This window comes from Schistocerca piceifrons, chromosome 11 (genome assembly GCF_021461385.2).
Source record: "Schistocerca piceifrons isolate TAMUIC-IGC-003096 chromosome 11, iqSchPice1.1, whole genome shotgun sequence".
Taxonomy (NCBI): domain Eukaryota; kingdom Metazoa; phylum Arthropoda; class Insecta; order Orthoptera; family Acrididae; genus Schistocerca; species Schistocerca piceifrons.
The window spans coordinates 18067228-18139316 of NC_060148.1; the positions used below are offsets into that span (position 1 = coordinate 18067228).

Consider the following 72089-nt stretch of genomic DNA (forward strand, 5'->3'; position numbering starts at 1 on the left):
TGCTCTCTGGCTTTCGTCACCACACTATTAACGTTTTTCACTGTGCAATCACTGTTTCATTATGCCAAAACGAAAGTCTAATTTTAACAGCAGTATAAAAACCAAGTTTCCTTTTATCAGTGGTAGTGGAGAAACTGTAGAATGTACGTTGTGCAGATCAAAATTTGCTATTGGTCATGGTGGAAGGTCTGACATTGCGAATCACATTAAGACTAAGAAACATCGCATGGGTGATCAAACGAAAAGAGCAAATAAATGCGTGAGTGACTGCTATGTAAACTTAAAATCAGTAACAGAAATGGATAGGCAGTTGGCAGCACAAGACGCTACGTTTGCATACCGCAGTCCAATGCGTAACCATAGCTTCAAGTCAATGGACTGTACTACAGCAGTTGTTAAAAAAATTTTCAATCCTAAATTCACATGTGGACACACAAAATGTAATGCAATAATTTCAAATGTTTTTGCACCATATGCAGCTCAGCAGGTTTTAAATGAACTGAAAAGTGCTCGATTCATTTCTGTAATGATTGATACATCGAATCATCTGGGTTTGAAGTTGGTTCCTCTCCTTATAAGGTATTTTCACCCTGAAAGTGGCATCACGGTGAAAGTGCTCGAATTGGTTAATTTAGCTGGGTAAACTTCAGATTTACTTCAGAATTATGTGCTGGAGGTTTAAAAGAAATATGATCTTGAGGGAAATGTGATTGCAGTTTCTGCAGACATCACTAACACCAATTTTGGTGGTGAGCAGAGGAAAGCAAAAAACAATTTGTTCTATAAACTGCAACAGAACACAGTGAATAATATAGTAGCTGTTGGCTGTCCAGCACATGTGGTGCACAATTCCTTACCAATTGGCTCAGATTGCCTACCCATCGACTGTCAATTAATTCTAAACAAAATCTACCAGCATTTCCACATATATACAGTAAGGGTTGAATCTCTGAAGTAATTCTGTAAGTTTACTGAAACTGAATACAAAACTGTACTTGGGCACAGCAAGACAATTTGGCTATCTCTGCTACCAGCATTGGAATGAATTGTAGAGATGTTTCCTGCTTTGAAATCATATTCCATTTCCCTTGAAAAGTGTCCTGTTATCCTTAAATAATTTGTTGATAACCTTGTGTCTATTGATCTTCTACATTTTCTTGTTAGCCAACTAAAACCAATCTCCACAACAATTAAATGTATTGAGAAACAAGAAATCACAATAGTGGAAGTTTATCAAGAAATAAACACATTATTGGGCAAATTACAATGTAGAAAATCTGAAAGATTTCTCACGTCCTTTGTACATGAGACTGTAAGAAAGCTGGAAGAAGAGGGTGAAATTACTGCAGAATAATTTCATATTTGTGCTGACATCTTCTATGACTCTTGCAAAAAAATGGTTCAAATGGCTCTGAGCACTATGGGACTAAACATCTGTGGTCATCAGTCCCCTAGAACTTAGTGCTACTTAAACCTAACTAACCTAAGGACATCACACACATCCATGCCCGAGGCAGGACTCAAACCTGCGACCAGAGCGGTCACGCGGTTCCAGACTGAAGCGCCTAGACCGCACGGCCACACCGGCTGGCTATGACTCTTGCACTGAGTATATTAAAGAATGATGTTTACCTTTTCTCATACCTTTTAAAGCATTTGACTGGGTTAATAATGAAAAGGAACAGCTACAATGTAAGGATATTCAGGACTGTTGTGTTTTTGTTAAAAGTATTGTACCAAATTTTCTTGTTGATAAAGACGAACTGTTTGATGAATTTTCATGTGTACAGAACTTCATAAAAAGTGAAGAAGTAGACAAAGAAAGTGTTAGTGCAACGTGGTGTAAAATATTTGCTTAGTTCAAAAGTACAATCATTAACATGAAAACATGATTCATTTGGTGGAGTTTTGTCTGGCAATTCCTGGGTCAAATGCTGCCGTGGAACGCGTGTTTTCGTTAGTGAACTCTTTGTGGTCAGATGAAAAAAAAAAAAAACAGAATGAAAGTTGAAACAGTGAGGGCCTTGGTCCTTGTCAAAACACACTTTAATGGTGTATCGTGTACTGACTTGTATGAGACAATTTCAACGAAATTGCACTTCTTGATAAAGTACATAAAAGTGAGAAGCACGGTGATAGTGTGGCAGAATAATTGTAAAAAGTGATTTGGGGTCATCTGAGTGCACGTTGTAAAGGTAAACTTGTATGTGTATTAAATTTAGTCAATGCAATATTTATGTCCCGCTTTTTTTTCTTCATTGTCCCAGGTTTTTCTCAAATTTATTTTAAATGTCCCCTTTTTCAATGAAAATGAAATGGACATCCTAATGTAGACAAGCAAATATTTTGTACAGCGTGTGCAAAGTAGGATAGCCATATCTGGGACAAACAGACAACGGTTGCATAACAGAATCTAGAGCATTAAGGACGTTTATGCTCGTTTGCTTGTGCTCAAGAATCTCTCCCATTAGTCTCTTTTTAATCACAAAACAGTAGAATATACACAACTTTTCTCGAACAAATAGAGACAGAATAACGACGTACCGAGATCACTAGAATGGCCGCGAATTTTCTCGTAGATATCTACATCTAGTGGATACTCTGCAAATGACATCTAAATGCCTGGCCGAGGATTCATCGAACCACCTTCACAATTCTCTATTATTCTAATCTCGTATAGCACCCGGAAAGAACCGTACGAGCTCTGATTTCCCTTATTTTATCGTGGTGATGGTTTCTCCCTATGTAGGTCGGTGTATACAAAATATTTTCGCATTCGGAGGAGAAAGTTGGTGATTGGAATTCCGTGAGAAGATTCCGTAGCAACGAAAAACGCCTTTCTTTTAATGATGTCCAGACCATATCTTGTATCATTTCAGTGACACTCTCTCCCATATTTCGTGATAATACAAAACGTGCTGCCCTTCTTTGAACTTTTTCGATTTACTCCATTAATCCTATCTGGTAACGATCCCACGCAGTGCAGCAGAATTCCAAAAGAGAACGGACAAGCATTGTGAGCGGGACTTCACATTGTTTGCAAAACGTTGTCATGTAAGTAGATCAGCCTTTGTCAGCAATACGTTTCAACAAATTAAATTTATCGAATCAACACGCCTTTTCAGGAATAATACCGCTCTTCCGGAATAATACAGTTCCCCACAGTCGTTTAATGAACAAAGTAAGAGCATATGGACTATCAGACCAATTGTGTGATTGGATTGAAGAGCTCCTAGATAACAGAACACAGCATGTCATTCTCAATGAAGAGAAGTCTTCCGAAGTAAGAGTGATTTCAGGTGTGCCACAGGGGAGTGTCATAGGACTGTTGCTATTCACAATATACATAAATGACCCTTGGATGACATTGGAAGTTCACTGAGGCTTTTTGCGGATGATGCTGTGGTGTATCGAGATGTTGTAACAATGGAAAATTGTACTGAAATGCAGGAGGATCTGCAGCGAATTGACGCATGGTGCAGGGATTGGCAATTGAATCTCAATGTAGACAAGTGTAATGTGCTGCGAATACATAGAAAGATAGTTCCCTTATCATTTAGCTACAAAATAGCAGGTCAGCAACTGGAAGATGGAATGATCATATAAAGTTGATCGTCGGTAAAGCGGATGCCAGACTGAGATTCATTGGAAGAATCCTAAGGAAATGTAATCCGAAAACAAAGGAAGTCGGTTACAGTACGCTTGTTCGCCCACTGCTTGAATACTGCTCAGCAGTGTGGGATCCATACCAGATAGGGTAGATAGAAGAGATAGAGAAGATCCAACGGAGAGCAGCGCGCTTCGTTACAGGATCATTTAGTAATCGCGAAAGCGTTACGGAGATGATAGATAAACTCCAGTGGAAGACTCTGCAGGAGAGACGCTCAGCCGGCCGAAGTGGCCGTGCGGTTAAAGGCGCTGCAGTCTGGAACCGCAAGACCGCTACGGTCGCAGGTTCGAATCCTGCCTCGGGCATGGATGTTTGTGATGTCCTTAGGTTAGTTAGGTTTAACTAGTTCTAAGTTCTAGGGGACTAATGACCTCAGCAGTTGAGTCCCATAGTGCTCAGAGCCATTTGAACCATTTAGAGACGCTCAGTAGCTCGGTACGGGCTTTTGTTAAAGTTTCGAGAACATACCTTCACCGAGGAGTCAAGCAGTATATTGCTCCCTCCTACGTATATCTCGCGAAGAGACCGTGAGGATAAAATCAAAGAGATTAGAGGCCACACAAAGGCATACCGACAATCCTTCTTTCCACGAACAATACGAGACTGGAATAGAAGGGAGAACCGATAGAGGTACTCAAGGTACCCTCCCCCACACACCGTCAGGTGGCTTGCGGAGTATGGATGTAGATGTAGATTTCTTCATTTTTGTACGCTGTTCTGTAATTAGTTGATTGACGCCACGGACTGTTGCTTTGATTCTGGTGTGACGTAGCCCACCCACGTTTCATCGCCCGTAACAATTTGGCTTAAGAAATCATCGCCGTCGTTGTGGTACCGCTCAAGGAAAGTCAATGCACTGTCTAAACGTTGGTTTTGCGCACATCCGTCAACATTCTAGGTACCCAACGTGCGCACAATTTTCGGTAATTCAAGTGCTCGGTCACAATGCCATACAAAACACTACGAGAAACATTAGGAAAGTCATCCCGCAAGGAGGAAATCGTAAAACGCCTGTTTTCTCTCACCTTACTGTCCACTTCCTGCACCAAACACACTAACAACCGAAGGACGCCCACTCCGTTGTTCATCGTGCACATTTGTGCGGCCATCTTTAAATGCTCTCACCCACTTTCTTACCATTCCATCACTCGTAATGTTTTCTCCGTAAACTGCACAGATCTCACGATGACTATCGATTGTTTTTAGGCCTTTAGCTCTAAGAAATCTTATAAGAGCCCGTACTTCACAGTTGGCGGGACTCACGATTATCGGAGGCATCTTAAACACTCAGTACACAGCGTAAACAAGGAAGAATCAGACTGTATTGGCGTCAGTGCGTAGATTAAGGTACAGGCTTTGATGTAAAAATATAATTAGTGAGATATCTTTGCACGTCTTTTTATTTTAATTTCAAAACGGCACTTCCCTAAAAAACACGCCTCGTATAATGTCTCTTATTACATTTATATCCAAGTAATGATACTGAAACTTATGTACTTCATATCATGGATGCTTTTTACCAGGAGCACGGAGGGGTCGAATCTGTGGAAAGTGCGCCTCTTCGACATTTTCCAACAGACCGGAAGATAACAGGCAGGAAGTACATGACCTTGTTATACGTTTTGTTGTCGACTGACAAGACAGCCAGCCCACAGTGACGGGTAACCGAAAGGCACGCGCTTAAACTCACGCAGGCTGGCGTGAGGTCTGAAACAGGATACGTAATGAATGCTATAAAGAAAAGTACGTAGCTTCTGGAATACTTAACTTTAATCCACAATTGGTGAACATTGGTCTTGTTACTGTACATGCTTCATTAGATACATAGCAAAAGATAAATGGCGCCTTGCTAGGTCGTAGCAATTGACTTAGCTGAAGGCTATGCTAACTATCGTCTCGGCAAATGAGAGCGTAATTCTCAGTGAACCATGGCTAGCAACGTCGGCTGTACAACTGTGGCGAGTGTTAGTAAGTCTCTCTAGACCTGCCGTGTGGCGGCGCTCGGTCTGCAATCACTGATAGTGGCGACACGCGGGTCCATCGTATACTAATGGACCGCGGCCGATTTAAAGGCTACCACCTAGCAAGTGTGGTGTCTGGCGGTGACACCACACTTTTCCTGTCTTGCTTCTAGATCACATGATTTTATAATATTCCGTACTTCCTTAGTCACTATCCTCACGGTGAATCGTCTGTCCTTCTCACGATCTGAAAACACTGTGCAGGCAGAAGATATAATCCCGGAGGCTAATGGCTAACAGGTTACTGAACTGGGCATTGTTCTTGACAAAAGAATAAACAAAACAAAAAACTGTAGTCATATATTAAGTGAAAACTACACTACTGGCCACTAAAATTGCTACACCAAGAAGAAATGGAGATGATAAACGGGTATTCGTTGGACAAATATATTATACTAGAACTGACATGTGATTACATTTTCACGCAATTTGGGTGCATAGATCCTGAGAAATCACTACCCAGAACAACCACCTCTGGCCGTAATAACGGCCTTGACACGCCTGGGCATTGAGTCAAACAGAGCTTGCATGGCATGTACAGGTACAGCTGCCCATGCAGCTTCAACACGATACCACAGTTCATCAAGAGTAGTGACTGGCGTATTGTGACGAGCCAGTTGCTCGGCCACCATTGACCAGGTGTTTACAATTGGTGAGAGATCTGGAGAATGTGCTGGCCAGGGCAGCAGTCGAACATTTTCTGTATCCAGAAAGGCCCGTACAGGACCTGCTACATACGGTCGTGCATTATCCTGCTGAAATGTAGCGTTTTGCAGGGATCGAATGAAGGGTAGAGCGACAGGTCGTACCACATCTGGAATGTAACGTCCACTGTTCAAAGTGCCGGCAATGCGAACAAGAGCTGACTGAGACGTGTAACCGATGGCACCCCATAACATCACGCCGGGTGATATGCCAGTATGGCGATGACGAATACACGCTTCCAATGTGCGTTCACCGCGATGTCGCCAATCACGGATGCGACCATCGTGATGCTGTAAACAGAACCTGGATTCATCCGAAAAAATGACGTTTTGCCATTCGTGCTCCCATTTCGTCGTTGAGTACACCATCGCAGGCGCTCCTATCTGTGATGCAGCGTCAAGGGTAACCGCAGCCACGGTCTCCGAGCTGATAGTCCGTGCTACTGCAGACGTCGTCGAACTTAGTGATAAGAGGCTGTTGGGATCCAGCACGGCGTTCCGTATTACCCTCCTGAACCCACCGATTACATATTCTGTTAACAGTCATTGGATCTCGACCAACGCGAGCAGCAATGTCGCGATACGATAAACCACAATCGCAATAGGCTACAATCCGACCTTTATCAAAGTCGGATACGTGATGGTACGCATTTCTCCTCCTTACACGAGGCATCACAACAACGTTTCACCAGGAAACGCCGGTCAACTGCTGTTTGTGTATGAGAAATCGGATGGAAACTTTCCTCATGTCAGCACGTTGTAGGTGTCGCCAGCATCTTCTTCCTGTCGGTTAAATTTCGCGTCTGTAGCACGTGTTCTTCGTGGATTAGCAATTTTAATGGCCAGTAGTGTACATGAAACGTATTCGCTGTTGCGATTACCAACGGCCATCAACTGCGTACGGGAACGACTCTTGTTGCAACCCTTGTTCACTAAAGTAGGAGCAGCCCTTAGCGGCTCGCCATCTTATTTACAACTTTTAATGACGTCGCCTTTCCGGCTTAGATTTTTTTTAAATGTGACTTGTAAGTACTGCATCTTTTTCCGGTCAATACAAACTTTACTTTTATTAATGTATTACATACCTAATATGTTTTAGAACAGTTAGTTTAATTCTGAAGACGACGCTCATAGTAGCGTCGAAACCTGGTCAATTTTGACTTAATATTTGTGACCACGGGTTTATTTGTTCTAATATGGTCAAGGTAGTTTTCAGATAAAGCACTTAAAAAAATTTCACTGGATTCTTTGTCCCTACCACCAGTTATAAACGTTTGAGCCTTCCAGTCTATATCCGGCAAATTAAGATCTTCACCCAGATCTCCCCATCCTTGTTTGGGAATATGAACGGCTGCAGAAGGTCTGGATGTAGCCGGACATACCCACTTCCACTCAATGATCGGTTCAGTTGGAACGAAAGAAGCAGTCCGTTCGATGGAAACACAGCCCACACCGTTATGGAGCTTGGTTCAAAAAGGGCTCAAATCGCTGTGAGCACTATGGGACTTAACTTCTGAGCTCATCGTCCTCTAGAACCTAGAACTACTTAAACCTAACTAACCTAAGGACATCACACACACCCGTGCCCGAGGCAGGATTCGAACCTGCGACCGTAGCGGTCGCGTTGTTCCAGACTGTAGCGCCTAGAACCGCTCGGCCACCCCGGCCGGCGTTATGGAGCCTCCACCAGCTTGCTCAGTGCGTTGTTGACCACTTGGGTACACGGCTTCGTGGATTCTGCGCCACACTCGAACCCTCCCATCTTTTTTTGGTCATCAGTCTACTGACTGGTTTGATGCGGCCCGCCACGAATTCCTTTCCTGTGGTAACCTCTTCATCTCAGAGTAACACTTGCAACCTACGTCCTCAATTATTTGCTTGACGTATACCAATCTCTGTTTTCCTCTACATTTTTTGCCGTCTACAGCTCCCTCTAGTACCATGAAAGTCATTCCCTCACGCCTTAGCAGATGTCCTATCATCCTATCCCTTCTCCTTATCAGTGTTTTCTACATATTCCTTTCCTCTCCGATTCTGCGTAGAACCTCCTCATTCCTTACTTTATCAATCCACCTAATTTTCAATATTCGTCTATAGCACCACATCTCAAATGCTTCGATTCTCCTCTGTTCCGGTTTTCCCACAGTCCATGTTTCACTACCATACAATGCTGTACTCCAGGCATACATCCTCAGAAATTTCTTCCTCAAATTAAGGCCGGTATTTGATATTGGTAGACTTATCCTGGCCAGAAATGCCTTTTTTGCCATAGCGAGTCTGCTTTTGATGTCCTCCTTGCTCCGTCCGTCATTGGTTATTTTACTGCCTAGGTAGAAGAATTCCTTAACTTCATTGACTTCGTGACATCAATCCTGATGTTAACTTCCTCGCTGTTCCCATTTCTACTACTTCTCATTACCTTCGTCTTTCTCCGATTTACTCTCAAACCATACTGTGTACTCATTAGACTGTTCATTCCGTTCAGCAGATCATTTAATTCTTCACTTTCACTCAGGATAGCAATGTCATCAGCGAATCGTATCATTGATATCCTTTCACCTTGTATTTTAATTCCACTCCTGAACCTTTCTTTTATTTCCATCACTGCTTCCTCGATGTACAGATTGAAGAGTAGGGGCGAAAGGCTACAGCCTTGTCTTACACCCTTCTTAATACGAGCACTTCGTTCTTGATCGTCCACTCTTATTATTCCCTCTTGGTTGTTGTACATATTGTATATGACCCGTCTCTCCCTATAGCTTACCCCTACTTTTTTCAGAATCTCGAACAGCTTGCACCATTTTATATTGTCGAACGCTTTTTCCAGGTCGACAAATCCTATGAAAGTGTCTTGATTTTTCTTTAGCCTTGCTTCCATTACTAGCCGTAACGTCAGAATTGCCTCTCTCGTCCCTTTGCTTTTCCTAAACCCTCCCATCAGCACTTGCCAACTGAAATCGGGAGTCATCTGACGAGACCACAGTTTTACAGTGGTCTAGCGTTCAACCGGTATGGTCTCGAGCCCAGGAGATGCGCTGCAGGCGATGTCGTGACGTTAGCAAAGGGACTCGCGTCGGTCGTCTGCTGCCATAGCACCACTAACGTCCTATTTCGCAGCACTGTCCTAACGGATACGTTCATTTGTACTTAATGAAATCAAAAAATGTATTTTTCTAAGGTAACAGTGCACGTGACTGTAAAGGTCCCTGTAAATGATCAAACTTGTTTGTCAAATTCGGCGTTAGCTATCGAAGGTTTTGTCAAAAGAGCGCGTATATGCACCAGCCGTGTTTGTCAAACTTAACCCCACTTCTCAAGCAGCTGCAATATTGTGCGTATCGTGTCGAGAAGTTACTTGGTACCAGTGAAACTCTAAACGATCAGTATCTGCTCCAGTTGCCACATATCTCAGAGTTATAGATAATATTTCGTAAATTGAGGAAACTGCACATCAGTTGCTTAATCGACAATATCTTATTGCGTACAAGGCCGGTTTGGGAACACTTACAAGTTCCTTATCATCTGGTCTTCCCATCGCGCAACATTGAGGAACAGTTTTTATCTAATTTATGAGACTTTTATCTTTTTGACCTGTATTTCCACGATACCATTGATGTGACGATGACCTCTGGAGTGTTAAGCGATGTTTTTTTGTTACACCAGATGACGGAACTACAACTGTTTCGAAAACGATCGTGCACACAATAAAAGTTTGTGGATTAAGCAACTGTTGCACAGCTTCTTCATCTTAAAAAATGGAGGCCGACCGCGGTGGCCGAGCGGTTCTAGGCGCTTCAGTCCGGAACCGCGCAACTGCTACGGTCGCAGGTTCGAATCCTGCCTCGAGCATGTATGTGATGTCCTTAGGTTAGTTAGCTTTAAGTAGTTCTAAGTTCTAGGGGACTGATGACCTCAGATGTTAAGTCCCATAGTGCTCAGAGCCATTTGAACCATTTAAAAAATGGACTTCTACAGTTGCAGCTGATGCATAAATAGAACTCTTTATTGGTAATAGTCTGGCAAGCAACTGGCTATTCGACAAACGCATGTGTAAATGGACGAACTTGTTGGTCAAGCAGCCTTTCAGTCCAAATTTTTCTCAAACACGTTAACAGAGATCTGAAACGAGGTAGCACACTGCCAAATAATTTGACAGGCAGGGGGAAATTTGACATATTGATCACCTACCGAATGATTAACAAATTGCTGGGATATAAAATGGAATCAATACATGCGTTCTGTCGCAGGCGCAGCAGATATTATACCAGAAAAATGCGATTAATGTACAGGGCGCGGCCTGTAAAAAAAAAATAGAAAAAGGTTCAAACGGCTCCAAGAACTATGGGACTTAACATCTGAGGTCATCAGTCTCCTAGACTTAGAACTACTTAAACCTAGCTAACCTAAGGACATCACACACACCCATGCCCGAGGCAGAATTCGAACCTGCGACCATAGCAGCAGTGCGGTTCCGGACTGAAGCGCCGAGAACTACTCGGCCACAGCGGCCGGCGCGGCACGTAAAACCGGCCCATAAAGTCAACACATGAACATAGACTGAAGCGTCAGAGAAACTGGAATAGGCATGTGTATTCAAATACAGAGATATGTAAACAGGCAGAATGCGTCTCTGCGGTCGACAACGCCTGTATAAGACAACAAGTGTCTGGCGAAGTTGTTAGATCGGTTGCTGCTGCTACAATGGCAGGTTATCAAGATTTAAGTGAGTCTGAACGTAGTGTACGAGCGATTGGACACAGCATCTCCGAGGTAGGGATGAAGCGGAGATTTTCCCGTATGACGATTTTACGAGTGTACCGTGAATTACAGGAATCCGTTAAAACATCAAATCTCCGACATCGCTCCGGTCGGAAAAAGATCCTGCAAGAACTGGACCAATGACGACTGAAGAGAATCGTTCAACGAGAGAGGAGTGAAACCCTTCCGCAAATTGCTGCAGATTACAGTGCTGTGCCATCAAGTTCAAAAATGGTTCTGAGCACTATGGGACTCAACTTCTGAGGTCATCAGTCCCCTAGAACTTAGAACTACTTAAACCTAACTAACCTAAGGACATCACACACATCCATGCCCGAGGCAGGATTCGAACCTGCGACCGTAGCGGTCGCGCGGATCCAGACTGTAGCGCCTAGAACCGCTCGTCCACCCGGCCGGCCCTGCCATCAAGTGTCAGCGTGCGAACCATTCAATGAAACATCATCGATATGGACTTTCGGAGCCGAAGAACCACTCGTGTACCCTCGATGACTGCACGACACAAAGTCTTACGCATAGCCTGGGCCTGTCAACACCGACATCGGACTGTTGATGGCTGAAAACATGGTGCCTGGTCGGACGAGTCTCGTTTCAAATTGAATCGAGCTGATGGACGTCTACGGGTATGGAGACAACCTCACGACTCCATGGACCCTGCATGTCAGCATGGGACTGTTCAAGCTGGTGGAGGCTCTGTGATGGTGTGGAAGGTGTGTAGTTGCAGTGATACGGGACCCCTGATACGTCTAGATACGACTCTGACAGGTGGCACACACATTAGCATCCTGTCTGATCACCTGCATCCATCCGTGTCCATTCCGCATTCCGTCGGACTTGGGCAATTCCAACAGGACAATGCGACACCCCAAACGCCCAGCATTGCTGCAGAGTGGCTCCAGGAACAGTCTTCTGAATTTAAACACTTCCGCTGGCCGCCAAACTCCCCAGACATGAACATTATGGAGCACATCTGGGATGCCTTTCAATGCGGTGTCGAGAAGATATCTCCACCCCTTTGTACTCTTACGGCCCCTTTGTACGCCTACGACTATTTTACGAGTGTACCAGGAATTACAGAAATCCAGTAAAACATCAAATCTCCGACATCGTTGCTGCCGGAAAAAGATCTTGCGAGAATAGGACAAATGATGTCAGAAGAGGAGCGCTCAAAGTGACAGAATTTCAACCCTTTCGCAAATTGCTGCAGATTTTGATGCTGGGCCATCAACAAGTGTCAGCGTGCGAACCATTCAACGAAACATCATTGATATGGGCTTTCAGAACCAAAGGCGCACTCGCGTATGGTTGGTGACTGCACGACACAAAGCTCTATGCCTCACCTGGGCCGGTCAACACCGACATTGGACTGTTGATGACCGGAAACAAGTTGCCTGGTCAGACGAGTCTCTTTTCAAATTGTATCGAGCAGATAGACGTGTACAGGTATGGAGACAACCTCAGGAATCCATGGATCCTGCATGTCTGCGTGGGACTGTTCAAGCTGGTAGAAGCTCTGTAATGGCGTTGGGCGTGTGAAGTTGGGACCCCTGATACGTCTAGATTCGACTCTAGCAGGTGGCACATACCTAAGCATCCTGTCTGATAACCTTCATCCATTCGTGTCTATTGTGCATTCCAACGGACATAGCCAATTCCAACAGGACAATGCGACACCCCAAACGCCCAGCATTGCTGCAGAGTGGCTCCAGGAACAGTCTTCTGAATTTAAACACTTCCGCTGGCCGCCAAACTCCCCAGACATGAGCATTATGGAGCACATCTGGGATGCCTTTCAATGCGGTGTCGAGAAGAGATCTCCACCCCCTTGTACTCCTACTGATTTATGGACAGCCCTGCAGTATTCATGGCGTCAAGTCTCTCCAGCACTAGTTTAGGCATCAGTCGAGTCTATGGCACGTCTTACTGCGGGACTACTGCGTGCTCTGTTATGCAATGTTATGCACGTGTACTGCGCCAGTTTCTTTGTCTCTTCTGTGTAGTATGGAATCAACACTTGCGTTGTGCCGCAAGTAAAGCAGATACCAGATTTTCGTTCATCGGAGGTCAGCAGAAAAATTCGATTAATGTACAGGGCGTGACACCTGAAGCTGGCATGTAAGGTCAATGCATGAACATAAAATGAGACGTAATGTACTGAATATGATTACTCACCTGACAGTAGGTGCTGAAAGTGTCCTCCACCCATATCAGTACATCTGTGGGCATTCTTGAGGAGATTCATACATACCCCTGTCAGTTCTTGTTTTGTGATGCTACTGATATCATCCTGGATCCTGGTCTCGAGTTCTTCAGTTGTGTGTGGGTTTGTTCCGTATAGACACCTACTCTCCGCTTTAACAGTGCCCAGAAGTAAAGTCTGGTGACAGAGGAGACGACAAGACTTGGCTGGTTGTCCTCTGTGGCAGCCCCGGATCTGCGATATTTCCCAGCCGTGGCAAAAACTTTATAGTGGCGCCATCTCCCCCCTACCCCTCCAGCGTTGGGGACAGCACGTCGAATATTAAAAAAAGTCAATTTTTCACAAATATGTTCATTTTGTAGCGCAAATCTTTCTGAAGGGTTTCATATATAAAACAAAAATATTCGAGGAAATGTAAGACATATCTTTTGCTGTTAAGTGTGTGTCAAAGTGCAGTGCGATGCCTCTTCAAACACCATTCTTCTATCACACTTTACTGTATTTCGCTCTGTGGAATTGAAACGTACACTACTCGCCATTAAAATTGCTACACCAAGAAGAAATGCAGATGATAAACGGATATTCATTGGACAAATATATTATACTGGAACTGATATGTGATTACATTTTGGCGCAATTTAGGGTGGAAAGATCATATTTCCAATATAAGCAATAAACTTAGCAGTGCCGCTTTTGCTCTAAGACAAATTAAGCCACTAATAACTGAAGATGATGTGTGCATGGTGTATTTTTCGAACTTTGATGCCGTAAAGAGCTATGGTATAGAAATCTGGGGCCACTCGACTGAGGCAAGTAAAATATTCAAATTACAAGAGAGAGCGATTAGAATAATAGGAAACAACAGAACAAGAGATAGTTGCAAGCCTCTTTTCAAAAAATATAACGTTCTAACCTTCTACAGCTTGTACATATATAAAATTCTGCTCCTTGCTCGGGATCATAAAGATAAATCCATTCAAAATGAAGATGTATGAATGAATGAATGAAATTTTATTGTCGTTTAGCTATTACAGCAATTGACAAAGTCAAGTTACATATATACAAGTTATGCAGCATATATACATGAAGATCAATATGTCACTATTGATTTTCCATAAAATACAATAACATTGCAACATAAATTACTCAGTTAAAGAAATTATGCTGTACTCTTCAAACTGGCACCAGTATGATTTTTACAGTCATAAAATTCCTGAAGTGAGTAGCAAGGATTTGCAGCTAACCAACCGAATAATTTGTCTTTAAATAAATCAAATGGAGCTTCTACCCATCCTAGTGGCAGTTTGTTAAACATCTTCATACCCACCACCTCGTAGCTGTTCAGTGACGGATAATCTGTAGTAAGGTATGTCAAGATGGCTACTATTTCTGGTTCCATGAGAGTGTACATCTCTTCTACGCTGGTATTCTGATAAGTTGCTCTTTGTATGCAGTAGGGCAGTGCAAATATACAGGTTTATAGGTACACAGTTTTTTTTAAATTTCTTAACAAATACACTAATCTAGACAGTCGTATAATGTATTTAATATGTGGCTCGCAAGTCAATTTATTATCTATAACAATACCTAAGAACTTAACACTATCCATGACATCTGCTACTGGCAGATCTCTTAAACTAAATACAATCTTTTTAGTTTTAGTCTCATTAAGCAGGAACCCATTAGCTCAAAACCAGACTGATGCCTGCGATATTGCGTCATTTGCCACAGTTTGGAGCATATCCATGTCTGAGCTGATATTGAAAAAAAGTGGTATCATCTGCATAGAGAATGCAGTAAGTATTTATGTAAAATGGTAGATTATTTGTCCTTAGGATAAATAGCAGAGATCCTAACACTGAGCCTTGTGGCACACTGCACTTAACTTCAGCTAGCTGTGATCTCTGTTTACCAATACAAACAATTTGTTTATGGTTGATGAGAAAGGATTGGAAGATGTTGCCAACTTCACTGTTTGTGATTCCATAATAAACTAGTTTGCTGAGGAGTGAAATACGCTCCACACAATCGAAGGCTTTGCTAAGATCACAAAAGTTATCCTGAGCAAAGTTTTTTTCCTTCATAAGGATTAAGCACCTTTTAAGTTAGGGAGTAAATGGCATGGACTGTGGATTTGCCCTTCCTAAAGCCAAATTGTACCACAGTAATAATGTTATTACATGTCAGATAATCACACAACTGGGAGTTGATGATGGATTCCAAACTTTAGATAAAATAGGTGTCAGAGATATTGGGCGATAGCTAGATGGGCAGTTTTTCCCTCCTTTCTTGGAAATGGGCATTACCCTGGATAATTTCAATACATCTGGGAATACTCCTTCAATTAAACATCTGTTTATACATTTAGTAAGAGGGTATACTATGTGTCCAATTATCTTTTTTTAACATATTACAAGAAATACCATATATATCTTCACTTCCACAGGGCCTAAATTATTTACAATAGTTCAAACAACATCTGGTGAGACATCTGTTAAAAGGAATCTGTCTTTCAGGGTGTAGTGTACTTTATGATATTTAATGAGATCAGCTATAGTTTCTTGCGGCCTCCCAACGCTTTCCCTCATTTGGTAAACAGATTTTATACAGTAGTTATTAAATTGATCTGCTGAAATTTCTACCACAGCTTTCTGCTTGCTTTTGGCCACTGAGTTTATTATAGTCCATGCTTTTTTTGCATTTATTTTTTGATGACTCAATGCTGACTAGATTATGTTGTTTTTTGGCCTCATTTAAAGCATACTTATATTCCTCTTGTGCTCTTGAGTACCTTTGTTTAGTCATATCAGTTTTCTGAAGTCTGTAAGAATCTCTATACAGCAACAACCTCCTTTTCATATTGGCTAGTTGAGCGGTATACCATGGATTCTTATCCCTATGTCTATTACTGTTATTTTTAGTGTTAACTTTACATTTATATTGAGGGCAGTTGGTCTCGAATATATTTAAGAAAGAATGAAAAAATCTATCAAACAATGTATTGGCAGAGCCCTGGGCATTATTGTTAAACATTTGTGACCAGTCACAATTACTGAGTGAGACCATGAGATTAGACAATTTTTCTTGTGTTATCGGTCTTGTGATGACCATTTCAGGCTCTTTAAACTCCTTATAGTCCATATTGCACCTATCTGTACCTATTTTTACCCAAACTGAGTCATGGTCCGAGAAATCGAAGACAGCTACATCTGAAGATAGTAACTCTCTATTGACATTTGTAAGTATGTTGTCGAGACAAGCAGACTGTCTTGTGGGTTTGCAGTTTGTAAAAATGAAGTTGAATAGTCCTAACAGGTTTTTTAATTCATTTACGGTGTGCACGTCTTTGTTTACATCAAATGCAGCATTGATGTCACCATCAATAACTATACTATATTTCTTCCAGTGAGGACTACGAAAGAAATGTAGTAAAATCTCAAGTTTTTCTAAAAATATTAGTAGACTTCCGTCTGGTGATCTATAAAGAGATACAACAGCAATTTTTAAATTATCCTGATAAACACCTATGGCTTCAAAATGTATCTCACTGCACAGAAATCATAGATCTAGTTCATTAGCACCATTTATTAATTCTTTCTTAATGTAAATTGATACACCCCCATGAATATGATGCTCTGTGCTAAAGCTATTTGCTAAGAGGAAATCATCTAGTACATGAAAAGATATTTCATTTCCTTTACACCAGTGCTCACTTCAGCATAACGCATCAAATAATTTCTCATTTGCAAATTCGTTTAAAATTACTTGTTTTCCTCTTATACTTTCAATATTGAGATAACCTACCTTGAGAGACAAAGCTGGTGAGTAATTTTTTTTTTTATGGGGGCAATCGTCATTACTGCTATTCTTCTTTCTAGTGTTACCGACATTTATTATATTACTCGTATCTTTAATCTGGTCGTCCAGTGTGAATCTGGGCAAACCTGTTACTCTCGGCCCTTCCTTGCCACCTCTAAAAAAAGAGTTTTTCCTAAATCTAAGTGGTATTGACTTAGAGCTTTCGATTTTTGCTATGCCTAACTCATTGGCTACTTATATGATTTCATTACTCACATGCTTCTTTCCGAGTTGATTCAGATGAAGACCGTGAGCAGTGTGGAATCTTGTACCTAAGTTAGTTATGTTTACAGAACAGAAACGGAAAGAAATTAAGAATTCCGCAGCATAACACAACTCAATATGAGAGAAGCAGTGGTTACATGGCACACATCATTAATGCCAAATCGAAGGATAAGTTTAAACAGTCAATCAAATAACTACTATCACGAACCCCTTTATATTCAATCACAGAACTTATTTCAAACGAAAATAACTGGAGCAAACAGGCATAGTACATTAAAAAAAAAAAATGTACACAAGTGTAGACAAAAAGAGAAAGTAAAATGTCTTAACTTCTTAACAGCATTTATTTATCTAAAGATTTCGTTTTTCCACAGTATTATTGCTGTTAAATTTTTTTATAACTGTAAACAAAAGAGAATCTAGAATATGTATGTGCTGTGTGGCTGGATTATACCGTATATACAAAATAATGGACCAATAGTACAGAATTATTGCAATTAAATGTTCTGTAATTTAGGTACATAAATTACGTATGCCTCATAAAATCCGTTCAGTTTACAGTGGCTAAAATTTTGTAACTATGATGTTAATTTCCAGGAATGTTGTGACTAAAATTTATTAGTTATCTTAGCAAAACTATAGTTAGAACCAGTAAGAGTAATGTAGTTTATTGGAAAGCTGACAAAGCAAATATGTCTTGGACTTACTCCATAGATGTACATCATAAGCTGCTAAATAAATGTAAAAAATTCTAGACTGCTGCGGGATGTACTATCAAGTACTGTGTGTGTGTTGTTTATAATGCAAAAGGTGAACGTTGAATCCTTACAGACTCTGTCCCGCCTACACTTCTCTTTCTGTCTGCCCATTCGTGAAACGTTGCCGATCTAACATGCTGCATAAATGAGGGTTTAAATTCACATAAGCCGTTTTGCTGGAAAGTCAGAAGTTGGCATCATGGTGAGTTGAGATGCATTCTGCTTTGCGCTCTGGAGTTTTTGCGTGAGTGCGAAGCCAACGTGTTGGCCTGCCATCTGTCGGCAACGCCAACCAACAAGTGCGATCGAGAGCCTCTCGCATATTACTTCACCCATTTCGCATTTGGAAGATTCACAATAACATCTCAGAAATAACAAACATCTCCTGCGCGATATCAACTATTTGAACATATTTTATTAATGGGATTGCTAGAAGCGCCAATACCTCCTCATTATTTCGGGCGAAAATATTTCATACTCACCAATGTTTGTGGTAACACATTCTACATATTTCATATTCACCAAGTGGTGCCTGCAATTGTCATACTGTTCATGTGTTAAATGATTTGCAATTTTTGCAAGACACGGAAATTTAGGTCTGTGTCTATGAATCTGATTGAACTACAGAGATTTAGTAGAAACGTATTATCGAAGAGGATGGAAGCATTTGTGAAGTACGGAATATTAACAGTATACCAATCTTTGAGGGGCACGGTAACGTGTATTCATGTCTATGGATTGAGTGGATTACAGATGGGCCTAGTGGTAATGGTGTAAGAAGACCACCACTGAACTAAGTTCTCAGACTCATTCGTGCATATGCCTGTCTCACCACAGCAACTCATAGTGTGCACGTGGACACAGATTCTGAACAGTTCTTGCACTGCTGCAAGTCTGAACAGACAATCGTAGTGCTTCCCTTTCGGACAAAGCGGAGGTTTGGTACGATTATATACAGTACGGCAAAGCAACTCAAGATATGAACCTCCAGTTAAAACTAATGGACAAGAAGATAGTGAGTGTATAATCCACAAAGTTTTTGGGCATGCACATTGACCAAAACTTAAGCTGGAAAGACCATCTCAAGTACTTATCCCAAAGGCTCAATTCGGCATGTTTTGCATTGAGGATATTATTTAGAGTATGCAGCACAGACTGTACTAGACTTGTGTATTTTGCTTACTTTCAGTCCATTGTGTCTTACGGCATAGTGTTGTGGGGTAAAAGTAAATCAAGCTTAGCAGATATCTTCAAATTTCAGAAAAGAGCTATACGAATCATAATACATAACTCTCCAAGAACTCATTGTAGGCCACTTTTCAAAGAACTGCAAATACTCACAATACCATCACTGTATATTTTTAAAAGCATTATGTGTACAAGAGCACATATGAAAAATCTACGTACAAATGAGGACTGCCATAATTTTAATACTAGAACTCGTAAGAATTTGTATGTAGAAAGGGTAAGGACAACACAAACCCAAAAGCATGTAAGTTATTTTGGAATAAAACTCTACAATGCTCTGCCAGTGTACATGAAGGCAATAATAGATGAAGTAAAATTTAAGACTGAGCTTAAAAATTACCTTTTAAGCAAACCTTTCTATGACGTAGATGAGTACTTAGATTGTGTGTAAATTTATTGCCAAAAATTTTAATTTATGTGTCTAATTTGTACTTTTAAAAATTGCCTTGAAAGTGATATTCCATTATTATGTCTGCAGTACTTGTACTAGTATGACAAATTAGCTGTGACAATTCCTACATCATGTAAATGATATACAGGACGATAATAAAATAAAATGAAATGAAATGATAGATCGTATAGTGTTGGAAACACTACCGATTAGCCCACGTCATTCTTACTCCCCTAATTATGTCCTTGCCTGCCCATCCAGTCGACAATCATCATCTTCAATTTCCGTTAATGTAAAAACTCATCCTTAGCTTTTATCTGTTTGTTGCTTTTGCGTTACTGTAGTGTCGCTGCTACGGTGGACCAATGGAGAAAAGTGCGCGACGTTTAATGACGGAGAATCCGCACCTGGCCGGCTGCACGTAGTGTAGCAAAGCGGCGCGAGAGGGCAGCAGCTGCGGACGGCAGCACGAAGTGTCACTGCCTGCGAAAGTATGGCCGTCATTGGATACGCACAGCGTACAGCTGACTGCACTTCGTGGCATTTGTAGCCACGTTGTTCGTTTAAAATAGCAAGTACTGTGTATTTTTGTCTTGAATAAGTCAACAATGCTGTGCTTTTAGCTGAACTTTCGAAGCCAAGAAGAGAGGGAAGCAGCAAGAAGAAGAATATGGCTGATGAACTTCTGCAGAGCAAACTGGCAGAACACAAAAGCAACTGCATTATGTGGAGTAAGAGCAATTTTCACGCATTAACGTAGATTGGAAAATGTAAGATTCCCCGCCTAGTATGTCACGTAGCAAAGACGTGCAGTATTTTACTTGTACAGCTCGTGACGTAACTAGCTGCAGAATGTTGAGGTTAAATTCGTAAGGTACAGTACTGGTGCTTTTACTGGTGCACACTTGTTGGAAAAACACAAAACAATGTCACCAGTAACTGAGCCAGCAAAACAAAATCTCGTTTCAACTTGTAACGTGCAGTTCCTGAAGCATGCTTTTCTCATTTGTTTATTTCTGTTCAGTGTAACATCACGGGAAGTGACGAATTAAAACGAAACGAGACAAACGTGAAAGGAAAGCAAATATAATGAGAACAGTATAGTTGATTTCTCGTTATTTTACAGTTGGTGTGTAAGAGGCTGTTGCAGTAAACTATCTCAAGTGCAAATAGACCTTCAACATGTGTAATATATTCCGGTACCGGAACACATGCCAAGTAATGAACGTCATATAAGAGGAAATGTTAAGTTTTTAAATTAAAAATAAAATTGCTTTCGAGCAATTCAAGAAGTGGAATGTCACAGATGAGAAGGTGTCGTGTGTATTACTCTACTCCAGCATGTGAACTTTGTGTGTTGTGATTAGCAGCAATATTTCTAAAGTTGGGTTGTTTTGCAAATGAACATCATTTTCATTTCCAAATGTAATTGTAATGGACAGTTACGAAATTTATTCACCTTTAATACACGGCAGACGAAATGAGTTCAGCCAATTATAGTTTCACTGATTAATCGAATCATTTTATTCTAGAGCCATTTGAAACCAAAGGAACTAATGAATTTGTGATACTTAAACCAGCGCAGCGCTTTTGTCATTGTAAACCAATACTTGTACGCAAGGCCGTTGCTGAGAGGAAGATGTTTTTGAAATATGCCCCTAGGAGACAGGAAAAGGGAAAAATTAATTTTATAGCTTCAGTAACTTGCATATCGTATTCATACTATCGTTTGCTGCTGAATCACAACAGCCTGAAATACTATAGGAATACTTATAATTTTATGGTTTAATTAATACGATGTTAAACATTCTGACTCACCAGCTTGGTGATCATAAATTTACCACTGCAAGATACTTAAGTATTCCAATAAAAGAAATGAATGGAATTACCTGGTGTATGCTGTGAAAGGAAAGCTAGGTTCAGTAACTATTAAAATAAAAATTAATTTTTATTGTAGCTACTGTATTTTTTAAATGGGACAAAAAGTAAAAATAATTTCATCCATCCCCATACAGATAGCTGTGAAAATGAGTGATTGTACAACTGTAGTAGGTATATAAATGCTTTGAAGACTTAAAATGAGAAATGTGGTGTACATTCAGTAGATAATCGATGCATGAATAGTTCACTTCTTTGCTATTAACTTAGGCATGCAATTATTCCATAATACATTACTGTGCAGAAATGCGCTAAAGATGTCTGCATTATTAGTCGGAACATGCGTGTTCCTGGAAATATTTTACACTGCCATTAAAATGTAGTAGTTTTGTTGAATATGACCTTAAACTATTATGGACTTTAAACAAATTTCCCTCTTCAATTAACGATTTGTTGCACATCAGTTGTTTCAGCCTGAGTTGTCAATAAATGTGCTTTGATTCGGGATCCTACTATCTTCCTGCTCACAAGTTGCAAAATTAACTACGAAAATCAGATTCAAACACCCAAATAATGGTTATAGTACTTTATACCTCTCTGAATCCTTCAAGAAGTGTATAAAATCATCACAAACTAATGACTGGTTCAGCTTGTTTCACAGATAGCTCAGTAATTCATGTAGATTTCTCTTAAATCACTGAAAGTCTCATAGACCTCTGAGGAGTGTTATAATTAGAAGTGTATTATTCTCTAGTAACAACCGACAAGCACACGCTTTTACATTGTGATTTACAAAGAAACTCCTTGTTTCCATATTTTTGCTTTTGTGTTAAAACTCCTCCTTTTTCCAGGTAAACTGTACACATACATGATGCTAGCCTGTAATATCTTATTTCTGCATCACTGTGAGTACATGGTGTTGAGAGTGGCACAAAACACACATCCAAATTTCACACCTTTCTAACATAAAAGAAGCTCATGTAACTCTTTATTCAGCATCCTAATGTTTTGACGGACCAAACATTTAACTTTCCTGGAAACTATTCCATATTTTACAATGCTATGCAGTTCTAATTTCTCTCAAAGCTGTCTGTCTGTAATCTGACTCTAACCAAAAGATGTGTTGCCTTACGCTTCCTGCAAGATGCTCAACTAGTTTCTCGGGTTAACGGAAATGTCCGATTCCACCTGTGTGCTTTGACCAATGCCATCACCAATATGGCGGAAATGACCATTCACAGCAACTCCCATATCGCTACTAAAATGTCATTACGTAAACATGACAACAAACACGAAAATAGATCGAAAAACCATCAAATACATATTTCTCCGATAATATAATGAAACTAACAGGACAAGGGGGGGGGGGAATGTGTGTTTTTTGGGTAGGGACAAACTAGAACTAAACACAAGCCACTAAAACAAACGATAAAATATAATGACCACAACCTTTCCAAAATCAACTAGAAACAAAATCCACTGGAATCGAACATTTCCCTTGACCTATATAGCTCGACAGATACTACCGATACCAATTCATACAACCCAAACCTACAACCGCCTCAACAATCATCACTGCCTCAAAAACCACAAGAAAACACCAAATTTGGAACTAAACACTTCCCTTGACCTTACAGGTCATCAAAAACACACAAAACCTAATCACCAATATCAGCAGCACCACCACCCACACACATGATCCAGAAATTATCTAACCAGATAAAAACATGAACAGACAACTCACCACACACGCACACACACACGCAAAACTATACACACAACCTCATAAACATAATAAACCACAACCAAATAAAATTCCCCCCCCCCCACCCCCGAAAATCAAAACCAAAGAAACAAATACTAATCAAAAACAAAAAAAAGCCGTACACATCCTAGAAGTAAAAAAAAACACAACAAAACAAATACCAAAATCTACAACCACCCCCACCCAACTACCTCACCAAACTCCCCCCCGCCCAAGAGCCAGAGCTGACACCCCACACAAAAAAAAAAAAAAAAAAAAAAAAAAAAAAAAACCCTAACTAACCTTCGGCCTGTAGATCTTACTAACAGCCCTTAAGAACAATAGTAATCCAAAGAATTCAGACACGACAAACGACACATAACACTACATTAACTTAGAAATAACCAAAAACCAAACCGTCAGCTCACTGCAGAATATTCCACTAGAAATTCACTAATAACCAGAACAACACCCGACAACGTCAACAACTCAAATGAACCCAGTTCAACACACAACCCACAAACACCAGCAGAGAGCACCACCAACTGCAGCCGTATGGCACTTACAAACACATCACAAACACACACTAACCCAACAACAAAACCATACCCACAACCCACAAACACGCCACCAGAGAGCACCACTGACAGAACAAGAAGACATCTACAAACACTCACAAACTAAACTTCACACCATCGTGACGTCACACACCACAACAGACTTAGGTCACGGGTCGAAGCCGATGGGTGGTATCGGACCCTTCTGGTGACCCAGTTTCTCTCACTACCCACCCTATTCGGATGCAGGCCATAATTAGTGTATCCACATCTGCCAACTGGAGCGACAGTAACAGCACACACACGAGAGATTGATTCAATTGAAATCAGTTCACTCAGCACCCAGATTACATGGCCGATAGCTGTGTTTAGATTAGATTAGTACTTGTTCCATAGGTCATGAATACAATAATTTGTAATGATGTGGCATCTGTCAGGTTAATAAAATGTGTCTATACAAGATATTACATTAGACAAAATATTACATGACACTCAATATTTTATATATATATATATATATATATATATATATATATATATATATATATATGGTTATAATAGAGGGAAACATTCCATGTAGGAAAAATATATCTAAAAACAAAGATGATGAGACTTACCAAACGAAAGTGCTGGCAGGTCGATAGATACACAAACATACACACAAAATTCAAGCTTTCGCATCCAACGGTCGTCAGACAAGTGTTAGCCCCATTTTCGTAATCTTTCACCACAACACCACTCCTTTTAATACATTTACACGTTTTTTCGAAATTTTCCCGAATTTCTCCGTACTTTAACGTGTTTTAGCGGCAACACAACCACCTAACCTTTATGCACATTGCTATCTACCAACCCAAGTTCATCACAGGATCAACTTAACCAACACTTATTCGCCTTTTTTCATACCAGATCTCCAGTTGCTTTCTAGTTCACCTTTATCTCACCCCATATATTTTTATTTTCATTTCAGCCTCATGTTACACTTTCCACCTTCTAATACCATGTCACCCTCACAACGACCCCATTAAGTTTTATTTACATTCCCTCCACAAACATGCCTTCGCCCTAGCCAGATTACGCTCCCATATTCTATTTTCTCAGGCCTGTCTGACATTTGGCATTACCCCCAAAGGCCTCACACTTAAAGTTCCCATCTCTGGCTGCAATCCTTCTTTCCATCAGTCCCTATACCAGTTCCAAACTGAACAATCCATTGCCCTCACCCACCTAATCCTTCACCTACACATCAACTCAGCCAATGAACACACCCGTCAACTCCTACCCTTAATAAAAGTCCTTAATCTTTCCTCTCCCACGTCCACACCGGCTGTTCAGAGCATCCTCCTACAGGCCAACCGTAAATTAGAACAGCATGCCACCCTCCACCTCAAAAAACTATCCAATCTCCTGGTTTCCCACCTCTGGAAAGGCAACTCACTCACCCTTCACAACCTTTCCAACAAACCTCAACCTCCTCTCATTGCACACCAACCCAGTCTCTCCCATCTACTCAATCTCCCACTTCCAGCTCCACTTCCTCCAAAACCTCAAAATTCCAATCAACACAACCTGGAACCACAACACCCTAATTCAGTAGTTAACCTTTCCTCCAAACCTCTCTCCCAATCCGAAACCTCTGTCCTATCCAAAGGCCTCACCTTCAACCCCACTCCCAGATTCAACCAAACAGCCCTCGTCAAAGATTTACTGTCCTACACCCGTACTCTCTGCTGGAAATATCACTTTGCCACGAAGAAAAATGATCCTAATCCTACTCCTAATGATCCAACTCCCCAAGACACCATCCAAATTGAACCCTGCCTGGAACAGTTCCGTCCTCCGTCACAGCGGGACCCACCTCCTCTTCCTCAAAATCACCCTCTCCAAACCTTCCAGGAATTTCTCACTTCCAGCCTTGCCTCTCAATCCTTCTTAAAAAACCTTAATCCTACTCCCAACATCACCACTGCTGAAGCCCAGGCTATCCGTGATCTGAAGGCTGACCGATCCATCGTCATTCTTCCAGCGGACAAGGGTTCCACGACCGTGGTACTTGATCGTCGGGAGTATGTGGCTGAGGGACTGCGTCAGCTTTCAGACAAAACCACATACAAAGTTTGCCAAGGTAACCCCATTCCCGATGTCCAGGCGGAGCTTCAAGGAATCCTCAGAACCTTAGGCCCCCTGCAAAACCTTTCACCTGACTCCATCAACCTCCTGACCCCACCGACAACCCGCACCCCTACCTTCTACCTTCTTCTTAAGATTCACAAACCCAATCATCCCGGCCGCCCCATTGTAGCTGGTTACCAAGCCCCCACAGAACGTATCTCTGCCTACGTAGATCAACACCTTCAACCCATTACATGCAGACTCCCATCCTTCATCAAAGACACCAACCACTTTCTCGAACGCCTGGAATCCTTACCCAATGTGTTACCCCCGGAAACCATCCTTGTAACCATTGATGCCACTTCCTTATACACAAATACTCCACACGTCCAGGGCCTCGCTACGATGGAGCATTTCCTTTCACGCCGATCACCTGCCACCCTACCTAAAACCTCTTTCCTCATCACCTTAGCCAGCTTCATCCTGACCCACAACTTCTTCACTTTTGAAGGCCAGACATACCAACAATTAAAGGGAACAGCCATGGGTACCAGGATGGCCCCCTCGTACGCCAACCTATTCATGGGTCGCTTAGAGGAAGCCTTCTTGGTTACCCAGGCCTGCCAACCCAAAGTTTGGTACAGATTTATTGATGACATCTTCATGATCTGGACTCACAGTGAAGAAGAACTTCAGAATTTCCTCTCCAACCTCAACTCCTTTGGTTCCATCAGATTCACCTGGTCCTACTCCAAATCCCATGCCACTTTCCTTGACATTGACCTCCACCTGTCCAATGGCCAGCTTCACATGTCCGTCCACATCAAACCCACCAACAAGCAACAGTACCTCCATTATGACAGCTGCCACCCATTCCACATCAAACGGTCCCTTCCCTACAGCCTAGGTCTTCGTGGCAAATGAATCTGCTCTCGTCCGGAATCCCTGAACCATTACACCAACAACCTGACAACAGCTTTCGCATCTCGCAGCTACCGTCCCGACCTGGTACAGAAGCAAATAACCAGAGCCACTTCCTCATCCCCTCAAACCCAGAATCCCCCACAGAAGAACCACAAAAGTGCCCCACTTGTGACAGGATACTTTCCAGGACTGGACCAGACTCTGAATGTGGCTCTCCTGCAGGGATACGACTTCCTCAAATCCTGCCCTGAAATGAGATCCATCCTTCATGAAATCCTCCCTACTCCACCAAGAGTGTCTTTCCGCCGTCCACCTAACCTTCGTAACCTGTTAGTTCATCCCTATGAAATCCCCAAACCACCTTCCCTACCCTCTGGCTCCTATCCTCGTAACCGCCCCCGGTGTAAAACCTGTCCCATGCACCCTCCCACCACCACCTACTCCAGTCCTGTAACCCGGAAGGTGTACACGATCAAAGGCAGCCACGTGTGAGAGCACCCACGTGATCTACCAACTGACCTGCCTACACTGTGACGCATTCTATGTAGGAATGACCAGTAACAAACTGTCCATTCGCATGAATGGACACAGGCAGACAGTGTTTGTTGGTAATGAGGATCACCCTGTGGCTAAACATGCCTTGGTGCATGGCCAGCACATCTTGGCACAGTGTTACACCGTCCGGGTTATCTGGATACTTCCCACTAACACCAACCTATCCGAACTCCGGAGATGGGAACTTGCTCTTCAATATATCCTCTCTTCCCGTTATCCACCAGGCCTCAATCTCCGCTAATTTCAAGTTGCTGCCACTCATACCTCACCTGTCATTCAACAACATCTTTGCCTCTGCACTTCTGCCTCGACTGACATCTCTGCCCAAACTCTTTGTCTTTAAATATGTTTGCTTGTGTCTGTATATGTGTGGATGGATATGTGTGTGTGTGCGAGTGTATACCCGTCCTTTTTTCCCCCTAGGGTGGGTCTTTCCGCTCCCGGGATTGGAATGACTCCTTGCCCTCTCCCTTAAAGCCCGCATCCTTTCGTCTTTCCCTCTCCTTCCCTCTTTCCTGATGGGGCGGCGGTTTGTTGCGAGGGCTTGAATTTTGTGTGTATGTTTGTGTTTGTTTGTGTGTCTGTCGACCTACCAGCACTTTCATTTGGTAAGTCACATCATCTTTGATGCTATTAGGTAAGTGACCAAAGACTTTTGTGGCAGCATAATTTACCCCCCTCTGAGCCAAAGTTAGATTTAACCTTGAGTAGCGAAGATCATCCTTTCTCCTAGTGTTGTAGCCATGTACACTGCTATTAGTTTTGAATTCGTTCAGATTGTTAATAACAAATTTCATAAGTGAATATATATATTGTGAGGCTACACTGAAGATTTCTAGCTCTTTAAATAAATGTCTGCAGGATTATCTTGGATGAGCTCCAGCAATTATTCTGATTACATACTTTTGTGCAACGAACACTCTTTTACTCAATGATGAGTTACCCCAGAATATGATGCCGTACAAAAGCAGAGAATGAAAATAGGCAAGGTAAGCTAATTTACTCAGATGTATATTGCCAAAATTTGCAATGACCCTAATAGCATAAGTAGCTGAACTCAAACGTTTCAGCAGATCCTCAGTGTGTTTTTACCAGTTCAGCCCCTCATTAATGCATACACCTAGAAATTTTGAATATTCTACCTTAGCTACCGATTTCTGATCAAAGTCTATATTTATTAATGGTGTCATTCCATTTACTGTGTGAAACTGTATATACTGCGTTTTGTCAAAATTAATGAGAGCCCATTTGCAGAGAACCACTTAATGATTTTCTGACAAACATCGTTTACAATTTCACCAGTTAATTCTTGTCTGTCGGGTGTGATAGCTATACTTGTATTATAGGCAGAAAGTACCAGCTTTACATCTTTGTAAATGTAGAATGGCAAGTCATTAATATATATTAAGAACAGCAGAGGACCCAAGACCGAACCATCCGACACCCCATTCTTGATTTTCCCCAGTTTGACAAATCACCAGTTTTTTGCATATTATGTGACCTGTTTATTTCAACTTTCTGCACTCTTCCAGTTAGGTATGATTAAACCATTTGAGCACTGTCCCATTCACACCACAGTACTTGAGCTTATCTAGAAGTATTCCATGATTTACATTGTCAAAAGCCTTTGATACATCACAAAAAATCCCAACGGGTGACTTCCGGTTACTCAGAGCATTTAATATTTCATTAGTGAAAGTATATATAGCAATTTCCGTGGAAATCCCTTCTGGAAACCAAACTGACATTTTGTTAAAACTTTATTTTTACAAAGGTGTGAAGCTACTCTACAATACATTACTTTTTCAAGAATTTTGGATAAGGCAGTCAGAAGAGAGATTGGGCAGTAGTTGTTGACATCAGACGTATCCCCTTTTTTATGCAGTGGTTTAACAGTGGCATACTTCAGTCTATCTGGGAAAATACCCTGCTTCAGAGAGTATTACATATGTGGCCAAGAATCCCACTTATTTCTTGGGAACGAGCTTTTATTATCCTGCTGGAAATGCCATCAATTCTATGTGAGCTTTTATTCTTGAGAGAGTTTATTATCTTCCTAATTTCAGAAAGAGAGGTGGGTGGAATTTCAGTTGTGTCAAATGGTGTGGGTAAGGCCTCTTCCATTAACTGCCTTGCTTCTTCTAATGAACATTTAGATCCTATTTTCTCTACAACATTTAAAAAATGATTATTCAAAATGTTTTTGGCTTCCGGCTTGTTGTTTATCAAGTTTCCACTCACTTCGATGATGATGTCATCGTCCTGTACTCTTGGTTGTCCTGTCTCCCTTGTAATAATATTCCAAATTGTTTTGATTTTGTTATCAGAGGTATTAATCTCAGACATGATGCACATGCTTCTGGACTTTTTAATAACCTTTCTTAATGTAGCACAGTAGTTTTTATAATATTTGGCTGTTTCTGGGTCATTACTCTTTCTTGTTGTTAGATACAGTTACCTTTTGTGGTTACAAGATATTTGTATTCCTTTAATAAGCCTAGGTTTTTTGCATGGTTTCTTACAATTAGATTTAACTACTTTATTGGGGAAACAGTTTTCAAATTCTCTTACAAGTGTATCATGAAATAAGTTATATTTTAAATTAGCATCGGGTTCCTTGTACACCTCATCCCAGTCTAACTGTTGAAGATTTTCTCTGAAATTTCTAATTGTTGAGTCATTAGTTGAACACACAACTTTGGAGGTTAGTTTTGAATTACTGAATGGAGCTATGTCATATACTGTAACTAGCTGAGCACCATGATCAGAAAGGCCATTCTCGACAGGACAAGAATTTATGTTACTAAACCTATCTTGATCTATAAAAGTGTTATCTATCAATGTGCTGCTGTCCTTGACTACCCGAGTAGTGAATCAACAGTGAAGTCCCCACAAATAATAATTTGCTTTCCCCTATCTGACAGATAGCACAACAAGGCATCCAAGTTTTCCAGGAATAAATGAAAGTTTCCTGAAGGGGACCTATATACTGTTACAAGAGCCCTCCTTCAGTTTAAGTTGACAGGCACATGCTACTATACAATGCTCTAGACAAAACGTTTTAGTATCTAAGCTTTCTACACAGTGATAACTTTTGACATATATGGCAACTCCTTCTCCCACCTTATTCTCTCTACTCACTTAAATCACGGCTGGTTGTGGTGCTGCAATACTTAAACATGTGTACTGTTACTTCTTGTATTTTCTCCAGACTGGCTTACATACTCTGCTCTAAGTTGACAGAACTATTTAAGTGAAACAAGTCCAAAACTCCTTAAGACTTTGTGTTCCTTTCTCTGTGGCTTTGTGCATTTGTGACTTCTGTATAAGTTTCGTAATTTGAATGAATGTAACAGTTATTGAAATTTTCAGGCAGAATAGACACATACAAATTTGGTGGACCCAAAGATTGTAGTTGGATTCTTCACTTACGATGAGAAACGGAAAGTAAGAGATAAACAGGAGAGGAACAAGCACCTGCTTGGAATACAAAGAGGGTCAGCCAGCATGCAGGTATTCTTGCCTTTGGTCAGTCTGATGGCTTTTCGTACCTAAATTACAGCTGCTTGGATATTGTTGTGGTCATCACTCCCAAGACGGATTTCGTACATATTTCCAATCTAGTCTGTCGTGTGCAGTCCTCTTCATCTCTGAATAACTACTGCAACCTACATCCATTTGAACCTACCTACAGTATTCAAGGGTTTGGCTCTATCTAAAATCTCTACTGCCAACACATTCCTCAAGTACCCAATTAACTGTTACTTTTTACTTCTTGATGTTTCCTGTTAAAGTGACTGTACATTTAGGCAGGTGGTGCCATAAATTTCTGTCCTCTCAGATAATATACCTCTTTATCGATCATGATCTTCTCCATTATTTTCATTGGAGAATTTTATTTGTGGGTCGGCAAGTGATAAACTGTTTGTGGTAGTATAGAAGTGCCGTGGCCATACTATATTGTTTTTATTTTGTGTGTTTATATTCCAGTCTTTGCGATTCATTTTGGGATCTGCCTCATGTCGATCTGGAATGAGGCATCATTGCTGGTCGCAGTGGTCAAAACTAGTCTCAAACATGAAATTGGTAAAATAAAGCGATGGAGTTGTTCAAAAACAAATACCTCTTCATTGGTGATTCAGACTACCCACCACATCTTTAGCATTCTTCTGCAGCACTACACTGAAACGGCTTCTAATCTCCTCTTGTCTATACTGTTTATTGTCCAAGTTTCACTTCCATATAAGGCTACGGTCCAGACAAATATTTGAGTCAACAGGTGGATTTATTTGTGTTAATGCAAGGTGTGTATTGTGTTAGGATTTTAGGGCAACCTGAGGCACTGTGTGTAAAGAAACAGATCCCTATTTTAGAACATGGCTGTGTGAAGGTCACTGACTAAAACCTGAACATAAATCTAAATATGTAAATGAAATAACTAAAATGTAATACCTACAGTGGCCACAGGCTCCTTTCTGGGTCATATGCATCACAATAAACTAGCAATGAGTTAACTAATCCTCCAGCACCTCCGAAGAGGGTATGAAGATCACAGTTGAGAACCATGTAAGTGACACTGTAAACTTATTAGACGGGACCATTAGAATAATGAATAATAGACATCAAATTGCAATTTATTGGAAATCTTCAACAATGCTCTGCCACCCACAATTCCTCCTGTCATCCCACAGCCACAAAATGGTAGCATTCTGGTGTGTTGTCAACAGGAACAGCAACCCAACTACAACACTCTGAAGATAAATGTAAACAATAAATTGAAATGATAAAACACCACCTCCATAGTATACTCCCTGAAAAACTCAAATAACTTCAGAAGAATCACAGCACAGAAAACAAACATAAAATGAGATCTTCCACACACTACCATTTGTGGTTAGTATTTCATATTTGATTATCTCGATATGTAAAGGCATAAACACATCTTTCGTCATGTGCAACATGATTGGGCAGATAATTAGGCATCCTTGAAACACTGCAGATATACAAATACACTACTGGCCATTAAAATTGCTACACCACGAAGATGACATGCTACAGACGTGAAATTTTACCGACAGGAAGAAGATGCTGTGGTATGCAAATGATTAGCTATTCAGAGCATTCACACAAGATTGGCGCCGGTGGCGACACCTACAACGTGCTGACATGAGGAACGTTTCCAACTGATTTCTCATACAAAACAGCAGTTGACCGGCGTTGCCTGGTGAAACGTTGTTGTGATGCCACGTGTAAGGAGGAGAAATGCGTACCGTCACATTCCCAACTTTGATAATGGTCGGATTGTAGCCTATCGCGGTTGCGGTTTCTCGTATCGCGATATTGCTGCAAGCGTTGGTCGAGTTCCAATGGCTGTTAGCAGAATATGGAATCGGTGGGTTCAGGAGGGTAATACGGAATGCCGTGCTGGATCCCAATGGCCTTGTATCACTAGCAGTTGAGACGACAGGCATCTTATCCACACGGCTGTAACAGATTGTGCAGCCATGTCTCGATCCCCGAGTCAACAGATGAGGACGTTCGCAAGACGACAACCATCTGCACGAACACTTCGACGACGTTTGCAGCAGCATGGACTATCAGCTTGGGGACCATGGCTGCAGTTACCCTTGACGCTGCATCACAGACAGGAGCGCCTGCAATGGTGTAGTTGACGATGAACCTGGATGCACGAATGGCAAAACGTCATTTTTTTGAATGAATCCAGGTTCTGTTTACAGCATCACGATGGTCGCATCCGTGTTTGGTGACATCACGGTGAACGCACATTGGTAGCATGTATTTGTCATCACCATACTGGCGTATCACCCGGCGTGATGGTATGGAGTGCCATTGGTTACACGTCTCAGTCACCTCTTGTTCGCATTGAGGGCACTTTGAACAGTGGACATTACATTTCAGATGTGTTACGACCCGTGGCACTATCCTTCATTCAATCCCTGCAAAACCCCAAATTTCAGGAGGATAATGCACGACCGCATGTTGCTGGTCCTGTACGGATCTTTCTGGATACAGAAAATGTTAGACTGCTACCCTGGCCAGCACATTCACCAGATCTCTCACCAACTGAAAACGTCTTGTCAATGGTGGCCAAGCAACTAGTTCGTCACAATACGCCAGTCACTACTCTCGATGAACTGTGGTATCGTGTTGAAACTGCATGGGCAGCTGTACCTGTACACGCCATCTGAGCTCTGTTTGACTCAATGCCCAGGCGTATCGAGTCCGTTATTACGGCCAGAGGTGGTTGTTCTGGGTACTGATTTCTCAGGATCTATGCTCCCAAATTGCATGAGAATGTAATCACATGTCAGTTCTAGTATAATATATTTGTCCAATGAATACCTGTTTATCATCTGCATTTCTTCTTGGTGTAGCAATTTTAATGGCCAGTAGTGTATCTAAGAAAACAGACTGAGTCCATCCTAATTGCCAACATATACGACAGTGTCTGTCATCTCTGGTTTTAACAGCACCCTACACCATTAGATTTGCGATGCACTTGCACAAGCTCTCTCTCTCTCTCTCTCTCTATCTCTCTCTCTCTCTCTCTCTCTCTCTCTCTCTCTATCTCTCTCTCTCTCTCTCTCTCTCTCTCTCTCTCTCTCTCTCTTACACATATACACTACCTTTATCTTCCACTTCATATTTACCATGAATTTCGTAATTTTCATGTTTCATTAATATTTTCTATATGAACATTTGACTAGCATACTTCCAGTACTCACTAGATCTACTTAAAATGACAAAACAGTTTGGATCCCTTGTCATCCTAGTTGGTTATAGCATGCAACAGATGGAATCCTAGCAAACCCATAGCTCTAGGATAACCAGTATTTCTCTCTTCTTCTGCCACCCCTTTTGTCCTCTGTCTCTGAATCCCAAACCAAATTGTTATTTATGTGTAATTATACCATTTTTAGCACTATAATTATCACATTTCATGTTTTTAACAGGTCACCTGAACACACAAATGAGTACAAAGTTTAAGTTATGTAAATTTAAAAGAAAATATTCATGTACCATTTTAAATACAAAATCTAAAATATCTATTAATGTACTCAACCACAGATATGCACAATACTTTAACGCATACTCAGAAATTCTGGGCGTTTTTACTGTATGCTCTTAGTATTTTGAAATAGTGTTTCTGCTGTACAGTCTTTGTGTCTATCAGTTTTTAAACATCATCTTTGTCAACGAAGTGTGTCAGTTTATTGTGATGTATAGCGACACAGAAACTAGCCTGTGGTAAACAGGGGTATTCTAAAACAACAGTTTTGTGTGTACATTTAGATTTACGTTTAGGTTTTAGTCAAAGATCCCCACAGTGTCATGTTCCAAATAGTGATTTGTTTCCCTACAGGCAGTGCCTCAGGTTAGCAAAAAATCATAACACAATACACACATCATATTAATACAAATAATCCACCTGATATTGAGGTTTAAATCTTTGAAGCACATTGAGGAAATAAATTAAACAGTGACTGGTAACTGTAAACACATTGTTTCATGTGAATGAATATACTTCCGTATAGTGGCTTCAGAAGTACTGAGGTTAAGGGCTTAGCCAAATCACTTGGCATGCCCTGCACGAGTCTGGATGCAAGTAAACAGAAACCACTGGAAAATTTAAAGCAAGGTAAAGGGATGTAGTCGAATTACAGCAGGTAATGTACAAGGAATTAAGAGGGGGAAATGACACACTACTAGTATTGGACAAATTTTGCTGTTTTGGCAGCAACATACCTGACACCGGCCAAACTAGAGACTAGGACTAAAATGGAGTGCGGCAATATATAAAAAAGCTTCTTTGAAAAAGAATGAGGTATATTTACATCACGTAATTATAATTTTGACTACTGGAAAGTCTTTGTTTGAAAGTATTTGTCTGGAGTGTAACAGGATGTGGAAGTGAACCATGGACAACAAATAGCGTACATAGGATGAAAACTAGTTGTGTAAATGTGGTGCTACAGAAGGGTGCTGAATTAGATGTGTAGATTGGACAACCTATGAAGAGGTATTTGTTTCTCAATTGAAATCCCACAGGAAGTCCTCATGTCCATATTTTCACCATGTGTCTTTGAATGCGAGGAAACCTTCCTTGTTCAACCAGCCATTAATTCACTTGGCTACCTGTCCTGTCCACTTGCAATACATTTGCATTACAGCCATAATTACATCCACCCCGCCAGTCTGCTCCCTAACACATTTTTACTCTTCTATATAATTAGGCTGTAGTCTTTAAGTCCAGTAGTCCAGAAAAAATACACACAAAAGCTCTCCATATCAGAGATAGGACATATCTTTCATGGTCACTTAACTTGAAAGAATTCAGAAGAAATGACGTTTATATGAAGTGCCTACAGAACTGAATTACATGTTAATTAGCAACACACACACACAATGCTCGTTTCACTATTATTTAAGTTAGATTCTTCTCATGCTGCTCAAAACTGCATCTGCTCAACCATAGGATGCTTACAGCTAGTATAAAGACCTTACTTATCTGTAAAAATATATCAGGAGAGGCAAAAATTTGTTTCTTTAACTGTGTGGGAAGAAATTTTGTTTAATATGACTGTAACTTATAAATGATTCACTGAAATGTTTATATTGTTATAAATATTTGTAGCTACAAATTGTAAACTTGGTCTTTCTGTGTCTCCACACTTTACATCACACGTGACAACTCGTCAATCACGTATACAATGAAATAGATGATGATACATGAAATCTTTCGAAATTGCTATTTATATTAACCATAAATTTATCATTGTACCTATAACTACAGATATCACATGCTAATATATCTGAATCACAAACATATCATTAAGAATGCCAACTGTTTGCAGCAAATTTGGAGGTTACAGTTCAAAACCTAGAGTTGTCTTAGCTTTATATAAAAAAGAAAAAAATTAAAAATAACAAAATCTATGTTGCTAGTGTCCTCTTGACTGGCAGGTTCTACTCAATTAATAAATAATATACAAAGTTGGTGTATCATCTTCATGAGCACGGGGCATGCAACATTTGACACCAGTGCGAGAAAAAGTTTGCACTTCTAAACTCTCATTTGAAAGTTTTGCGTTTTACATCGCAGATCACAGTTTTCCTCTCACTCTTACTAGAACATAGTGTTGTTGTTGTTTTTGTTGTTGTTGTGGTCTTCAGTCCTGAAACTGGTTTGATGCAGCTCTCCGTGCCATACAGTAAAGCTGCATGCCCTCGGGAAAAATCACGGCCGTAGTTTCCCCTTGCTTTCAGCCGTTCGCAGCACCAGCACAGCAAGGCCGTTTTGGTTAATGTTACAAGGCCAGATCAGTCAATCATCCAGACTGTTGCCCTTGCAACTACTGAAAAGGCTGCTGCCCCTCTTCAGGAACGACACGTTTGTCTGGCCTCTCAACAGACACCCCTCCATTGTGGTTGCACCTACGGTATGGCCATCTGTATCGCTGAGGCACGCAAGCCTCCCCACCAGTGGCAAGGTCCATGGTTCATGGGGGGGAACATGGCGGGCGAATGTGTAATGCTTCATACAAACGATGCTACAATATCTATAAGCTGTTTTCTTTTTTCGTGTCAAATAGTATAGGCAAGTTTGACTTCACTATGAATGATTTCCAGTGACAGAAACCAGACTTATGAGTAATCTACATCTACATTTATACTCCGCAAGCCACGCAACGGTGTATGGCGGAGGGCACTTTACGTGCCACTGTCATTACCTCCCTTTCCTGTTCCAGTCGTGTACTGTTCGCGGGAAGAATGACTGCCAGAAAGAATCTGTGCGCACTCGAATCTCTCTGATTTTACATTCATGATCTCCTCTGGAGGTATAAGTAGGGGGAAGCAATATATTAGATACCTCATCCAGAAACGCACCCTCTCGAAACCTGGACAGCGAGCTACACCACGATGCAGAGTGCCTCTCTTGCAGAGTCTGCCACTCGAGTTTGCTAAACATCTCCGTAACGCTATCACGCTTACCAAATAACCCTGTGATGAAATGCGCCGCTCCTCTTTGGATCATCTCTATCTCCTCAGTCAACCCAATCTGGTACAGATTCCACACTGATGAGCAATACTCTAGTATAGGTCGAACGAGTGTTTTGTAAGCCACCTCCTTTGTTGATGGACTACATTTTCTAAGGACTCTCCCAATGAATCTCAACCTGGCACCCGCCTTACAAACAATTAGTTTTATATGATCATTCCACTTCAAATCGTTCTGCACGTATACTCCCAGATATTTTACAGAAGTAACTGCTACCAGTGTTTGTTCCGCTACCATATAATCATACAATAAAGGATCCTTCTTTCTATGTATTCGCAATACATTACATTTGTCTATGTTAAGGGTCAGTTGCCACTCCCTGCACCAAGTGCCTATCCGCTGCAGATCTTCCTGCATTTCGCTGCAATTTTCTAGTGCTGCAGCTTCTCTGTATACTACAGCATCATCCGCGAAAAGCCGCACGGAACTTGCAACATTATCTACTAGGTCATTTATATATATTGTGAAAAGCAGTGGTCCCGTAACATACGATGGTACAGACTTCGAGTTGAACTCAAAAGAAGGAAAGACAGTGAGAAGTACCTTTGTAACATACGTTAGTGCTGTGAACAAGACAGGAGGCCATTCCAAATTCCAATACTGCCATGGAACTCAATTGAGATAAAAGTGAAATTTGTTATTGTTATTTATTCCAAAACATGTTTCGGCCGTGAACTGATCTTCTCTCCTATCGTACTACTCAGATGACTCCATCCGTCTTCCCACAAATGCAAATGCGCATGCGTATGTTCACTCTATCTCTATCTCTCTGCCTTCCCACATGTAACCGTCTGCTCATTTGCATATGACATCTGTCCAGCATGGACTACAGCTCCATTGCCAACACTGCCAACTGTGCCAGCTGTGACACTTGCACCAGTCAGCTGTGCCTTCACCCTCACTCTTGCTCCATTTCCACATCACCATCACTACATGTGGGTCCAGAAGCAGCGTCCCAGCATCCCCACCTACTCCAGCAACAACAAACCAACACCTACAACCTGTGCCATGTCGCGGTTGCCTCCCTCTTTTTATTCGTGCCTTTATACTGGATCGACAGTTCAGGGTACGTGTGGGTTCTGTCCTGTCAGACACCTTTCGCCAGGAGAATGGGGTGCCACAGGGCTCCGTTTTGAGCGTCGCTCTCTTCGCCATAGCAATCGATCCAATAATGGATTGCCTCCCAGCTGATGTATCAGGCTCCCTTTTCATGGACGATTTTAACATCTACTACAGTGCACAGCCTACATGTTTCCTGGAGCGCTGTCTTCAGCGTTGTCTTGACCGTCTTTACTCCAGGAGTGTCGCCAGCGGCTTCAGTTTTTCTGCCGAGAAGACGGTCTGTATTAACTTCTGGCACTACAAAGAGTTTCTCCCACCGTCCTTACATCTCGGTCCTGTTGTGCTCCATTCGTGGAGACAACAAAATTTTTAGGTCTTACATTTGACAGGAAACTTAGCTGGTCTCCACATGTGTTATATTTGGCTGCCCGGTGTACCCGTTCCCTAAATGTCCTCCATGTTCTCAGTGGTACGTCGTGGGGAGCGGATCGAACCGTCCTACTTCACCTATATTGGTCGATCGTCCACTCAAAGCTGGATTATGGGAGCTTTGTGTAGTCCTCTGCACGTCCATCTTACGCCGCCTCAACTCTATACAACATCGGGGGTTACGCCTTGCGATCGGAGCGTTCTATACTAGTCCTGTTGAGAGTCTTCATGCTACCGGCACGTTATACTGCTTTGTTGGTAGGCCTGTCGCCTACTGTCAATGCCCGACCACCCGTCTTATCGTTCCTTTTTTGACGACTCTCTCGACCGTCAATACGGGTTGTATGTATCTGCCCTGCTACCCCCTGGAGTTCGCTTTCATTCCCTCCTTCAGCAACTTGATTTTCCACTCCCTGCAACCTTCAGAGTGGGCGAGAGCCAAACGCCACCTTGGCTCCAGGCTCAGGTTCGCGTTCACATCGACCTCGACTCGCTCCCAAAGGAGGTTACCCCAGCTTCAGAATACCGCTCGCAGTTTGTCGAACTTCGTCCGAAGTACATTAATACGATCTCCATTTATACAGATGGCTCTAAGACCAATGACGGTGTCGAGTGTTCTTTTATTGTCGGGACGCACAGTTTCAAATAACGGCTCTGTGGCCATTCTTCGGCCTTCACAGCTGAGCTATTTGCCCTCTACCAGGCCGTTCTTTACATCCGCCGCCACCGACATTCTGCTTATGTCATCTGCTCCGATTCCCTGAGTGCCATCCAGAGCCTCATTGATCTGTATCCGGTTCACCCTTTCGTGCACCGGATCCGACGCTCTCTTCGGCAGCTGGCAGACGACGGTTCTCCGGTTACCTCTATGTGGGTTCCTGGCCGCGCCGGTAACCCTGGGAATGAAGCTGCAGATGCTGCGGCCGAGGCTGCGGTCCTCCAGCCTCGTACAGCTTCTCGTTGTGAGCCTTCATCCGATTGTAGCAGGGTCATTTCTCAGCACATTTTATCACTGTGGCGTGCCGATTAGGCTCCACTTACTGGAAACAAGCTTTGGCCCTCGAAACCTCTCCCCACGGCTCAGACGGCCTCTTCACGCCCTTCTCGGTGGCATGAGGTCGTTTTGGTCCGGTTACGGATTGGACACTGCCGGTTCAGCCACTGCCATCTGCTGACGGCTGCGTCAGTGCTGTTCTGCCCGTGTGGGCAATTGCTGACGGTGCGCCACATTTTAGCGTCCTGTCCGAATTTTAATACACTGCGCATTGATCTCGGCCTGCCATGTACTCTGGGTGAAATTTTAGCGGATGACCCAGGAGCAGGTGCTCACGTTCTTCGTTTTATCCACTTGACAAACTTGTCTGAGGACATTTGATCATGCTGTTTTCTTTTCATCCCTTGCCTGTTAATGTGCCTTTTATAGTGTTGTCCTTTTTAGTTGCTGTTTTAACCTTGTGCCTCGCAGTGCATTCATAATTTAGTCTGGGCGCTAATGACCACTGTAGTTGTGCGCCCTAAAACCACAAAAAAAAAAAACCCTCTCTCTCTGCACCTCCACACCCTCCATCTCCTTCATCAAGGCAATTTCCAGCACCGCCCCCTTTCGGATGTTGAACTTCGCCCTGACATCTACCCTTCCTTCCAACTGTAACCTGACCTTGTTCCCTCCCCCTATCCACAGCTCGTGGTCTTGCGGTCGTGTTCTCGCTTCCTGAGTGTGGGGTCCCAGGTTCGATTCCCGGCGGTGTCAAGGATTTTCACCTGTCTCGAGATGACTGGGTGTTTGTGTTGTCCTGCACATTTCATCATCATTCATAAAATTGGAGAGTTTGGAGTGAGCAAAAGTTGGGGATTTGTACGGGTGCTGATAACCGAGCAGTTAAGTGCCCCACAAACCAATCATAATCATCATCCCTCTCTCCCCCCCCCCCCTCCCCCCCCCTTTCTGTCGCAGCTGTATATACAAAAGTAATTTTGAATAGACTATAGGTAGACTTAGACTATGTGCATCGTACAATATATGTTGTTACACAGGAAACCTTAATCTCATGAAAATTAAACTTAAACAAAGATACATTACCTAAAAGATGTTAGTTATCTCATGTAAAATAAAAATTTTTTCAATTATTTTGCAGGTAGAAGCTGAGAGATTGATTAGAACAACAGTGTTTGTGTATAGCTACTGTACCTAATTCACAGGCCTCTGACCACCTTGCACTGCATGTAGTTTTAGTCATGTGTGCTCAGTTCTATTGATATTGCAGATTCATATATTTTATATTATAAAATATAGTTATAATGTACAGTTTTGAAATTTTTATATCGCTTAAATAATGAAGTTGGTAATTAAACTGCCTGATAGTACTGTTTCTGTTTACCAGAATCACTTCACTCCAGACCAGTTTGAAACCAACAGAGCTTGTGGAGTGGTAAAACTTAAACCAAATGCTGTGACAAACATTCTTTGTCATCATAAGCCACCAGTGGGATGTAAAGCTCCTTCTGAGAGAAACCTGTTGGCCCACTAGAGAAACAAACTGAGGATACTGGTAACTGGAAAATAACATTCACTACTTCAGTAGCTTTTTATATATGTCATGCTGTCACACGCTGCTGAATTGCAGTACTGTGATTATCTTGTGTAACTGCTAACGGTTCACATTTGTTGTTTTGATCAGTAGGACACACAGAATTTCCCTTCACAGCATTATGCTTGCAAACAGTGGGCTTACTTGTATCGTAGAAGTTGTTGTAGTAAATACTTTGTCAATTGAGTACAATATGCATTTACTTTTTAATAGTTGTTGTAAATACATAGCTTAGAGTTTCTTCTTTAGAAATAAGAGAAGGAGTTTATCTACATCATTTATTCTTTGCTGATGATCAAGTAGTCATAGCACAAGATGGGGAGGATGCTAACTATATGTGCAATCAACTAACAGTAGCATACAAAACTTGGGGTTTGAAGATTAATTACCAAAAAACAGAATACTTGACTAATGATTCAGATGAGCTATACATTGAAGGAAAGAAAATTAAAAAAGATAAACACTTTCTGTTATTTGGGATCCATTTTAGAAATGGAGGGAAAATCAGGGTCAGAAATCAATAAAAGAATTAGTAGCGGATGGAGGGTCATTGGGATGCTTAACTCAGTCTTATGGAGCAGGAATGTAATGAGCAGAACTAAAAAATTAATATACAAATCCATATTGGAGAGTGTGGTTCTGTATGGAACGGAGACCTGGACAATTAACATTGAAGCACATTAAAAAATTACAAGCTCCAGAGATGGACTTTTGGAGAAGATCAGCAAGAATCTCCAGGAAAGAAAAGATAAGGAACACCGAAGTAATAAGGAGAATGGAAATAAAAGAAAGAATATGTGACGTAATGGAAACGAAGAAATGACAGTGGTACGGGCATGTATGACGAATGGAGAAAACCAGAATACCAAAGTTGATAATGGAGTGGGAACCGGAGGGGAGAAGAAGAAGACGACGACCTATGACCACCTGGCTCCAAAATGTACAGCACACAATGAGGAGAATGGGCGCAGAGGAAGAAGACACACAAGATCGAAACACCTGGATGAATATTTTGAGAATATAGTTTAAGAACATTGATTGTTTGTATTGTAATTTCCAAGTAAATTATTATGTTGGAGATAAGCCTCTGTAATGAGGAAAAGCTCAAAATAATATAATAGAGTTTCTTCTTTTGAAGTTATATTTAATAGTCTCATTTAAACTCTCAGTTGTGTACAGAAACAGACTCAAACATTTCATTTACAACAACTGTGTATTTTTCAAACTGGCACGAGCAGGGTCTGTTAGTGGTGGGAACAAAATACTTTGTCACAAGTTAATTCAGGCCACACAAGCTCTGTTATTATTGAACTGTTGTGTAGTGAAGGTCTGTTAAATTACAGTGCTGTCAGATTTCTTTGGTGCCTTAGCAAAGAGCTAAGGATTTTTGTAAACACTGTGGTAGTGTTTATTGGGAATTAAATATAATTGGTCGCCTACAATTTCACTTTAGTATATGGCATTACTTTTCCATTACATAGTATTAAGAGCCCACCTCCGGAATATTTTGGGCTCTTAATACTATGAAATGGAAAAGTAATGACATGGAGAAGAAATAAAAACTTTGAGGTTTGCCGATGACATTGTAATTCTGTTAGAGACAGTGAAGGACTTGGAAGAGCAGTTGAATGGAATGGATAGTGTCTTGAAAGGAGGATATAAGATGAACATCAACAAAAGCAAAACGAGGATAATGGACTGTAGTTGAATTAAGTAGGGTGATGCTGAGGGTATTAGATTAGCAAACGAGACACTTAAAGTAGTAAACGAGTTTTGCTGTTTGGGGAGCAAAATAACTCATGTTGTTCGAAGTAGAGAGGATATAAAATGTAGACTGGGAACGGCAAGGAAAGCGTTTCTGAAGAAGAGAAATTTGTTAACATCGAGTATAGATTTAAGTGTCAGGAAGTCGTTCCTGAAAGTATTTGTATGGAGTGTAGCCATGTATGGAAGTGAAACATGGACGATAAATAGTTTAGACAAGAAGAGAATAGAAGCTTTCGAAATGTGGTGCTACAGAAGAATGCTGAAGATTAGATGGGTAGATCACATAACTAATGAGAAGGTATTGAATAGGACTGGGGAGAAGAGAAGTTTGTGGCACAACTTGACTAGAAGAAGGGATCAGTTGGTAGGACATGTTCTGAGGCATCTTTATTAGAAGATGCTAGGCTGTTAATGGAAGAGGCCATACCTATGCAATTTGATACAATTGAAATCTCACCCACTTCTCCCTCTGAAATTATGAAAATAGTACACTTGCTTAAAAGCAAAATCTCACATGGAATTGATAGCATTTCCAGCAAAATACTAAAAGCTTGTTCTCGACAGCTAAGTAAGATTCTCAGCCACCTGTGTAATAGCGGTCTGGAACAGGGCATTTTCCCTGATAGACTGAAATATGCTATTGTTATACCTTTGTATAAAAAAGGGGATAGATCTGATGTCAACAATTACCGTCCAATCTCCCTTCTAACAGCTTTATCCAAAATTTTTGAGAAAGTAAGGTATTCAAGAGTAGCTTCACATATCTGTAAAAATGAAGTACTAACAAAATGTCAGTTTGGTTTCCAGAAAGGTTTTTCAACAGAAAACGCCATATATGCTTTCACCAATCAAATTTTGAATGATCTGAATAACCGAACAACACCCATTGGGATTTTTTGTGATCTCTCAAAGGCTTTTGATTGTGTAAATCATGAAATTCTGCTAGACAAGCTCAAGTATTGTGGCATGAGTGGGACAGTGCACAAATGATTTAATTCGTACCTAACCAGAAGAGTACAGAAAGTTGAAATAAGCAGTTCTCATAATATGCAAAGGTCAGCACATTCCTCAAACTGGGGAACTATCAAGAATGGGGTTCCACAACAGTCGGTCTTGGGTCCTTTGTTGTTCTTAATATACTGTATATTAATGACTTGCCATTCTATATTCATGTAGAAGCAAAGTTAGTTCTCTTTGCTGATGATACAAGTATAGTAACCACACCTGACAAACAAGAATTAACTGATGAAATTGTCAATAATGTCTTTCAGAAAATTACTAAGTGGTTTCTTGTAAACGGACTGAATTTTGATAAGACACAGTACATACAGTTCTGTACAGTAAATGGTATGACACCATTAATAAATATAGACCTTAATCAGAAGCATATAGCTAAGGTAGAATATTCAAAATTTTTAGGTGTGTCCATTGATGAGAGATTAAATTGGAAGAAACACATTGATGATCTGCTGAAACGTTTGAGTTCAGCTACTTATGCAATAAGGGTCATTGCAAATTTTGGTGATAAACATCTTAGTAAATTAGCTTCCTATGCCTATTTTCACTCATTGCTTGCATATGGCATCATATTTTGGGGTAATTCATCACTGAGGAATAAAGTATTTATTGCACAAAAGCATGTAATCAGAATAATAGCTGGAGTCCACCCAAGATCATCCTTCAGACATTTATTTAAGGATCTAGGGATATTCACAGTAGCTTCTCAGTATATGTACTCTCTTATGAAATTTGTTATTAACAACCAAACCCAATTCAAAAGCAATAGCAGTGTGCATAACTACAATACTAGGAGAAAGGATGATCTTCACTATTCAAGATTAAATCTAACTTTGGCTCAGAAAGGGGTGAATTATACTGCCACTAAAGTCTTTGGTCACTTACCAAATAGTATCAAAAGTCTGACAGATAACCAACAAGTATTTAAGAAGAAATTAAAAGAATTTCTGAATGACAACTCCTTCTACTCCATAGAAGAATTTTTAGATATAAATTAAGAAAAAAAAAGAAAAAAAAACAACCAAAAAAGTTGTTATATTAACTTAATTATCTTGTTAAATTAACTTAATTATGTCATATATTAGAAAATTTGAGTCCTTCCACATCATTACGAAATATCGTATTCGTGATCCATGGAACTAGTATTAATCTTATCTAATCTAATCTAAGGGATCACCAATTTAGTATTGGGGGGCAGCATGGAGAGTAAAAATCGCAGAGAGAGACCAAGAATGAATACACTAAACAGATTCAGAAGGATCTAGGTTGCAGTAGGTACTGGGAGATGAAGAAGCTTGCACAGGATAGAGTAGCGTGGAGAGCTGCACCAAACCAGTCTCAGGACTGAAGACCACAACAACAACAACAAAAAGAGCCCACCTGGAATTTTACAACTCATATTGTCACAGAGTTGCCTCTGTCCCTTGAAACTAAAATTTTGGCATCTTATGAATCTTTAATGGTTCATGGTGTGGGTTCCTGTAGTCATGTCCTAGTTCATGAACCATGGGCAACGTATGAGTGGCCAAGTAAGTGGTCCCGACAGTCAGGATACCAGTTACTTTGGAATAAGGCTGGGCATCTCGGACATATTCTGAGTCGTGGACACCTTTGTGCTCATACGGCAAAGACTACCAAATCCACCGGTTAGTCCCTCAGCCGTTAGGGGTAAAACCCAATGGGACTCGGGGCAAGTAAGGCTAGCAACCTGCTTCCCTGGTACTTTAAATATGATGCTGGCAACAATCAGAGCAAAATGCCTCGGACCTTTGGAGGTGATGGAGTCCCACCTCTAACTGACAAACCAGGGACTCCTAAGATACGACTTGGCAAACAAATGGTAATGAGATGGGGAGCTATTAATATCAATGGGGGCTACTCTGGGAAGAAGGTAGAGCTGGCAGAGGCTGCAAGTAAGACGGGACTGGACGTTTTAGCTGTTAGTGACATTCGGGTAACGGGTGAGAAAGAAGAGGAAGTGGGAGAATACAAGGTCTACTTGTCAGGAGTCAAAGCAGAAATTGCACAATGGGGTGTAGGGCTTTACATCAGGAAAGAAATGGAACCCAGCGTAGTTGCAATAAGGTATGTAAACGAACGACTGATGTGGATAGATTTGACAGTGTCTAGCAAGAAAATTAGGATTGTGTCAGTATATTCGCATTGTGAAGGGACTGATCAAGATAAGATGGACAGTTTTTATGAGGCACTCAGTGATGTAGTTGTTAGAGTAAAGGACAAGGACAGTGTTCTGCTCATGGGTGATTTTAACGCCAGGATTGGAAATCGAACAGAAGGGTATGAAAAGGTTATGGGTAAATTTGGAGAGGATATGGAGGCCAACAGGAACGGGAAGCAACTCTTGGATTTCTGTGCCAGTATGGGCTTAGTAATCACAAACTCCTTTTTTAAACATAAGAACATTCACCGGTATACGTGGGAAAGCAGGGGAACCAGATCTGTCATTGACTATATACTAACAGATCAGGAATTCAGGAAGGCTGTGAGGGACACACGTGTATTTAGGGGATTCTTTGATGACACTGATCATTATTTAATCTGCAGTGAAATTGGGATTGCGAGGCCGAAAGTGCAGGAGGTCAGGTCCATATGTAGGAGGATAAGAGTGGAGAAACTTCAGGATAAGGAAATCAGGCACAAGTACATAACAGCGATCTCAGAAAGGCACCAGTTAGTTGAATGTAGTCAATTACAGTCATTGGAAAAGGAATGGACAAGGTACAGGGACACAGTACTAGAAGTGGCTAAAGAATGTCTTGGAACAGTAGTGTGTAAAAGTAGGGGGAAGCAAACAGCTTGGTGGAATGACACAGTCAAGGCAGCCTGTAAAAGGAAAAAGAAGGCGTATAAAAAATGGCTACATACTAGAACTCAGGTAGACAGAGAAAGTTATGTTGTAGAAAGAAACAAAGCCAAACAGATAATTGCACCATCCAAGAAGAAATCTTGGGAAGACTTTGGAAACAGGTTGGAGACATTGGATCAAGCTGCTGGAAAACCATTCTGGAGTGTAATTAGCAGTCTTCGATAGGGAGGTAAGAAGGAAATGACAAGTATTTTGGACAGGTCGGGAAAACTGCTGGTGAATCCTGTGGATGCCTTCGGCAGATGGAGGGAATATTTTGAAGAGTTGCTCAATGTAGGTGAAAATACGATCAGTAATGTTTCAGATTTCGAGGTAGAATGGGATAGGAATGATGATGGAAATAGGATCACGTTTGAGGAAGTGGAGAAAATGGTCAATAGATTGCAGTGCAATAAAGCAGCTGGGGTGGATGAAATTAAGTCGGAACTCATCAAATACAGTGGAATGTCAGGTCTTAAATGGCTACACAGGATAATTGAAATGGCCTGGGAGTCGGGACAGGTTCCATCAGACTGCACAAAAGCAGTAATCACACCAATCTTTAAACATGGAAACAGAAAAGATTGTAACAACTACAGAGGTATCTCTTTAATCAGCGTTGTGGGTAAAATCTTCTCAGGTATTGTTGAAAGGAAAGTGCGAGTATTAGTTGAGGACCAATTGGATGAAAATCAGTGTGGGTTTAGGCCTCTTAGAGGTTGTCAGGACCAGATGTTTAGCTTATGGCAAATAATGAAGTGTTATGGGTGGAACAGGGAATTGTATCTATGCTTTATAGATCTAGAAAAGGCATATGACCGGGTTCCTAGGAGGAAGTTATTGTCTGTTCTACGAGATTATGGAATAGGAGGCAAACTTATTACAAGCAATTAAAGGTCTTTACATGGATAGTCAGGCAGCAGTTAGAGTTGACGGTAAACTGAGTTCATGGTTCAGAGTAGTTTCAGGGGTAAGACAAGGCTGCAACCTGTCTCCACTGTTGTTCATATTATTTATGGATCATATGTTGAAAACAATAGACTGGCTGGGTGAGATTAAGATATGTGGACACAAAATAAGCAGTCTTGCATATACGGATGACTTAGTTGTGATGGCAGATTAGATTGAAAGTTTGCGGAGTAATATTTCAGAGCTAGATCAGAAATGTAAGGACTATGGTATGAAGATTAGCATCTCCAAAACTAAAGTAATGTCAGTGGGAAAGAAATATAAACGGATTGAGTGCCAAATAGGAGGAACAAAGTTAGAACAGGTGGACGGTTTCAAGTACTTAGGATGCATATTCTCACAGGACGGCAACATAGTGAAAGAACTGGAAGCGAGGTGTAGCAAAGCTAATGCAGTGAGCGCTCAGCTACGATCTACTATCTTCTGCAAGAAGGAAGTCAGTACCAAGACTAAGTTATCTGTGCACTGTTCAATCTTTCGACCAACTTTGTTGTATGGGAGCGAAATCTGGGTGGATTCAGGTTACCTTATCAACAAGGTTGAGGTTACGGATATGAAAGTAGCTAGGATGATTGCAGGTACTAGTAGATGGGAACAATGGCAGGAGGGTGTCCACAATGAGGAAATCAAAGAAAAACTGGGAATGAACTCTATAGATGTAGCAGTCAGGGCGAACAGGCTTATATGGTGGGGTCATGTTACACGCATGGGAGAAGGAAGGTTACCCAAGAGACTCATGGGTTCAGCGGTAGAGGGTAGGAGGAGTCGGGGCAGACCAAGGAGAAGGTACCTGCATTCGGTTAAGAATGATTTCGAAGTAATAGGTTTAACATCAGAAGAGGCACCAATGTTAGCACTGAATAGGGGATCGTGGAGGAATTTTATAAGGGGGGCTATGCTCCAGACTGAACGCTGAAAGGCAAAATCAGTCTTAAATGATGATGATGATGATGAATCTTTAAATCACATACCACATCCTACTGAGAAACAATTTCTGGCTGCTTGAAAGCATATTATAGTATTAAATACTTTTTCATTTTTGAAGATTGTAATATTGCAAATTTGTGTTCCAGAGGTTGGAGAGCCTTCAAATGTGACCAGTGACATCAGTCCTCCAGAGAATCTGGACGCAACAGGAGATGAAGTCACCACTCTGAAGAACCTAGTACAACAGCTTTGGGCTGAAATTTTAGCTTTGAAGAGAAAACTCAACTTCTCTCAGAAAGGGGGGAGACAAGAGTGTGTTTAGAATAAGACAACTTTCTTGCCAGCCTGCATGGTTTATTTGGTGCAGATCTGTTTGCAGTATTAACAAAGGGGACATGTAAAGGTAGCAAATGGTCAGTGGAATCACTCCAGAAAGGGCTGAGAATTAAGACTAGCTTGTGGTTGTACATGGTAGAAAATAAATTTCCGTTTCCTTCAGACAGAACCCTGAGATGTAATTTAGACCTGGTGTGCTGAGGGAGCTAATGAGTTTCCTGAAAGTTAAGTTTGACCTCATGCTGCCAGATGAAAAATGTGCTCCTCCCCTCATGGATGAGGGTCGTATCATTCCATCATTGGAACATGATTGGAGCATTAGTTGTTATGCTGGGTGGTATTACCTGAAAATGGAAACATACAATAGGTTACCATTACACAGGCCTTCATTTTCCAGTTCTCATGTCAAAAACATCACTGTAAGCATTTAGTGAATCTGAGGCACTCGGTATCAATGTTCACTACGTCGTGTCAGATACGGCAGGGCAAAATCGAGCTGTATGGTGAGAATTTGGAATTGTTGTTGGCAGGTTTTCAAAATTAGTCAATTTTTGCCAGTATCCTTGTGATAACAGAAAGCTAATTTTCCTCAGAGATACACCACACATTTTGAAAATATGAGGAACCACTTAGTCACCGGGCAATAAGTCTTCCTTTCACAAAATGTTGTTGAGGAACGATATCTACCTTGTAATGAGGTACATATAAATCGTGTAAAACAGTTGTTTGAGATAGACAATGGTTTAAGTCTTAAACTGGCACCATAACTGCATGAGAGGTGTTTGATGCCAAACCTTTATGATAAAATGAAAGTTGGCTTGGCTACTGCCCTAATTAACAGCCAGACTGCAGCAGCCATTGAGTATGGTTCAGGACAGAGAAACTGCAGAAAAATGCTTTAATCACAGCACAGTTTCTAAAGCACGTTCATAAGTGGTTTCGCCTCATGACATGTAGAGCTCCAGTTATGGCTCTGAGTCGTTCTGATAAACAAACATACAGTGAGGCTCTCTGTCATCTGGAGGACACTCTGTGTTTATTTGAAGAGTTGAAAATTGGCCTGGAGGGTGCCTGGAAACCAGTTCAGTCTTTGTAGTTTTGTCAACTGTAGGTATTTTGGAATTGCAGGACACATTCATGAATGAGAAGAATTTTAAATTTCTGCTGACAAGTAGATTTGCACAAGATGCTTTAGGAAATCTGTTTTCAATGGTCTTCTTCAAAAATCCAGTATCAGCACCATCAGAACTGAAAACAGCACTGATGATTGTTACTCTTTCTTAATTCTTTATTTCTACCACTGATAATGAAAATTAAGACAGTAGATTCCTGGCAGAATTAGTGGGGTAATTTGTAAGTGAAGATGAGGATAAGTGTGCTGAGGAAGTTGACGAGCCACTTGCAACATGGTGTGTGATGATGAGCACCAGTCTCTCTACTATTTATGTTGTCACAATGTTAGGCAAGCTATGAAGCGCCTTGCACTTTGGAAATTTTGCGAGGAGAGCCTAATCGCATCTAAAGAAAATCCCTGTACGTCTGTGAACATGCTTTTACATCTCAAGTCCTTTAAAGATACCTCACTTATTCAGCCACCAAGTGAGGTTTTCAGTGTATTGCAAATGGCAAAAGTTCATTTGAGAAGCAACAAGAAGAAGTTACTCACAAGTGAATTTTTGGTCTCTGATATAGCCACTTCTGTGTTTGCATCAGTGGAGGAGAAAGTAGTTTTCCCAGCCAGCCACTTTATACAGAAGAAAATAATACACTTTGTTGGCAACAAGAGTACATATGCTTCTAAATGAGGCAAATAAAAGATACCAGAGTGTAGTGACACAGGGCAGTAGAAGCTTGGCCATGAGAAAATTATTGCAGAATCTGCGACTTCCAGATTCACTTTTTACTAAATAATTTGGAAAATTGACATTGAAACTTCTTAAGGTTGTCGTTAACGTATTGAGGTACAAAATCTGTGGTAAGATTTTCTCTTCAAATAATCTCATTTTTGTTTGACTTACAGTGATTTTTACAAAATTTTTGTTCCATGTTTCTTTCTGAGTGTGGAATGTTATTATTATCTCATGTAATATTTGTTACATTTTGCAAGCAGACTCTGTCCCTGTCAAGGGTTCAGAATGATACATAGATAAATAAAAACTTCATCCTTCAACCTGTGTACATATTTGACATTTGTGCTTTACCATCACCTTTGTTTCTTCCTTGTGCTTCATTTGCTTTCGTTAATTTGTTTCTCTGAGTTTTAATAGGCTTTTATACATACGGTGTATCTACATTTTATGTAATATTGTAGAGAGGGAAAAAGTATAAATACTTCGAGGAAGAAATTAGCTTGTACTCCATACTCTTTCCTAGCCCAGAATGAAATAGCACGTACAAAATCTGGTGATGGTTCACAGGTAGGCCACACTTTTTGAAGAATACTTGTTTCAAAACATGGTGAAATTTGAAGGTTATTTCATGTAAATGTCATGCACATTTTGTATTGTAACTGCTATTTTTATTTCTCTTCATAATCTGACAATTTATGTTGAAATCACGAATGTGTGAGCGGAAATGCAGTCATCTGTGGTACATGCTGTAGTTAAAGTTACCGAATGCTTCTGATAGTAAAAATATAGACAAGTTAACCCATTGCTGTAATATTATATATTTATACTGAAAAAGTTACACCGCCATTCTGGCTAAGTTTAGGTTAGTCTTAGACAACACTTATTTTACCTAAATGGAATACTGTGAGTAACATATTAGCAATTTCAAAAGTAAGTTAGTGGTTAATAAGAAACATAAAGAAATTGTTCTAGGTCAGTAATGCAAGATTAGTTTGAAATTCAAAGATATTTATGTACACCTGTTATTAACAGTTTTTAAGTTAAGTGGACATAAATGTAAAAATAAGATTTCTTCAGGATATTTTTAATAACACACATTACAAATGATAGTGCACATATTGTCTTACAAGTTGAACAACACTTTCAGTAATACTATATAGTAAATACATTCCCTCAAATATTTTCAGATACTTAGTGTAGATGTTCACTGCTATAATGCACCAATCCCCTTTCTGTTTACAGATATTGGGTGAGATTTATCTTTTCTGTTAATACACTTTCTTTACAGTACAAAACTCCATTTTAGCTTTCTGGCCAAAACCTATTTCTTTATTCGTTTCTTGGTCCTAGAAATGCAATTTATTTAAAAAACTTGCCTTATATATCTGCTGCAGTGACTTTTCCAGCATATGGTTTACCATCATACAGTGTAATGTCAATCATTTATTTGAAAGCCATATTCAAAAATTAATTTAAATTTGGTGAGCAAATCCATCAGCAAACCCAGAACCATGTTCTGTTATTGGTTGTAAGTTTCCTGTGATTGTGAGCACGTTTCTGCTAATTCAGCTAATTTCATGCTCCTACTATCAGGAGCACCTCCAGGCCTATTATTTTAATCTCAATATCTCACCACTGCAGCATAAGTCCTTATACATTTTCTTGTTTTGGGGCTGATTTTAGTCACAATGGGAAAGGTTGCAGGAACTCGACTTAACCATTCAGTTAAATTTATTCATTTCTGGCCTTTTGTCTTTCCACATTTCTGTTACTTAGTTTCCAATCCATTCGAATAGCAAAAAAGTCAGAAGAGCTAACAGTTTGGTCTATGGTAATTTAACTACAAAATAGAAATCTTAAAGAGATAAAGCTTCCACTGTTAGCATACTAAATGAGAAATAGTCATCATGACTGGTAAAAAATTTGACCTCATTGACTGTACAGTATGGTTTAAACTTATATGTAGGATGTTCATAATAATAAATTGTAGTTTGTTCCACACAATATAATGTACAAAAAGTAAAAAAAAAATTATGCGCTGTGCAAATATCGAACCTATGACCTACTATTCAGTAACCATTGTTACCAGGAGACTATTATCACAATTGCAACCTGGTTGCTAAAATGAATTGTATTAAGGCTAGTACAATTGTTACTGTTTCCTCCATGCTCCTTCTGATCGTAGGCCTAGTTTTGTTTGAACACAGTTTTTTTTCTTTACTTTTCATAATCATTCTTCTAATGTCATAGAACAATTTGCAGGCAACATTTTACGGGATAGATCTGACAAAAATAAAAGGCATGCGTAATCGTATAGGAACGTTTATCAGTTCTATTTACTAAGGAACCTTGCATATATATTTGAATCCAATGCTTCACTTCGTATTAAAGAAGAAGATACAGTGTTTGTATTTTCGTAGTACCAAGTAGCAGGAACAAGAAGTCGATATAGAGCTTAAAATTAACGATAGCATTTTCCTTGCACCTGTGGAATAATATTGGTTCCCTTGTCTCCTGCTGACTATTGGACAGGACTAAATTAACGCTAATTACGCTACAGGCTTTTAAACTCGATACCGCAACAAGAACTGCGAAATCTGGTTTCGCTATTAATAAAGAATAGCAAGGAAAATCTGTTTCATGCTCGCCACAACAAATGCTTTTCGACTCATTTCGCTAAAGTTTATTGCTAAATATCTAACATGCCACAAATCAGTTTTAGCAGTGCATTAGACGGCAGAGTGTGCTTCTTAAATGTACACGGCTAATCATGCTGCAGCAGTCAATATATCCCCAGGAGTTCAGTGCCACTTGCAAGTTGGCCGTACATTCCCTATACAAAGCTGTACGCTTTGCAGCTCGCGCATGCCATCTGTTGGTGACAGTGCGTACTACGCGACTCCGGGTACTCTGCAATGCGGGCAGGTACTGCACTCTCGCGTAAGTCCTCTACACTACGTGCAGCTGGCTGGGTTAGAATCTCCGCCATTACACCACCTGCCGTGTTCTGCTTGCCTGGATTTCCAAAACTGAGCACAACTGACAGGGAAAAATTTGCGATTTCAATACTGGAGCGAGGGAAGACTAATCCCGAACCAGTTGATATGAAAGCATATATTCATGGCATTTAACCAATACTTTTCGTCTTAATCCGCGAGTTCCACAGGGTGAGACGAAACGTGGGAAGTATTTTTACGTGAAGCACCCTGCTTTGGCTGACAGCAATGAGTTTACATCTAATCCACATGCACGTGGAGGGCAGTCGAGGTAAGAACCTAAAACAGAAAGTTTGAAAGTATGCTTGAAACTCGATACAAAAAGCTAAACTATCACGCAAGGAGCAAATGGATAAAGTTGCAAGTTGTACAGAGAAGAAAAATAAACAGAAAAGTAAAAGTAACCTGGCCTGCTTTACTCTAAACTCGATATAGGCTTTCCATAACTAAGTTTCCGATTTGTTCCAAAGGCGAATATTGCAAATATTACCAGTTTTGACTTATAGCGACGAGATATGCCGGTGGACTTCAAATACCGTTCTTTCGGAGATGCTTGTTGCGAATTACAGGAGGAGACAGGGATATACACAAATGCACCAGACTCCAGAGCAGACTAGCAGACATAATTACTGCCGTAACGGAGATGGGATGCGACTATGCAAGCAGAAGATTACTCATACGTGGTCAGAATTATGTATTACAGATATTACTACAACCCATTGTTGGCATCTACTTCACCGGCATGGAACTGTTGCTCCGTGAAATTCCAAATATTACCTGAATAAAGAAACTCTTAACCAACATTTTGTGTTTTCTTTTATTTTTTCCTTATTGTTATTTTGAAACCTGTGTACAGGCAGGCCAGCAGCAGCATACTATGCTGCTCTTGGGCCTCAGAGAAACACAAAAGATACAAATGAAGACATTTAGAGAAAAAAATACGGTGGACATATAAACGGAGACAAACACTTTTTAAAATACATGGAACCGTTCACGGGCGTAGAGTCCAAGACAAAATTTGTTCAGACACTTCGACACATATATAGACGAAAATTGTCTCACGTGAATGTAGGTGCACAAAACGAATAACACTGAACCACTTAAGCACAAAACGACGGCACACACAGAACACGAGGCGTTGATCTCTGGCGTGTGAATGTTCACTAACAGTGTACGAGTCCCGGGACCTGCCAAGAGAGAGGGAAGGGGGGGTGGGAGAGGGAGAAGGGAGAGCAGATGCCATGGGCAGGGGAGATAGGGGGAAGGGAGGAAGGGGGAGGGGAAGCCCGCTGTAAGAGGGGTGAAGGGAGGGGACAGAGGAAAAGGAAAGAGAAGGGAGGGAGGGTGCCTAAAGGAAAGGACACAGGAAGTAGAGGGGGGGTGGATCAAAGTTGATAGGAGGGGTAGATGGAGGGGAGGAGGACATCATCAGGGAGGGGGAGCTGGCGGAAGCCACCTTGGGAAAGGGTAAGGAGGGTGGAGTGATGGAGACCGGGTGGGACGTGGGAATACAGGTGCGGCAGCTGGCGGGGGTGGGAGAGGATCGGGGAGATAAGCGGATGAGGAGGATCAAGTTTGCGCGAGGTGTACAGGATCTGCATCCTTTCAAGGAAAAGGAGGAGGTGGGGGAAGGGGATGAGACGTACAGGATCCACGTGGGGGAGGGGAGATGGATGAGATAGGCAAGGCAGAGAGCATGGCATTCAAGGATTTGGAGGGATTTATAAAAGGTAGGGGGGCGCGGATCCAGGCTGGATGGGTGTAACAAAGGATAGGGCGGATGAGGGATTTATAGGTGTGGAGGATGGTGGAGGGGTCCAGACCCCACGTACGGCCGGAAAGGAACTTGAGGAGACTGAGTCGGGAGCGTGCCTTGGCTTGGATTGTCCGGAGATGGGGAGTCCAGGAGAGGCGAAGGTCGAGGATGACGCCAAGGTACTTAAGGGTGGGAGTGGGGGCAATAGGACGGCCATAGCTGGTGAGATAGAAATCAAGGAGGCGGAAGGAAGGGGTGGTTTTGCCTACAGTGATTGCCTGTGTTTTTGAGGGATTAACCTTGAGCAGCCACTGGTTGCACCAAGTGGTGAACCGGTCAAGATGGGATTGGAGAAGGTGTTGGGAGCGCTGCAGGGTGGGGGCAAGGGCAAGGAAGGTGGTGTCATTGGCAAACTGGAGAAGGTGGATGGGGGGTGACGGCGGCGGCATGTCCGCCGTGTACAAAAGGTATAGAAGGGGGGAGAGGACGGAGCCTTGGGGCACACCGGCGGAGGGGAAAAAGGTGTAGGAATCTGTGTTATGGATGGTGACGTAGGAAGGATGGTAGGAGAGAAAGTAGCCGATCAGACGGACATAGTTAATGGGAAGGGCGAAGGTTTGGAGCTTGAAGAGGAGACCGGAATGCCATACGCGGTCATAAGCTCGTTCGAGGTCCAGGGAGAGGAAGATTGGGGAGTGACGAGAATTAAGCTGGTCGGAAAGGAGATTTGTGAGGTGAAGGAGAAGGTCGTCGGAAGAGAAGGACGGCCCAAAGCCACACTGGGTAACGAGAAGGAGGCGGTGCTGGCAGAGGTGCTGGTGGATGCGACGGGTGAGGATATATTCCAGGACCTTGCTGAAGACGGAGGTAAGGCTGATAGGACGGTAGGAGGAGACGGCGGATGGCGGTTTGTCAGGTTTAAGGAACATCAGGATACGGGAGGTTTTCCACAGGTCGGGGTAGTAACCGGTGGACAGGACTACATTATAGAGCCAGACCAGGGTGGAGAGAAAGAGACAGGAGCTTCACGAACGTGACGGTAGGTGACACGATCATGACCAGGAGCGGTGTTGCATTTTGTGCGGAGTGTAGCAATGAGATCCTGTGTAGTGATAGGGGCATTGAGTTCCGTGTGTGCAATGTTGTCCGAGTACTGGGAACCAGATGTGAGGGGAGGGACAGAGGTGTCAGTTCGATCTCGGACATCGGGGAATAAGGAGTAATCGAACTGGGGATCATCAGGGATGGAAAATACATCGGAGAGGTAGGAGGCAAAGTGATTGGCCTTACTAAGGGTGTGTCACTGGAGTTGCTGGTGGCGTCATAGTGTGTCCAGGTCACACGTGCGGAGGAAGGTACGGTAGAGACGGCAGGATTCACAAAGGTGGAGGACGGCCTGTGGAGGTAAGGTAGGACAGTGGGGGTGGATGGCGACAGTAGGGACGTGGGCCTCCACTGCCTCAGACAAGGTCTGCTGGAGGAAGGAGGCGGCATGGGTGACATCGTCAGGGTGGTGGTAGGTGAAGGGGTGGCTATCGACCTGGGTGGAGAGGGTATCCCGGTAGGCATTCCAGTTGGCACAGGAATAGTCACGGATGTACGAGGGGCGTTCAGAAAGTAAGCTCCGATCGGTCGCGAAATGGAAACGACTATGAAAATGTGATAAAGCTTTGCACAGATGTGTTGGGTAGTGTCTCTAGTATAACCCCAGTTAGCATCACGTCGCTTTTCTCATTTCTGAGCTCGCAGTGAGTGCGTAAAGATGTCTAGAAAATAGTGTCTGCCGCCAAGTACGAGGGCCTTGTGAGAAATTTCCCCTGAAGCTATGCAGCTAACATTACATAACTGTCGTGCTGTTTCTTCTTCAAGACAATTCTCAGCCGCATTCTGCAGGGGCAATGAAGATGCTCCTGCATCGTTTTCAAATGGAAATGTGAGATTACCCACAATACAGTCCGCAATTGTCTCCCCCTGAGTTTCATCTCTGGTCACATGAACCGCTGTCTTTGAAGACAACATTTTGACACAGACAACGAGGTGTAGGCCAGCGTGGAGAATTGGCGAAAAGCGCTGGCGGCTGCCTTCTATGATGAGGCTATTGAAAAGTTGGTACAACGCTATGACAAAAGTCTAAGCCAGAACGGCGACTACGTAGAGAAGTAGCTGAAAGGTGTAGCTAATTGTTACAAGTAAAACATTTCTGATGTTCACTGTGGTTTCAATTTGGCAATCAATCGGAGCTTACTTTCTGAACAGGCCTCGTACTTAGGGGTAGGGTCAATATGAGGGTCGGGGCGGTGGCAACGACCATCTGAAACAGTGAGGAGGACGGGGAGATGGTCGGTATCAATAGGCTCCAGGACATCCACCGTTATGCAGCCAAGGAGGTTGGGGGAGGAGAGGATAACATCGGGAGTGTAGTTGGATTTGGGACGGGTGTGCTGGGGCATGGGGATGAGGTCATTTGAAGTGAGGAGAGGAACCGATGCCACCGCCGTAACTGGGCTGCGGAACGACTATGAACGTTGAGGTCGGCGGTGATCACGTAGGAGGAGAAGATACGGTCAATGTGGGAGAGGAAGTCGAAGGGAATAGGGGTGTGAGGGTGTACATAGATGGTGGCGCAGGTAAAGGTAAGGCGGGGAAAAATAAACTGAGGATCAGGTGTTCGGTGGGGTCGGGAAAGAGAGTTTGGAGCCGAACTGGGATCTGGCGGTGGTGACCGATGGCAACTACGCCACGCGCAATCGGGAGGGGATTATTGGAGCAGTGGAGGAGGTAGGGTGAAGTGTGGACGGTGTGGTGGGGTTGGAGGAAGGTTTCATTGAGGAGGAAGGCATCCACGTGGTGGGTGGCAAGGGTGTGCAGGAAGAGGGTCTTGTTGGCGGGAAGGGAGTGGATGTTGTTGAAAAGGATATGGTGCTGTCGCGCCATGACAGGGATTTAGACGAGGGTGTCAAGATGGGAGGAGGTGAAATGGGCCTGGTTGTTGGAGTAGGTGGCGTACATTTTTAGGTGGAAAACGAAACGGGCGGTGAGGGAGATCTATTGGAGGGTGTTGGGGCACTGAAAAGGATGAACATTCTGAAGGACGATGGTGAGGAATCTGATGATGTCCTCAGGGGTAGCTGCAAAAAACGCACGGTTCAGCATAAATACAGGTGCTGGCTGCCGAAGCCTGCAGATTGCGTACTTCTATTTGACCGCGAACAGCACCCTAGCAACGACCTCAATACACTGCAAGCTATAGTGTAATTATACAGGTGGGACTATTGATAGAGACCGGGCCAAATATCTCACGAAATAAGTGTCAATCGAAAAAACTACAAAGAACGAAACTCGTCTGGCTTGAAAGGGAAAACCAGATGGCGCTATGGTTGGCCCGCTAGATGGCGCTGCCATAGGTCAAATGGATATCAACTGAGTTTTTTTAAAAAGGAACCCCCATTTTTATTACATATTCGTGTAGTACGTAAAGAAATATGAATGTTTTAGTTGGACCACTTTTTTCGCTTTGTGATAGATAGCGCTGTAATAGTCACAAACATATAGCTCACAATTTTAGACAAACAGTTCGTAACAGGTAGGGTCTTTAAATTAAAATACGGAATGTAGGTACTTTTGAACATTTTATTTCGGTTGTTCCAATGTCGTACATGTACCTTTCTGAACTTATTATTTCTGACAACGCATGCTGTTACAGCGTGATTACCTGTAAATACCACATTAATGCAACAAATGCTCAAAATGATGTCCATCAACCTCAATGCATTTGGCAATACATCTAACGACATTCCTCTCAACTGCGAGTAGTTCGCCTTCCGTAATGTTCGGACATGCATTGACAATGCACTGACGCATCTTGGCAGGCATTGTCGGTGGATCACGATAGCAAATATCCTTCAACCTTCCCCACAGAAAGAAATCTGGGGACGTCAGATCCGGTGAACGTGCGGGACACAGAATGGTGCTTCGACGACCAATCCACCTGTCACGAAAAATGGTATTCAGTACCGCTTCAACCACACGCGTGCTATGTGCCGGACATCCATCATGTTGGAAGTACATCGCCATTCTGTCATGTAGGGAAACATCTTGTAGTAACATCGGTACAACATTATGTAGGAAATTAGCATACATTGCACCATTTAGATTGCCATCGATAAAATGGCGGCCAATTATCCTTCCTCCCATAATGCCACACCATACATTAACCTGGCAATGTCGCTGATGTTCCACTTGTCGCAGCCATCTTGGATTTTCCGTTCCCCAATAGTGCATACTATGCCGGTTTACGATAGCTAGAGGGGCAATTTTTGTCTCCTTTCTTGTAAATGGGCACTACCCTGGATAATTTTAATACATCTGGAAATACTCCTTCAATTAGACATCTGTTTATACATTTAGTAAGAGGATATACTATGTGCCCAATTATCTTTTTTAACATGTTACAAGAAAGACCATATATATCATCACTACCAGAGGGCCTAAAATTATTTACAATAGTTAAAACCACATCTGGTGTGACCTCTGTTAAAAGGAATCTGTCTTTCGGGGTGTAGTCTACATTATGATACTTAATGAGATCAGCTACAGTTTCTTGTGGCCTCCCAACGCTTTCCCTCATTTGGTAAACAGATTTAATACAGTAGTTATTAAATTGATCTGCTGAAATTTCTACCACAGCTTTCTGCTTGCTTTTGGCCACTGAGTTTATTATAGTCCATGCTTTTTTTGCATTTATTTTTTGATGACTCAATGCTGACAAGATTTCTTGTTTTTTGGCCTCATTTAAAGCATACTTATATTCCTTTTGTGCTCTTGATTACCTTTGTTTAGCCATATCAGTTTTCTGAAGTCTGTAAGAATCTCTATACAACAACAACAACCTCCTTTTCATATTGACTAGTTGAGCGGTATACCATGGATTCTTATCCCTATGTCTATTACTGTTACTTTTAGTGTTAACTTTACATTTATATTGAGGGCAGTTGGTCTTGAATATATTTAAGAAAGAATGAAAAACTCTGTCGAACAATGTATTGGCAGAGCCCTGGGCATTATTGTTAAACATATGTGACCAGTCACAATTACTGAGTGAGACCATGAAATTAGACAATGTTTTTTTGCGTTATCGGTCTTGTGATGACTATTTTAGGCTCTTTAAACTCCTTATAGTTCATATTACGCATATCTGTACCTATTTTTACCCAAACTGAGTCATGGTCCGAGAAATCGAAGACAGCTACATCTGAAGATAATAACTCTCTATTGACATTTGTAAGTATGTTGTCGAGACAAGCAGACTGTCTTGTGGGTTTGCAGTTCGTAAAAATGAAGTTGAATTGTCCTAACAGGTTTTTAAATTCATTTACAGTGTGCACGTGTTTGTTTACATCAAATGCAGCATTGATGTCACCATCAATCACTATACTATATTTCTTCCAGTGAGGACTACGAAAGAAATTTAGTAAAATCTCAAGTTTTGCTAAAAATATTAGTAGACTCCTGCCTGGTGATCTATAAAGAGATACAACAGCAATTTTTAAATGATCCAGATAAACACCTGTGGCTTCAAAATGTATCTCACTGCACAGAAATCATAGATCTAGTTCATTAGTACCATTTATTAATTCTTTCTTAATGTAAATTGATACACCTCCATGAATATGCTGCTCTGTGCTAAAGCTATTTGCTAAGAGGAAATCATCTAGTACATGAAAAGATATTTCATTTCCTTTACACCAGTGCTCACTTTGGCATAACGCATCAAATAAGTTCTCATTTGCAAATTCGTTTAAAATTACTTGTTTTCCTCATATACCTTCAATATTGAGATAATCTACCTTGAGAGACAAAGCTGGTGAGTAATTTTTTTTATGGGGGCAATCGTCATTACTGCTATATTTCTTTCTAGTGTTACTGACATTGATTATATTACTCGTATCTTTAATCTGGTCGTCCAGTGTGAATCTGGGCAAACCTGTTACTCTCGGCCCTTCTTTGCTACCTCTAAAAAAGAGTTTTCCCTAAATCTAAGTGGTATTGACTCAGAGCTATCGATTTTTGCTATGCCTAACTCATTGGCTACTTATATGCTTTCATTACTCACATGCTTCTTTCTGAGTTGATTCAGATGAAGACCATGAGCAGTGTGGAATCTTGTACCTAAGTTAGTTATGTTTACAAAACAGAAACAGCAAGAAATTAAGAATTCCGCAGCATAACACAGCTCAATACGAGAGAAGCAGTGGTTACATGGCACACATCACTAATACCAAATCGAAGGATAAGTTTAAACAGTCAATCAAACAACTACTATCACGAACCCCTTTATATTCAATCACAGAATTTATTTCAAACGAAAATAACTGGAGCAAACAGGCATAGTACACTAAAAAAAGAATGTACACAAGTATAGAGAAAAAGAGAAAGTAATATGTCTTAACTTCTCAAAAGCATTTATTTATCTAAAGACTTCATTTTTCTACAGTATTATTGCTGTTAAATTTTTTTATAATTGTAAACAAAACAGAATCTAGGCTGTGTATGTGCTGTGCGGCTGGATTATACCGTATATACAAAATAATGGACCAATAGTACAGAATTATTGCAATCAAATGTTCTGTAATTTAGGTACATAAATCACGTATGCCTCATAAAATCCGTTCAGTTTACAGTATCTAAAATTTTGTAACTATGATGTTAATTTCCAGAATTTTTTTTTTTTTTTTTCCTTTATTGTAATTTTAATCACCTATACAGGTGGGCTGGCAGCAGCACATTACGCTGCTCTTCGGCCTTAAGTGGAACAATAACATGACATAGAGGTGATACAGACAATACAAAAAACGGCGGGCAAAAAAATGGAGATACAAAAGATACAATAAACATGAAGCCGTTCACCTTGGACGAAAAAAACACTAACACTTGTTGACACGGCGCACAAAACGCACAAAACACGGAGAACTGCGACGGCACATGTGAACAGTTGAGTTGTAACGGCACGAAACACAAAACGAAGCACACACACTAGACACTGACGGTGATGACCTCCGGCGCGCGAATGTTCACTGTGTGTGTGCGAGTCCGGGGACCTGCCAAGAGAGAAGGAGGAGGAAGGGGAGTGGGAGAGGGGAGAGCAGAGATGCCAAGGGCAGGGGAGAAAGGGGGGGAGGGAGGAAGGGGGAGGGGAAGCCCGGGGGGGGGGAAGAGTGGTATAGGGAGGGGACGGCGGAAAAGGAAAGAGAAGGGGTGGGAAGGGAAGAGAAGGGAGGGAGGGAGGGTGCCGAAAGGAAAGGACACCGGAAGTGGGAGGTGGGGCAGGGTCAAAGTTGATAGGAGGGGTAGATGGAGGGGAGGAGGACATCATCAGGGAGGGGGAGCTGGCGGTTTCCAGAAATGTTGTGACTAAAATTTATTAGTTATCTTAACAAAACTATAGTTAGAATCAGTAAGAGTAATGTAGTTTACTGGAAAGCTGACAACGCAAATATGTACTTGGACTTACTCCATACATGTACATCATAAGCTGCTAAATAAATTAAAAAAATTCTAGACTGCTGCGGGATGTACTATCAAGTACTGTATGTGTGTTGTTTATAATGCAAAAGGTGGACGTTGAATCCTTACAGATTCTGTCCCGCCTACACTTCTCTTACTATTTGCCCATTTGTGAAACTTTAGCGATCTAACCTGTTGCATAAATGTAGGTTTAAAACACGTATGTTCGCTCTTCCGCGAGGAAGCTGTTTCCCTGGAAAGTCAGAAGTTTGCAGTATGATGAGTTGAGATGAATTCTGCTTTGCGCTCTGGAGTTTTTGCGTGAGTACGAAGGCGATGTGTCAGTCTGTCTGCCATCTGTCGGCAACGCCAAGATACAGGTGTGATTGAGAGCCTCTCGATTACTACTGCACCCATTCCGAATTTGGAAGTTTCACAAGAAAAAAATCAGAAATAACTAACATCTCCTGCGCGATATGAACTGTTTGAACGCATTTTATTAATGGGATTGCTATAAGCGCCAATAGCTCTACATTATTTCGGTTGCAAATATTTCATCTTCACAAATGTTTGTGGTAACCTATTCTACATATCTACCAACCGCAGCATTCTGCGGTTGTCGCATTTCTGCTCTTATTGTTGCCAATTTTTGAAAGACACGTGCTTTGATGTACGTGTCTATTATTGTATTTGAATGATGGATGAATTACCAACGTAAGCGATGAGTTGTAGGTGTAATAAGGTCACGTGATGAAGTTTTTAGACTAGAGATGGGCAAACTGAAACACGTAACTGTTTCGAAACAAATGAAACAGTACAATGTAATGTTTCGATACACTAGTGGTGGGCAGAAAATCGCGTATCTGTTAGAAATCACAGCGATTGAGAAGTCACAGATATCACAATAACAACTTTACAAAATATAACTGCGATTTCAGTCACAGTTAGCAGTCGCAAGTAGCATTTCACATTCAACGCCGTGAACCTTCTGTTGGCCGAATTCCGTACTGCTTTCTGCGATTTCAGTGACAAATCGCGGCTAGAAGTCGCAAGTAGAAACTAAAAAGCGCAGTTAACAGTGCCATCTGTTGGCCAAAGTTCGTACTACGCTCATCTCCGCGACACGCTATCGAGTCTAACTGCGATTTCCGTGACAAGTCGCAAGTAGCAACTAAAAAGCGCAGTTAGCAGTGCCATCTGTTGAGCAAAGTTCGTACTACGCTCATCTCTGCGACACGCTATCGAGTCTAACTGCGATTTCCGTGACAAGTCGCAACTAACAAGGGGAGGCCGCCAATTGTGAAATTCAGATTCGATTCATACTGCGCATGATAAAAGCTCATGGCCAGAGGTGTAATGTGGCAAAGCACCAAGATGCACTTCTCAGCCGTTGTCGAGAAAATCGACAGTCAAGATAAACCGTTGTGGTGAAATGCTCTCAACGATTCATAGTTACCGACAGCGTCGTGGCGCAGTGGTAAGCGCTCGGGTTCGTAATCCGAAGGTCGCCGGATCGAATCTCGCGCCATGCAATTTTTTTTTTTTTTTTTTTTTTTTTTTTTTTTTTTTTTTTTTTTTTTTTGTTATTCAAATGTGTCTATACACACACACACACACATACACACACACACATATATATATAATTCCCGACAATCAGTTGCAACAATTATGCATATAAGTTGAAGGTCGTTTGTCGTGGAAAAACTGGCGACTTCGAACATCATTATGTTTTCCGCAAACAAAGTTGTATTTCACAAATGTTATTAATTGTCTTCATAATGTTAACCACGTATAGTTAACGGAAGACGTAGAAACGATATTCCGAAACGAATACGCACAGCGTTAAGTCAAACGCTCGAATTAGAATAGAATTTTCTGTGGCAGGTATGAAATATAAACTCCGTTACTCGCTCGTTACACTTGAAGGACAGATGTTGAATGGGCCAAAACGAGCCTCCGCGTAACAGCGTAGTTGCCTGCTAACTTCGAAAGAAGGTAGATGCGGTCCCTAGCGCAACTTATAACATTGTCGAAAATCAGTGCGGACGTGAGAGCTTTGTTACACCCTGTTAAACAAACGGAAAAATGGAGGCGGTACAATTGGAGAGCGATCCGCCTTCACCAAAATGACTAAGCAATTCATTAATAGTTTATATATATATATTTGAATTACAAAAACCTAATAATAAAAAAAACTTGCATGGCGCGAGATTCGATCCGGTGACCTTCCGATTACGAACCCGGGCACTTACCGCTGCGCCACGACGCTGTATGATACTATTAACCGTAGAGGGCATTTCACCGCAACGGTTTATTTTAACTGTCGATTTTCTCGACAACGGCTGAGAAGTGCATCTTGGTGCTTTGCCACATTACACCTCTGGCCATGAGCTTTTATTATGCGCAGTATGAATCGAATCTGAATTTCACAATTGGCGGCCTCCCCTTGTAAGAGTCGCAAGTAGCAACTAAAAAGCGCAGTTAGCAGTGCCATCTGTTGAGCACAGTTCATACTATGCTATTCGCTACCGAGTCAAACTGCGATTTCTGTGACAAATTGCAAGTAAGAGTCGCAAGTAGCAACTAAAAAGCGCAGTTAACATTCTTTTCCTAGTGCCATCTGTTGACCGACGTACGTACTTCGTTACGAGAGCCTTGTGCCTCACGAGATCGACGTGCTGTGTGTATAATACTGAATATGAAGGGCTTATTTCAATAGTGGTACACATCTAGAGGGTTGGATCCCCTCCTTCGAAAGCGTCAGATTGCAAAGCCTGGGCTACTCTCAGGGTGGAATCTCCGTCTTCGAAGATTGTGTGTGTTTGTTTGTTTGTCTGTCTGTCTGTGTGTCTGCCCGCTGCTGTCGCTGTTCGTTCGTTCGTTCGTTCCGTCCGTCCGTCCGCCTGCTGGCTGTCCATCGCCGTCGTCGTAACCATTGCCGCCGCCGCCGCCGCCGCCGCCGCCGCCTGCTGTTCGTCAGTCTGTTCGCCGCCGACGCCGACGCCGCCTGCTGTTCGTCCGACGCTGCCTGCTGTTCGTCCGACGCTGCCCATCGCCGACGCCGACGCCGCCTGCTGCACGTCCGTCTGTCCGTCGCCGTTCGTCTGCAATGAGTACTCCCACCTCCACCGTCATCTACACCTCCCCCTCCCCCTCTCCCACAGTCACTTCCTGGATTGCCGCCTCTGGCCTCCCTCCTTCCACCTCCCCCTCCCTTCCCCCACTTACACACCCCCCTATCTCCTCCCCTGCTGTATACCCACACCTCTACTCCCTTCCCCCAGCCTCCGCACCCTCACCAGCTCCCACTCCTACCCCCGCCCTCACGTACGCATCTGTTGCCGCCTCTGCTGCCGCCCCTCAGGTGGTTGGCTTCCCCTCTCTCGCCGACCCCGTCGCTTCGTCTTCTGCATCTCCCGCACGCATCACGTTGCGCCGAGCCACCATCACCACCACTGAACCAGCTGCTTCTCCCGGTGCCTCCACTCCGCCACAGGGATCTGCCACCCGCCACCTCCCTCTCCTCCCCGTCCCTCTCCCCTCCTCCCAGCCTCCAGTCTCCAAAAACCCCAAAAGCGCGTCCTCACCGACTCTGCTCCCGCCACTTCCCACAAGAAATCAACGCCACCTCCCCCTCCCCCTGCCGTCACCATGGACACCACCCCTCCTCCTGCCACCCCTACCTTGGCCCCCACCCTCCACACCTTGTCCTGTCCACTCCCGATCCTAAGTTCCTTGACGCTCGTACCCTCACCAAGGAAATACGAAAGTACTTACCTGGTGCTCCCATCTCCCAACTCATTCCCCGCAGGGACTCAGTCCTTATCAAGTCCCCATCATTTCACACAGACCTCCTGCGAAAACTCCCACGAGTTATGTTTGGCCCCCACGCCTCTCTGACACCCTTCCTCTCCGCTTCCACTCCTCGTCAGCCCCAGCCTCCCCGTCGCCCCCCCACCTACACTGCTGTGATCACCAAGCTCAGCCCGGTGATCACAGAGGATGAAGTGTTGGTAGAACTGAACTCCCACCCGGACTTGGAAATCCGCTCTGCCCGCCGTATCCACAATGCCTCTGGTCCCACCTACCTCATGCGGGTATTCTCCGAGTCAGCCCCGTCCATAGACCGTCTCCTCACCCAGGGTGCCCTGATCTACCACCGTCGCCACCCTGTTGAATCCTCCAAATCCCCTCCCCAATCCTACCGTTGCCAACGGTACCTGATGTACAATGACCACCTGACTCCCAACTGCAAAAACCCCCCCACCTGTCCCCATTGCAAGGCCTCCCACTTTCTCAAGAACTGCCCCAACCTCGCTGCTCCTCCTTCCTGTAATACCTGCAATGGCCCCCATCCCACATACTCCCACAAGTGTAAAGCTAAACCCCCTCCAGCCACCCCTGAACTTACAGTCCCAGTTCGTCCCGTCGATCCTCCTGTCCATCCTAACAATTCCCTCCGTCCACCCCCCACGGCCGAGGACATCATCCGGTTCATTACCGTTGTACTCCAAAACATTCACCCTTTTCAGCGCCCGCACACCTTCCAACAAATATCCCTTGCTGCTCGCTCTGTTTTCCACCTGAACACTTTCGCCACTTACTCCCACAACCAAGCCCACTTCACCTTCACCCGCCTTGACACCCTAGTTTAAGTCTCTTCCCTTCCCTCTCTTCCCCCCCCTCCTTCCCGTCATGGCGCGGCACGAGTCTCGCATCCTCTTCCAGAACATTCGCTCCTTCCGCTCCAACAAATACCTCCTCATGCACACCCTCTCCCACCACCAGGTCGACACCTTCCTCTTGAACGAAACCTTTCTCCAGCCCCACCATTCTATCCGCACCTCCCCCTATATCCTCCACCGCACTGATGCTCCTGGTCCTCGTGCGCAGGGTGGAGTCGCGATTGGCCACCTTAAGCATATCCCCGTCCGGCCACAACCTCTCCTCAATGGCCCCACTGAACACCTTATCCTTAGCGTCTTCTTCCCCTCCATCACCATTACCTGTGCCACCATCTATGTCCGCTCCACTGCTCCTCTTCCTTATGACTTCATCTCACACATTGACCGCACCTTCTCCACCTATGTGATTGCCGCCGACCTCAACGTCCATAGCCGCACTCCTGCTGCCCTTCGGCGGTGGCATCAGTTCCTCTCCACAATCCAGGGTGACCTTGTTCCCATTCCCCAGCACACCCGACCCGAAAGTAACACCACCCCCGATGTTGTCATTGCCTCCGCCAACCTCCTTGGGCGTATCACTGTTGCCGTCCTTGACCCCACAGGTAGCGATCACCTCCCTGTCCTTCTCACCATAACGTCTGCCAACCGCCCCCCTCCGGCCCCGCAACCTGCACCCCCTCCCAAGGTCGTCCATGACTATCGCCGTGCCAACTGGGATGCCTACCGGGACTCCATCTCCACCCAGGTCGAAAGCCACCCTCTTACCTATCGCCATCCTGACGACATCATCCGCGCCTCGTCCTTCCTTCAGACGGTAATTACTGACGCCGTGGAGGCCCATGTTCCTACTAAAACCATCCACCCACACCGTCCCACTCTCCCTCCGCAGGCTGTCCTCCTCCTCCGTGAATCCCGCCGCCTCTATCGCTCCTTCCTCCGCACTCGTGACAGGGATACACTCCAACGCCACCGGCAAATACAGCGACACGTATGGAACCTTATTACAGCAACGAAACGCCGGGACTGGCGCCAGACCTGCACACGACTCAATGCCACCCTCCCTATCAACTCCTCCAAGTACTGGTCTGCCTTCCATCGTCTTACTGGTTCCCTTTCCGCTCCCCACTACCCCCTTCTCCATAACGATCGCCCCCTTCCAGACAACCTCAGTAAGGCCAACCACTTCGCTTCCCACCTTTCTGAGGTCTTCTCCATCCCCGATGATCCCCACTTTGATTATTCTCTTTTCCCCACCGTCATGGCACGTGCTGATACCTCAGTCGCTCCACTTGCTCCTAGTCTCCAGTACTTGGGGCAGTTGCCCCCCTCCGACGTCAACACTCCCATCACAGCACAAGACATTAAACTTCTCCTCCAGTCCAAACGCAACACGGCCCCTGGTCACGACTGTGTCACCTACCGTCACCTTCGAGAAAGCCCCTATTCCTTCCTAACTGTCCTCGCCCATCTCTATAATGTCATCCTCTCTACTGGCTTCTACCCTGACCTGTGGAAGACCTCCCGCGTCCTCCTCTTCCTCAAACTCAACAAACCCCCTTCTGCCGCCTCTTCCTATCGTCCCATCTGCCTCACCTCCGTCTTCAGTAAGGTCCTTGAATCCATCCTCTCCCACCGTATCCATCGGCACCTTGCTCAACACCACCTCCTCCCCCTTACCCAGTGTGGCTTCCGACCCTCCTTCTCTGCTGACGACCAACTCCTCAACCTTGTTCACCTTCTGTCCCTCCAGCTCAACTCACGTCGCTCCGCCATTTTTGTTTCCCTTGACCTCCAAAATGCCTATGACCGTGTATGGCATCCCGGTCTCCTCTTTAAACTCCAAACCTACGCCCTGCCTATCAATTTTGTCCGTCTGGTCGCTTCCTTCCTCTCGCACCGTCCTTCCTATGTCACCCTCCACAACACCAACTCCCGTATCTTTTATCCCACGGCTGGCGTCCCCCAGGGTTCTGTCCTCTCCCCTCTCCTTTATCTCTTGTATACAGCTGATATGCCCAAGCCACCCCCACCAGTTCACCTTCTCCAATATGCTGATGACACCGCCTTCCTGGCTCTCTATCCTACCCTTCAACGGTCTCAACGTACCCTCCAAACCCACCTTAACCAGTTCACCACTTGGTGTAATCAGTGGCTCCTCCGTCTCAACCCCTCCAAAACCCAGGCAATCATCATAGGCCGTACCACTCGCTCCTTTCGCCTCCAAGATTTCTACCTCACCCTTTATGGTCGTCCTATCCAACTCACCCCCACCCTGAAATACCTTGGCCTCACCCTTGACCGACACCTCACCTGGACCCCTCATCTCCTGACCATCCAGCAGAAAGCCCATTCCCGCCTCCGCCTGCTGAAACTCCTGTCCGGCCGGACATGGGGATTGCATCCTTCTACCATCCTCCACACCTACAAATCCCTCATCCGTCCTATCCTCTGTTATGCCAGCGTCGCCTGGATCTCCGCCCCCACCCGCTTTTACAAGGCTCTCCAAATCCTTGAACGCCATGCGCTCCGCCTTGCCTTCCGTATCCGCCTTCCTTCCCCCACACGGCTCCTGTATGAACTGATCCCCTTCCCCCACCTCCTCTTGTTCCTCCAACATCTCCGCATCCTTTACATTGTTCGCAGGCTTGATCCCCCCCACCCTCTGGTTTCCTCCTTCCTCTCCACCCCCCGCCCGTTGCCGCGCCTCTATCGCTGTATCCCTCCCTCTCTCCACCTCCACACCCTCCATCTCCTTCATCAGGGCAATTTCCAACGCCTTCCCCTCCCAGATGACGAACTTCGCCGTGACATATACCCTTCCTTCCAACTATAACCCGGCCTTGTTCCCCCCCCCCCCCTCCCCAGGGCCCCCTTCTCCTCTTTCTTCCTTCTCCCAGAGCGGATTTTCCTCCATCCCCCCCCTCCCCTGAGACCCTGCCCCCCATACTTGCCTCTCTCCTTCCCACATCCCTCCCTACCTGGCCCTCTTCCGAGCGCCCCCCATTCCCCTCCCCCATCTCTTCCCCTCCCTCCCTTCTTCAGGTCTCCCTCATCTCCTTGAACCTGGCAGATCCTCTGTATTGCTCATCATCAGTGTGCCACGTCAGTGTTGTGTTTCGTGCTGTTTCCCGTGTGCGTCAAGAGGTGTGATTTTAATTGTGTACTGCCTTGAGGTTCGCCGTCAGTGTTACGCCGTGTGCTATGCCATCCGTCAACACCTTTATGCTCCAGTCATACTGTGCCTTGTGTTCTTTTAATCGTCGCAGTGTGTGGCTTTTTGTGTGTGCTACTTTTAAACAGTTTTTTATCTCCATTTTACAGTCACCCCGTTTTTTGTATATTGCCTTCCATGATGTTCTCCCTTTTTATATCTATGTTCGCCTTCTTCTCTCCTTTGCTGTTTTTAAATGTCTTCTCTTGTTTTGTTCTATGTCTTTCGGCTGAAGAGCAGCGCATATGCTGCTGCCAGCCCGCCCCGATGGGGAATTGAAATACAATAAAGAAAAAAAAAAAAAAAAAAAAAAAAAAAAAAAAAAAAAATAGTGGTACAAGTCCACTTTCGTTCGTTTTGAGATACAGACTCGTAAAGTTGGCGGACATGCCGCCGCCGTCACCCCCCGTCCACCTTCTCCAGTT

At 42.7% G+C, this 72089-nt stretch overlaps 1 long non-coding RNA gene across 1 annotated transcript; it reads left to right on the forward strand.

The window, feature by feature from the left end:
• The first annotated feature begins 20325 nt into the window (after positions 1-20325).
• Positions 20326-49905, forward strand: LOC124720309. The gene is made up of 3 exons (XR_007006124.1): positions 20326-20582; positions 41575-41742; positions 49474-49905. It is a non-coding gene; the product is annotated as an uncharacterized LOC124720309 (long non-coding RNA).
• Positions 49906-72089: the final 22184 nt, after the last annotated feature.